Here is a 60,948-nt window from a genome sequence, read left to right on the forward strand (position 1 = left end):
GTTTCTGTCAGCTTAAATACCTCATCCTAGACAGAACCTTCCTTATACAAAGGTCCCTTATAGATAATTATATTATAAATTTAATCTTTTATTCAACTCCAATTTAATCTTATTAAACGGAACTAAAAGATTAAACCTATTTCTAATCGTATTAATTTTTATTAACATAGGTCTAATGGTGAAATCAATTTTAAACCATTTAAAAAAAATTTAACCTATGTTTGCATACAACTCTTTGTTACAGATTTTAATTATAATATCATTAACTTATCATTATTATTATAAAATTTAATGAAATAATTAAAACCTACACATGCATCTAATGACATATTTTAAAAATTATAACAATTATAATTTTACTGTCATGCTACATGCATTCCATCTTCATTATAACATACATAACAATTATATAATTAAGTAATAAAAATTAAATAACATCCATCCATTCATCTAAACAATATATTATAACATTTATAATATAAATGATGCATGAATATGTTATTAATGCATGTTATCACATTATATAACTATTATATATATATGATCATGGACATGCTTTTCATTAATAATAAAACTTTTATATCATATTAATGAAACTATACAAAACATGTGTTTATAATATAAGTCTTTATATTAAAAAATACATGAGCATGTTGAAAATTCATACAACTATATAATATAATACTTATATTAAATATGATACATGAATAATGTTTATCCTAAGCTGGGATTCTTAAATAAAATTATATGGCATACAATATGACATATATTTAATTTAATCATACATCAAAGTAAAAATTAAATTAAACAGCAAATTAGACCAAATTTTGGTACCCCTAGAAATTAATTAAATTAATATAACTAATTTATATTAATCTAATTAATTAAAGTAAATAAAAATATAAAATATAGGAAAAACTGTTGCAAAAATGGACAGAGGCTCAAACCCACGACCTCACGAATGAAATTGTAGCGTATCAACCGCCTCAGAGTGCCACGACGCTACGAAAAATTAATTCCATCCGCCTCGCATTTGAGCGCCGCGACGCCCTATACAAAATTCACTAGACAGCCTCGATCTTACATTGAAATCCTCCATTTTTCATCCCAATCCTCAGCAACTCTTGCCAAATTGAAACAATTGAGACCCAGACATTACAGACTTGATAGCAGTAAAATAAACGCCCAATTACAATAGCATTCAACACATTCATAATGCAAAACGTAAAATTCCACCTAAGCTCTGATTTTTTTAATCAAATTGGGAAATTAAAACCGTGCAGTTTGGCTCTGATACCAATTGAAGGGATTCAATCCCAAGCTGAAGCGCGTAAATGTCGTACAATTTCAATTCTAGTTCGATACAAAATACAAAATGCAGAGAAGAAAAAGTAAAACTATTTTGCAGGATAAATTCATAAAACTCGGCATTCTAAAAGAGAATTATTACTTACCCTTGTAGAATTCACTATCTTCAGGAATCCTATCCGATCTCTGCAAGATCGATCCTTCCCCAGTCTCACCAAAACAAAATTGCAGCAACACGATCCCAATGAAATTGAAATTCCTTTGGGCACCACCACGAGGGCTTCCTCATTATTCTCATGCCTGAGAATCAAAATTTTGGGGAAAGGGAAGAGAATTTTTGTGAGAGAAATTGGCCAGAGAGTTTTCTTAAAGAGAAAACCTAGGTGGAAGAAGATGAAGTTCTCTGTCAAACGTGAACCACTTTCATGTAAAAAAATTGGGTGGAGAGATTATGGGAAGAAATTTATAAAATAACTTCCTCCCTAATTATTTAAAAAATAAAAATTAAATAAATAATATTTTGAATTTTAAATAAAATAACATATATAATAACTAACCTCGTTATTCTCAAGAATGAGAATCAAAACAGAGTTGTGGGCTTGTTTTGATTAATTTTGGGGAAAGGGAAAAGAATTTTTGTGAGAGAAATTTGCCAGAGAATTTTCACAAAGAGTTTTTTCCCAAAGAGAAAACCTAGGAGGAAGAAGATGAAGTTCTCTGTCAAACGTGAACTGCCTTCATGTAAAATAATGAGGCAGAGAGATTAATGGGGAGGAACTTCCTCCCTAATTATTTAAAAAAATTAAAAATTAAATAAATAATATTTTGAATTTTAAATAAAATAACATATATAACAACTAACTTTATTATTTATTAGTAAAACTATATGTTAAATCACATATAACATATAACCTATAGTTTATATTATATCACATATAATATAATCTGTAGTTTATTAATCTCTCATATAACCTATAGAATTAATATGAATCATATTCTTATTAATTTTAACCTGTAGTTTTTGTATGAATCATATTTATATAATTAATATTTGAATCATATTCATATACTTATTTCTCCCATTAAAACTTTATATTATAATCTATCGCATACATTATATTAATTCTATCTTATATGAATCATTTTTATATAATTAATATTTAAATCATATTCAAATATTTATTTCTCTCATTAAAAATTTATGTTATAATGTATCATATACATTATATTAATTATATCTTATATAATTTATTCCTTTACCTAATTTGAACAATTCAAATTAAACCTATAATGTATCATATATACTATATTAATTATATTTCATATAATTAATTAATTTTCTTTAATTAATTTGAACAATTCAAACTAATCTAAAATTGATTTTATTCTCATTAATCCTAATTGAGCTAACGAAGGGACCTTATGGACCTATAGATTGAAGTTCTAATGGTACTTGATTAATTAATTAAACTTTTTAACTAAATTAATCAAGCTCCATTAACTTTCGATCACTCCATTAAAAACCGATAGTTGCATTCCTCACTATAGATATATTTCCGTGTCCGTTGGATATAACCAATCAACAGCGCATTGACCTTTCACAAATTGCTATTAAGTACAGTGGCCAAAATTATTGTTTTACCCCTGTAGTTACCTCTAATTTCTTAAGTATCACTGATCCCTCTAATGAACAATTAGTTATATTCTAACTATAACTTAACCCTCTCTGATCAAGATAGGTTGTGGCGTCATATTGTTCAAGCCCTGAAATTAGCCCTTAAGGGAGCAATTTCTCTACTTACCTTAACAATAGGAAATGAGTGAATTCCTGTTTGTGTAGCTACATTCTCAGCTCCCCAATCAGACGTATCCTCGAAATAGTAAGCATATTAAGTCAGGGAAACTCACCACTCTCACCCATGCAAATCAAAGAACCATCTTCACAAGCAAGATTTCACAACTCACTCAGGATTCAGGTCAAGTCGTCTATGGTCATCCTGGTGAAATGTATGTCTCTTCTAGCAATGGTGTTCTAAAGAGAGACTATTCATTTGATGGTTCGATCTTATACAAACTTTTTGTATAGAATACCCCACTCACATATCTCCACATGAATGATCAGGATCAGATTATTTGTAGCACTTTACAACACTTGTAACAACTACAAAGCGAGACGTAATCGCAGTGTCACAAGGATAAAATATCCAGCCTTATCCATCTACTACAAACCATTTAGGTTATTACTTAAACATGATCCACCTGTATGTCTCCACATACATATTTAAGTTACGTAAAATAACCTAGGATCTAAGTTTATTGGATTGAGTGTATGTACATAAAAACACTTATTTTATTGATAACAACTTGTTTACAAAGGTTTACAAACTACGAGAATAAAAGAGATCTAGGACACCAGTCCCAACAATCTCCCACTTGTCCTAAATCTAAGGGAGAGAAGTGTACAATACAAATAAAGTGTAAAAATACAATAAACTAAGGGAGATGGCCCTTGTTTCGGACGGGTTGTACTATTTGAAAAGTGTTTCATGAACTAATCACGGATAATGAGTGGATTGAGTATGATGTAAGTAATGTATATTTTGTATATCTATTACTAATTTTTCGGAATTATTGTACTAAAAAAATGTCGATCGAGATTGCAAGTAATCGAGACCATACTACAGTTTCTGCACAAGAAGTTCAGATCGTGACTAGAGATATGTATACATAGATTCATCATTTTTCCATATGCATACACCGTACGTATAAACTAATTATTGCACGATGTATTTGTATATGAATACTATTTTTATAATATTTTATCATGTACACAACGTCACCTAAACTTCTACACTAGCGATAGTTTGTACAAGTCTATATTTAAGAGAAGTTCAATGGAAGCGGCTGAGGTATGGGCACATGAGGAGTCGCTAACGAACATGGTGTTAGGTAACAATGAAGGATCAACTGCATGGGCAGATGTCGACTTTGTATACACAACGTACAATTTTCGTGAACACTAGCCTAGTGATTATAGACGTGAACATCGGACGGATAATACTTTATGACTCACTACCATCGTACATATCACAGGCCGATCTTCGGCTCGTCCTTACGTCAATGACCCACACATTGTCATCCCTATGTCAATATTACAGGCTTTTTGAAAAGAAACCTGGTCTACAACTTGGTCCATGGATGATGTATCGAGCAAACACTGGACACATCCAAGGCAAAAATACGTTAGACTGTGGCATCTTCTGTCTGATATTCTTCGAGTATTTAGTCATGAGGACCTCGACCAAAGACTCACTTGTATAAATGAAGATCTCAGATTTTCGATTCCAATATGGATGCCAGTTGTAGGCTGATAAATTCTTTTTTTAGTCAATTGTATAATTTAATATGATGTAATTATTGTAATATAATTATTATAATATTTTCTGTTTGAAATCAAATATTAATGATTTCGTCATTTTGAAGAAAAAGATAAAACAAAAAGGAAATAACTTTTAAGAATATGGTATCCAAATTTTGGCACACTCAAGGACCGGGAACAAGCACCATGGTTATAATCGAGCGCCATAATCGAGTAAAATGAGCGCAATGAATATAGTGTGAAGAATATAAATTTTCAGAATGTAGTGTGAAGAAGCGTCGATGCAACTTCTTAATATATAAAAGAGAAGTCCATGTTCAGGATCAAGCACCACAATCGAGAATCAGGAACGAACACAATCATCAAGGACCAGGAACGAGCACAATCATCTTGGATCGGGAAAAAGAAACATCATCGAGGATCAGGAATGAGTACCTCCATCGAGGATCGGAAACAAGTAACTCCATTGAGGAATGAGAATGAGAAACGTTGGAGAGTGATCGAGAATGTTACAAAAGCAAAATAATTCGCATAACTCGCATAACTCGTAGATTTTATTTTTTTTCCAAACTAAATAAACAATTCATTGAGTATTTTCCTATTCCATTACTATATTGTGATTCATGTTAATTAATGGTTCATTACAAGTTTACACGATTTTAAAACAAGCGGAAATACAAGATTATTCTAAGAAACCTGGCTCTAATAACAATTGAAGGAAATCGAATCCAATATTTCCATGAGCAGTAGAAATAAGATTATTCCAAATCACAATCATGAATGAACATTACATTTACAATCGACTTCAAAACACGCGGTTATACAACTAATACAGAAATTACAGCATGAAAAACTCAAATGAACAAAGAGAATACTCTATGAACATTTGCAAATGCATCTCCACGCTCCTTTGCGCACGACCGCTCGAACAACAGCAACCTCGAACACTTGATCTATACAACCACAACATAGCACGAACACTTCGCGCTCGTCCTCAACGATCGCCTCGGCCACGAACTCCTCAGCAATAGCACGAACGGCCTCTACAGCACCTCGACGGTGTTGAGTTGAGTATGACACCACCAAGAAAGCTATCTTAGTATTCTCGGTGTAAGAATCCAGAGGGTGAGCTCTGTTCGGAGGTAGAATGAGGTAGACGAAGGAGGAAACACCAATCGTGTACACGATTGGGCAAGTGGGAGATGGCAGAGACCTATATTATAGGTCAATGCCCAATCGTTTAGCTAAAGCTATGCGATTGCCTAGCAAAAGCTATGTGATCGTTTAGCTCATCGTTTAGCTCAGTCTGTCACCTACAGACACTACACGATCGTTTACTTTGGGCAAGCGATCGTCTAGCAAAAGCTATGCGATCGTTTAGTAAATATTGTACGATCATTTAGCTCGCCACTCCACGATCGTTTAACTAGCCTAAGCTGTCGTTTAGTAAATCTATATTTACTTAATGACTCCGTGAGATTCTTTTTGCCAAGAGAAATCTCAAAAACTTTTTATGAAAACTTTTCACCAGTTTGTAAATCTTACTAAAATTAGGAAAACCATTTTCCTTTTACCTCACGGTTACCATGAATCCAATAACCACTCACTCAGATGGTTATTAAAGAAAAAGAATTAATTATCCAATAATTAACATTATTATAAATATAAATGATAACCAACTTATATATTTATAACCTATAGTTTTAATATTTCATCTCATGAAACATATAAACCATAGTTCTTTTTCTATTCCATGATACTTAATGTAAATCTCATTTACATCAATTCTCCACTAGATGTATCTCATACATCATACCGATTATATCATATATAATCAAAATACCTCTTGTCAATTTGAACATTTCAAATCAACACTAAGAATTGATCCTCAACTGAATCCATTGAGCTACCAAGGGGATCTTATGGACCTGTAGCTCGAAGCTCCAACAGTACGGAATAACTAACTAAACTCTTTAGTCACGGGATCCACCATTCGTTAACTGCCAGACACTCCACTAAAGACCAACAGCTGAACTCTTCTTACCACAGATATATTATGTGTCCATCTTAACCAATCAGCAGTGCGACAACTTTTCACAGATCGTTCGTAAGTACAACTGGGCAGATAACCGTTATGCCCCTGTAGTTACATCTGTCTCCTTACGTACCACTGATCCCTCTAATGAACATAAGTCATAGTCCTACTATGACTGGGTCTTCTCTTCCAAAGAGAAGTTGTGGCCACTATGTTCAAGCCCCGGAATCAGCCCTTAAGAGAGCAATCTCTCTACTTATCCCTGTTTCGGGAAAGGAGTGAATTTCATCTTGTGGATTAAGTTTCCAGCTCTCAGATCAAACAAGTCCCCAAAAAGGTAGGCATGTTGAGTTGGCAATCTGGCCACTCTCACCTATACTAATCAAAGGATCGCCCTCAAAGGCAGGAGTTCCCAAAACACTCATGATTGAGGTCGTGTCACCTATGGCCGTTTAGGTGAGATGTAAATTTCTAGTATCAACGGCGTTATATACAAAATCTAGTCATCTCGTGGTCCAGGTCTTATACAAACTCTTTGTATAGGACACTCCCACACACGTCTCCACATGAATGGTCAGGATCTACCATTTGTAGTAGTTTACAACACTTGCAAACTTCTACAAAGCGAGTCGTATCCTTAGTGTCACAAGGATCAGGTATCCCACCTTAATCCTTATACTACAGACCTATTTAGGTTATCACTTAAGGCATGATCCACTTGTATATCACATATATATTCTTAAGTTTACATAAGATAACCATGGAGCTTTGTTTATTGGATATGAGTAAATGCTAGAATGAAATAATAGTTATTTTATTCATCAAACAATGTGTATCATTACAAAAAACGAGACTCCGGGAGAATTAGGACACCAATCCCAAAAATATGTACTTGAAGTTCTAGCCATCTTCAAGCTTGCACATAAGCATGCAACAAAGCGTATGATTTCTCAGGAGTTCCCCTTGCAAGACCGAAAGCAGTTTTCCTTGCACGTCATGCCGTATTGTAGCTTATATTCACCCTGTACTCTTGTTGTACGTCCTTAATTATATTGCATGGTTTCTTGGCATGACCAACCTTAAACTTTTCCTTAATTAATTAGCCTACAACAAATGCACTCGCCTATCGCTGGTCATGATTCAAAACTTCAAAGGAACACGTGTGCATAGCCGTAACTTTCATAATCTTGAATATGTCACATCCCTCCATATTCACTACACGAATTGCACATTCACATGTATCGTGGATACACAACACATAATATAGTTTTTTATTTAATTTTCGAACACGCATCTCAGAATTTTTCTTGATGGCTAACATTGACAATCGCATCTTCACATTATTCTTGGAGAAGAATATTTGCCCTACCTCTACACTCATACCATACAAAGAATGTGGTTGCATGACCAAGTTACTCCTAACATTGCTCTCAGATGGTCCACCTCTTGAAGAGCCATACTCAGTTGCTATATCAAGCCTTTGTGACATATTGCCAACACAGTGACCAAAATCATTACGAAGGATTGGAGGTTCTTACCATGTATCTAAATTAACAGGTTGGCTCGAAGTTCGATGTGGTTCACTTGCTGCATTGTCCCCATGCTGATTAATAATATTTTCGGTTCCAATGTCATTCCAAAAATCCCCACCAGGGTCATGACAATCATTTTCCACAACTACGTCAAATGCATCATTACGAACCCGCTTTTTGCCAGCATAGTGGTATGTCGTTTGTGAGTCCCATAGGTTAATGTTGTCATTTTCCATAGATACAACAGATCTAAATATTTTAGGCTCAAACAGAGGTTCATGTTCTGTCTCAATGTCAAATGTGTTTTTGTCTTTGCATATCTTCTTAACGCTGACAAATATTTGAGGTCTATCATGAACTAGCTCAAGAAGCAAACACTTAACATCATCGTCGTCTATTAGACATGTTGCAGGACCATATGAGTCCAACCTATAATGAACCCTCATTCCAATGTTGAAATCTGAAGAATTGACTCTTGCAATTTTGTAAACTCGATCCCCCAATTTAGTGTACCTCAATGCCCTCGACACCACGATGGTCTTCAAATGGCCTCCCTCATAGCATTGTTTACTGTCATTCCATTTTCTATCATGTCAAATGAATAACTGCTTCACATCCATCCTTCAAAATAATACAAAAAAAAAAACCATTAAAATCAATTCAATTCTGTCATTTTCTCAATCATTTATCTTGATCTCGTTCCTCGCTCCCATTACTCGATCCCATTCCTCACTCTCGTTCTCTGTTCCCGTTTCCCAATCCCATTCCCTGTTCCCAACACTCAATCCTAGTCCCTGTTCCCGTACCTTCTCCGTTCCTTACCCTTTCCCATACTTCATTTTCTTAGTGGTTGTCTATCTTGTTACATTTCCTCGACAATCGCTCGTTTTCATTAATAGCAGGCCATGTACACCGTTTATGTCTTAATAAAATGTGATATCTCTTATACTTGGAAAAAAAATTAACTATGACAAAGCGTATGAAGTTCAACGTTTACTTACTTGTGTGCAGTAGTTTATATTTGGTGATTTAATATAATGTTGATTCTCTGTTCATTGGAGATGCTAAGCGTCGTTCGGTCAGACGTATGGATTCTTCAGAAAATTCGAACGTAATCCTTATTAGACGTGGATATCAAACAAAATATTTTGTGTTCTCCGAATTTCGAACAACACTTCTTAAGCAAGTTTTATTAAATTGATTTGATACGATTGTGTGCTATGTCAATTTTGGACTTCATATTAATTTCCATTGGGAATGGGAATCGACATTGTGATCGAGAAAAAGGATTGGGAATAAGAAAGAGTATCAAGAATGAGGAACAAGAACTGGGATTGGATCAGGAAGCGTGCAGTCTAACGTAGATCGAGATCGAGAAACGTGAATCAGAATGGAAAGCGTGCAGTCTGACGTGGATCGAGATTGAGAAACGGGAAATTGGAATCGGGAATAGGGAACGGGATCGAGAATTGAGACTGGGACGTCGAGGGGCCAATTGAATGCATCTTCCAGGGTAGATAGGTAATTTCACAGGTGACTGGCGTAAGCAAAAAGCCAAATTTCAATGATTTCTCCAACTCAGGCCATTTTTCAATTGGACCCCCCAAAATGGGCCATCCATACAAATTTTCCTTGAAGTTCCTCATCGAAAATAAAAAGCTAAAAACAAAAAAAGCTTTTCTTGTAGGCCGCATTTCCAGACTTGCCAAATTAAATAATAATAATAATAAATCTGACCAAATAATAAATAATTTAAACTTCCAAATTTATAATTAAATAAAAAAAAAACAAGTACTAATTGTTCTTCGATTATTAATTGTGATAAGGCATTTTGCTAAGTTCAAATTATGGAAAAATGGATGAAAACTCACAAATAAAGATTTAAACTTATTTGAGACCCTTTTTAAAATATTATTTGTAACCTCTCACTACGACTACAGAAATCGACCAAAAAATAAATAAATAATAACAGATCAATTAAAAAAAACAATAAAGATAGGAAACACAAGCATTTGCATAAAAAAAAACTCCAAACCTAGAGAAAATCACAACCCACAAAAAATTAATCTATTATTGAAAAATTATTACAATCAAACAAAATAATTTTTTTTATCCAATTACAAAAAGCACTCTCTTGAAACACTATACCACCTATACAACTAAGTTAGTATACCAAGTTTTAAGATGTTTTAAATTGGAATGATTAGCAACCATAAACTTATTTATAGTACTTGGAGCCCATCATTCTAATATTTTACCAAAACGACAAATATACCTTAAAGTTAAGTTCATTTGGGACAATTTCTATTAAAAGAAGTTAAATATTTTACCATATATGATGATTGGCTACACAATCAAAACTTTCATGGATCCGATGAAAATAGAATAGTATTTCATATAATTAGTTTATTGTTCAACATAGGTAAAAAAAAAAACATTAAATCTTAGTATTGTTTTTCACAAGAATTAAATTGTTACAAAAACCATAATATGACCTATTAAATTTGTTTTTTTTGTTTAGAACTAAAAAAGTAACTTCCAACAAGTTTTTTTTTTTTTTAATTTAACTAAAAATTGAACCATTTTACTTAACAAATAAGTAAATCATAGTAAGAAATAATGATGAAATAGGCATAATTTTCAAAAATAAAAAATAAAAAAACAAATAATTATCAAACGAGACCTAAATTGTTGCAAATTTGATAGTACATGAACTAAATCATGCAAACTTTTATGTTTCTTAATCCTGTAAACTAAGGTTTATGAATAGTTTGGACCAACCCTTTTTTCTTTTAAACCTTCAAATAGTAGTTTGTGTACCTACCATCTTATGTTTGTGGCCATCATCTTCTTTTCATATTAGTTTATGATATTTCAACCAATTCTAAAACTAGGAGATCCTCTCATTACCTAAAGATCCATAGAAGCAAAATTCAAAAACAAGCAATTCACCTGCACTAAAGAAATACAAAGAGTACCGTAATCCGTGAAGTGCCCAAAAGCTTGAAGAATTTGTATGTTCTGTCGTCAGTTACTAATTTTTCAAACTTTCCTTTCCTTGATGAATTTTCTCACCACCAAACACTTATCGATTGACCCATAAACTTCTTCATCAACAGATTGAGCAATTGGAATTAGCAAGGCAAATGCAATGCAGCTAACAGAAACAAATTGTTTGGTTTAGAGAAATTAATATCGATTCTGCTAAATTACACAGATACATAAAGCAATAGAAAGAACCAAAAATCTCAATATGCATTTGGATTTTAAGTGATTACCAACCCAATCGAACTCTTCACCGTCTTCTACTACTTCTTCTTCCCTTTGCCGGATTTTTTCTTTGTGGGCAGAACGATTTCTCCCTTAAGGACAGGAATCTCCATCAACTGCGACAGCTCTCCGAATTTCTTGCGGAATTTCTCCACCTGGTCGGCGTCGACGAGTAAGGCGGATCGGCTGCCCAAATAGAACGGATGATTTCCCGACCACACATCCACGGAGTACTCTTTCTGGGTTCCACCGGTCGTCATCACCAGTTCTCCGTTGCAATAAACCTTAGAATCCTCGTAAAATTGAGGGTGCAGATCCTTTTTCCGGCACGTCACCACCGGCCGGTGAGTTCTTGCTCCAGATTCCTGGAAATTACGCAAAAATTGGGGGAAACAGAAATGAATAATCACCGTTTCGGAAAATTGAGGAGTGAAGAAAAGGGTGAAAGTACCTTGTTCTTTGGCGGTGCGACGGCCAGGGAACTTGGCCGTTGAAGTTGAAGGAAGGAATTTGTTAGGTTCAGCGCCATTGCTGCGTTTGCTAGCGGTGAGTGAGGATAAGAGGGAGATGAGTTCTTCAAGGCCTTGTCGCGTGTCCACCCGCTCATTCCTTTTTTTTTGGGCCTGTTAATGTTGAGCCTTGAGCTATGAACTTTGGGCCAAATGGGCCTTCCTGGTGGAGGCCTGCTTCTTCGGTCCACATGTAAATTGTATTTCCGTGAATGTACCTGACTTTTTTTTTAAGGGAAATTATAACAAATACCTACATTGAGCCTCCATGGTTGAGAAATGCTGAGTATATTACAAATAGGATATTTGTAATAAATAGTAAAATAAGAGAAAAAAAATAAAAATATATCAACTCTTTTAAATATTTGTAAATATCGAAATGTTGGTTAGTCAACTTTTTAATTTTTTCTAATTTTTAATTTCATCTTTCGTTGTTTTGTCTTGTTATATACATTTTTTTTAATCTTCTATGCTCTTTCTTTTCTTTGATTTTTGCTTCTTTCTTTTATATTCTATTTTATTTTTTTCCAGTTTTTGTTTTTTGTTTTTTTTTTTATTTTCTTTCCTTTCCTTTCCTTCTTCTTTCCTTTCTTTTTTTTCTTCGTTTTTTTTTTTTTTTTTTTTTTGAGTTTTGCTGCTTCTTTTTTTTCAAAAAAGTTTTCTTTCATTTCTCCAATTTTTGCTTCTTTTTTTAAAATTTTTTTCATTTCTTCAGTTTTTGCTTATTCTATTTTCTTTTTAGGAAAAAAAAATCTTTCCTTTATCCGATTTTTCTTTCTTCCTTTTTTTTTCCAAAAAAATTAGGAGGTTGAGTTTTGTACCCCTGACTTGAAAGTACCCATTTATAAGTGATTTTGCACCAACAAATCAATCATCAAGTTTAATTATTATAACAAAATATTAAATATAAATAGTAAATGAAAGTCTATAAGTGATAGCTAGTAATATTTTCTATCATTGATAGCTTAATCTTTGATTGTTTTTTCACAGTTAATAGCCACTTATAGAAGTCTATCATTGATAGCCAACTTAGTGAATTTAATTAATAAAGTTGAATCTCGAACTAAAATGTAAGTACAATGCCTAGAAGTTATCACTAATAGCATATTTATCAGTTATCGAAGCTATCAATGATGACATGTTATTCGATGGTAAAAAAGAATGACAAAAGTTATCTCTAATAGCCATGTTATCAATCATAGAAACTATCATCGATAACTACGATATAAGTGATATCAGTGATGTCGGTGATAGAACTAAGGTGATATTCATATATCGATGATATCAATGATATAAAAGTCAATTTCATTGGATGAAAATCTATCATGATAGCCACTGCTAAAAACTATCGGTGATAACTACTGATTAAAGCTATCAATGATATTTGTATATCAGTGATATGACTTAGGTATATATCAATAAAATGAACGATATTAATGATATTGGTGATATGACTTAGGTAAATATTAGAGATAGTCACTTATAGACCTCTTATTAATAGACTTCTATCACTTATAATTTTAAATGTTAATTTTTTAAAAATGATAGTTTCCTTCCAAAAGTTGATAACTACTTATAAAAGTCTATCATTGATATCCACTGATAGCCTTAGGTGTTAATATTTCAAGTTAAGTGTGTCAATGATAGCCATTGAAAATTGATGACAAATTAAAAGGTGATTTTTCAAATGTCACTAAGGTTATATTAATATTTCTCAAATTGAAAGCTATCAGTGATGGTTTTCAATTTGAGAAAACGGAAGAAGAAGCACAGAATGGTGGGCTTTTTGGTCATTTATTTATATAGCTATCATTGATAGTAGCTATCAGCAAAATCTGATGCTAATTTTGTACTATATCTCTAATATGTTTATCCTTGTTCTACATCTTTTATTATTTTGGGTGTGATTGTTATATGTGAAACCAACCCTTATAAATATGCCTTATCAATTTTTGGGTAGGAGAGAGAAGAATTTTGGGTTTTTTTGGTCAGTTATACCCTTGGTATATAATGGTAATTATAGTCAAGTCCCGTGTATATTGGAGGAAGTTGCAAATTTTTTTGTTACTCGTGAACATATATGTCTTATATTTTCTCACTTTTCATCGTTTTTATATACTTTAGTTTCATTTATTGATTTTTAATCCTAAAATAATCATAAGATTCTGATTTTTGCAAGTATCACCCAATTACTTGTAAATATAGATAATAATTTTTAAATTTAAAAGTTTTCTTCTATAATTTAGCTACTTTTAACTAATTTTAATCATAATATAGCATTTTGATTATTGTTTTTTTAATAGATTACTTATATTTACTAGTAAATACATTTAATCATTTTTAAATCTAAAAGTTATTTTCTATATTTTAGTTGCATTACACAATTTTTTCACATTTTTTAATTTTAGTTTACCAACCTTTAACAAAATCCCTAAAATATTGGTGGGAGTCACGAATTTAAATACAAAACAATTTTTTTGAAATTATAGTTTAAAGGAGAAAATAGCTTTTGTTTTCAAACTCCAATTTCCATAATTCAAAATTCATTCAAAATCATAACTTCTAATTCGTTGATAAACCACACCCCTCAATCAAACTATCATGAAGATGAACATATACTTTCATTTAATGATTCTAGTTGAGGATGTAGATGAAAATAAAGATAGACATTAGGTAGAATGTAGACTGCAAAGGAGATGTAGACAAAAGATCGTCAAAGGAAATAGTTGAGGGAGACATAGAGGCGCATAAAGATGAAAAAGAAGAAAACATCCAATGCTTTTTTTCAGTGCGAAAAAACATTGAGGTGAGTTGTCACACAAACACAGATGTTAAAAGGAAAGCACTGATAACAAATTTGCAATACACGACAACTACAACAATTCACGTAGAGCTCAACTCATTGATCACTGAGGCTTCTCCTAGATGTGAGACTCCCTCTCAAATGTACTTAGGCTCCCCCTAAGCTTGGTAATATTAGTGTTGAACACTTCGACTTCCGACAGTGCGTGGGACTCCTTTCAACTTTGTTATTTTCCCCTCAAGTTAGCGAACTCCCTTCACTGATAAATCTTAGGATCCCCCTAAGTTAGAGAAATCCTTCTCCGAAGTTGAGTCTTAGGACCGAGAGTCCCTTCTCTTTAACTGTGCCTTAGTCTCCCCCTAAGACAGGATAATCTTTGCGTTCTTGAACAATTCACACAACGATGTTGCACACAATGGATGAAGAACTTGCACAGTTAAATGTAGTGAGCAAAAGCAAGAACACTAAGATGAACAATTTGACCACATAATAGAAAATGGCTTGCTCGATTAACAAAAGAGACAACTTAAATGATCAACATAATTCTTTTTAATAATCGAATCCAAGAAAGGAAACAAATCCCCGTCTGGAAAAGATAAGTTACGCCTTAATAAAGAAAAATATCAGATGGAATGAATCAACCTGAATTTTCCCAATAAAGAAAAAAAAATCTACAGAAAAATAAATTGTTGTCTCAAACAGATGTTAAGACTTTATTTGAGACAACTGTAGAACCAATGCCTTAGGAAAAATATAAATTTAACCAATCAAATCTCTAACAAGCTCCCCTTTTTGCTGGTATTTTTTTAAAGCATAACAAAGCACGTCAGCAGAAGATAAGAAGTTGTAAGACTAGCATGCTGAACCAAATTCATTCTCTTCTTTTTATTTAACTTATAAAACACACAAACCCAACTTCAGAATCAGAAACCATGACTTTGGGAATGGTTGAAATCATACAAAACAATATTTTCAACATAAAACTCTCTAAACAAATAGCAGACATTTCAAACAAAACACTACCTTCAAAATTCTTCCATATAACATAAAATTGAATAGAGTTGACTTCAAAAACATCAACAACAGAGCTGAAGACAGATACGATAACATTTTCAAGAATCAAAACATAGAAATTAGCACAACCTGCACATGAAAAGTTGATTTTCTCGATTAAGGCATACATACCAACAATTTTGGTTATGGGTTTCGAGCAATACGACCCAAACAAGAATTTTCGTTAATTGCTACAATTCGATTTTGCACAAGCCCAAAGTAGTCCTCAGGGCTTCATTAACACTCTTTATTTCAATTGTCCTCAGGGCTTCATTAACACTCTTTATTTCAATTGGAGATGTAAGGCAAGTATTGTTAATCATCTGGAGATAGTCAACCCTATCCTCTTTCTGGTAGTAACTTCTGCATCCAGACCAATTATATCACCAAAGGGATGATTTTTATGAAATTTGCTTGATGAGTGCTTGTTACTAGTTTCAGCCTGCTCAAAAACTGACTAGATATTCTCTACTGGAGTTTCAGTATTCATGTCAGATGACATGTTAGAGGAGAGGTTAGGAACATCTGTATTGACAAGCAGAAGCACACTGGTATCTTCTTCTTCCTCAATTGTAGAAACTGATAAATCAGCAACATCATCAATCACAACATTGATGGATTCCATGACACAACGAGTTCATTTATTATAGACATGGTATGCTCGACTATTTGTGGAATATCCAAGAAATATGCCTTCATCAGACTTTGAACCTCATTTCCACCTGGCTTCTCTATCAGTCAGAATGTAACACATACTGTTAAAGATATGGAAGTATTTAACATCTGGCTTTCTCCCCCTCTAAATTTCATAATTTGTGCAGGTCGAACCTGGGCAAAGAGCAATGTAATTAAGAATATGACATGCAGTGTTGAGAGCTTCAGCCTAGAACTGAAGAGGCAAACCTTTAGCATATAACATAACACAAGTCATCTCTTGAGGGATCTTATTTTTATGCCCAATCGAACTATTTGATATGGAAGTAATATGATCTGAAAAACTCATGATGTATTCCTTCATATGAACAAAATTTAACAAACTGCATATTTTCAAATTCTTTGTCATGGACACTACAGATGCAAAGAATCTTCAAGTCTTTTTCTCTCTGAAATTGAATACACAAAGTTTGACACCTAGAAAAAGTGACGAACTTTTCTCTAACAAATCAAACCCAAATGTACCTCGAGAAGTCATCTACACACACAAGGACATAGTACTTCCCACCAAGATTTACAAATTGCATTGGACTCCTGAGATCCATGTGCAGAAGCTCCAATTCTCTGTCAGTAGTAATGTGAGAAACCTGTTATGAAAGGCTTTTTAATATGCTTTCTAGCTTGACAATTCTCGCAAATGACTCCGTCAACATCATGAAAAAAGGGTAAACCAACTATAGCATTCTTTACTAAAGCTTTTTGAACAGATATGATACTGACATGACCAAGACGTTTATGCCACAATACAGTTTCATTTTGTTTAAAGATGTTGCAAACAACATTAGTAATATTAGGAGACTAAAGATAGTAGTTATTAGAGGAACGCATACCTATCAAGAAAAGAGCTTTGACATCATCTATAACAAGACATTTATCTTTAGTGAAGTTAACATTTGTCTCTGATCACATAACTGACTTATATTGATAAGGTTAGTAGTGAACCCTTCAACAAGCATTACATCGTCTCCTGGTGGGAAACTGAAATATTGTAGTTTCCTTTTTCCAGATTTTTCTAGTAACATCATCACCAAATGTCACTTGGCCAGATCTCACAATTTTGAGATTTGTCACAAAAGACTTCTCACCAGTCATATGCCTAAAACATTCATTGTCAAAGTGAAGGGAAACCAGTGACGGTTTCGTGCGAAAGCAGGGATCGATCTCCTTTTTTAATTTTCACAGAATTCAGAAATACAAAATAAAAGGCAAAGAGATTATGCATTATATCTAAAATTTACAGCATGCATTTGAGAGAAGAAAGAAAGAAATATACATTACCCTTGAAGAACACTTCTTCACATTTCCCTCAATCTAGATCACGATCCCCTCTCCGGTCAGGACACCACCACAACTGGAACCTTCTGTATTCTCTAAAGTTGAGAATTGGTAGGAGTTGTGGGCTCTGCCTTAGATTTGGAAGAGGGAGGAGAGATTGAGAGGAAGAAGAAGAACCTTTCTTCTCAGTGTATTTTTTGTAAAAGAAACTGAGAGAGTTTTTTTAGTTCCTCAAATGGTTGAAGAAGACAACTAAACTCCCAACCCCACACTGCACGTTTTTCCTAAGAGAATTAGGGGCAAGGAGTTGTAACTCCCCCCTTTAATTAATTTAATTAAAATAATACACACACACATATATAATAACCACCTTATTATATATACATATACTATATGTTATATCTAATACAACATATAGCATATAGTTTTATATTATATCAAATACAATAGAACCTATAGTTTTATTATCTCTCAACAATGCATGGTATTTAATATAAATCATATTTATACTAAAATCAATTATATGAATTTCACCCATATAATAATATTCGAATCATATTCAAATATTTAATTCCTCTCAACTATGTATGGTATATTAAATTTAGTTATATGAATCTCATTCATATAATTAGTATTTGAATCATATTCAAATTTCTCTCAAAATACTTTATATTATAATGTATCAAATACATTATATTAATTATATCACATATAAATAATTTAATTAATTATATCATATATCATTAATTCTCTCAATTAATTTGAACATTTCAAATTAATCCAAAATTAATTCTCAATTAAATATCTATTGAGCTACAGATGGGACCTTATGGATCTATAGATTGAAGCTTCAATGGTACTTAGATAATTAATTAAACTCTTTAATTAAATTACCCAATATCCATTAACTATTGATCACTCCACTAAAGACCGACAGTTGCACTCTTCATACTACAAATATATTTCTATGTTCATTGGATATAACCAATCAACAGTGCATGACCTTAAACAAATTGCTCATAGGTATAACTGGGTCAAATTACCGTTTTGCCCCTATAGTTACATCTAACTTCTTAAGTACTACTGATTTCTCTAATGAACAATAACTCATAGTTCAACTATGACCAAGTCCCTCTCGAGCCAAGAGAGAGTGTGGCAACATTGTTCAAGCCCCAGAATCAGCCCTTAAGGGAGCAATTTATCTACTTACCTCGACATTAAAGAATGAGTGAATTTCATCTTGTGTAGTTGTATTCCCAGCTCCATAATCAGAAAAATCCCTAAAGTGGTAGGCTTGTTGAGTTAACAATTTTGCCACTCTCACCCATACAAATCAAAGGACCACCTTCATGAGTAGAAGTTCACAACTCACTCAGGATTCAGGTCATGTCACCTATGGTCATCCTGATAAAATGTAAGTCTCTGCTATTAACGGTGTTATATAATGAAACTAATCATTTCATGGTCCGATCTTATACAAACTCGTTGTATAGGATACCCGCGCTCATATGTCTCCACATGAATAATTAGGAACAAATCACTTGTAGCACTTTAAAGTACTTGTAACATCTACAAAGCAGGCCATATCCGTAGTGTCACCAAGATAAGGTACCCAGCCTTATCCTTCTACTACAACCCGTTTAGGTTATCATTTAAACAAGATCCACCTGTATGTCTCTACATACTTTTTAAATTACATAAAAAGCCCTAGGATCTTAATTTATTAGATTGAGAGTGTACGCTCATAAAATAACAATTTGTTTATACAATGTTTACAAACTACGAGAATACAAGAGATTTAGAACACCAATCCCAACACAAAGTACGAATCATTTTTTGTGGACGATCTACAAGATGTAAATACCATATTGCATCTAACTTCTGCTTTTACATGCCACTCCTATTTTAGCATAGGAGTAATGGACTTTTGAACATTACTTTTGCTAACTTGTGTATAAGGTAACCAAGATAAATTGTTATTTAAACCTAAAAATTTAAAACAATAAAGTCTAATATGACCTTTTTTACTACAGTGATGACATATCACACCCTCTTGGCATGTTTTACAAACTTCGGAGAGGATGTCCGAGTAGAAGTTAAGGACATGTATGTTGACATCTGTTTTTTATCACATCCACCAGTAATCTTTTGTTTCCCCTTAGAAGTAGACTGATCATCAACTATTTTATTTGTTTAGAGTTTCCAAGATCTTTTAAACCACCAAATTTCATCTCTTAAAGAAATATCTTTCCAAGATCATTCGTTCCTGAGTTCAACATCTTTATGCAGTTATAGATTCTAGCTCAGTCTTGGCTTGAAGCTCACATTTAAGTTCAGAAACAATGAACATTAGTCTATGATTTTAAAAAAGAAACGACACAATTATTTCTTTCTTAATATCCATGACTTTTACATCCTCTAAGCATTGTTTGGTGTAATGTATAATAAGAAGTTTCAATCGATTCATGGGAATCTTCATCTTCTCCATTACTACTGTCCTTGCACAACTTTTCTTAATTTCTGCCCTTGTGAAAGTCCTTGAAAATGTTACTAATAATGGCTCTGACATCTTCTTAAAATTTACTTGTATGTTCAGTGTCTTTATCATACAAAGTTAAAACATAATTTTTATTCTCTCGTCTGAGGTAATTTGGATATTCAGATTGATAATGACCAAAACTTTCACATTTCCTACACTGGAAGGATTTTCTTTTATTCTAATCAATATTGCTTGAATTATCAACATCCTTCTTCTGATTCTGAGATCTGTATGGATTTGAATATGTGCTTCCTCTTTCTTTAACATGTTGAGACATATAATTTTTAGATTTATTTACGAAGTGCTTTAGAACCTTGTTAAACTATTCATATAGCAAAGATATCGAGTTTGCAAGAGATTCTTTTGATTCTATAGTTTTACCTTCAAATTGATCATTTACAGAGGATTGGAGGGCAATACCTTGGTTTCTCTTGACATGTTTCCTATCAAAATTCATTTCAAAAGTAAGTAGTGATCCCATGAGTTCCTTAAGTTTTATATTGGCAATATCTTGAGTTTCTTCTATAGCAGTTACTTTCATATCAAATCTCTTAGGCAAAGATCTAAGAACTTTTCTAACCAGTTTCTCTTCTGAGATCTTCTCACCTAAGGCAAAAGATTCATTGGCAATGTCAAATAAGCGAACATATCAATAGTTTCATCTTCAAGCATTTTCAAACTTTCAAAATTAGTGGTCAACAATTGAAGTTTAGATATCTTACTCTTGATGTTCCCTCATGAGCAACAGCCAAAATGTCTCAAGCTTCCTTGATGAAGACACATGTGTTAATCAAACGAAAGATATTTCTATCCATATCATTAAAGATAGCATTAAGGGCACGAGAATTCCCTTTTGATGCTTTGTTCTTAGCATCAGACCATTCGACTTCAGCCTTAGAAGTGTCCCCAACATTAGGAACAATAATTTGAGGAGTCCATCCAGTTATCACTGCTTTCTAAGTTGTATGTGAAGGAACTGTGAGATCCACTGTGAAAGTAAGGATCGTTCCCAATTTCCAATTTTCACAGAACTAAAAATACAGAGGAAAAATTATGCAATTCACAGACTAATTTTACAACATGCAAAAAGAAGGAATTAAGGTTAGGAATTACATACACTTGAAGAACACAACTATCTTCACGAATCTCTTCCTCGATCAGTCATAAACAATTCGAAAAACTCCCAAGAACGTAGCAATCCAAGATGGTCACCACCACAATATCGTCCTCTGTATTCTCATTAGAGTAGGGTGAGAATATCAGGAGTTGCGGGTTTTAAATCTTTTTGGGAGAGGGAGATGAAATTTAGAGAATAGGAAATATCTTGCAAGGAAAAGGTTTATCCTGGGAAAATTCACAGAGACCTTCTCTATAATCTTCTCTTATGAAGAAGATGAAAAACCGTGGAAATTGAACAAAACCACACCCTATACATCTTCCGCCAAAAGAGAAAAGAGGGTGAGGGAGTTACAAGTCCCTTTAATGATTTAAGTAACAAGCATGCAAACTCACAGTTTTCAAACAATGGGGTTTCAATTTGTATACCTTTGATGATTTCCACTTGTTCTTTGCAATCTCCATGAAATTGACCTTCAATCTCTTTAGTAGAATACCAAGAGTATCTTTTTTACTAATCTCAGCCTTGGATTGAGTAGTGGAACTCCAATTGAGATGGAATTGGAATTGGAAATGGTTTGGAAAGGGTTTGAGAAGAAAAATTTTTAGCATAATTTTTTCTAAAATTCAATTGCATGTCCTTTAAAACTGCTTAATTCTCAGCCTTTTAATCAGATAAAGCATGCAAGCACTTGAATAATCAGCTAATTGACACTTCAAAGAGCATTATACAAGTGGGTTAGGCGTTAGTTTGTGGATAAATCCACTATGAAAGTGAATTTAGACTAAATCCACTTAATTTACTAATTTTCCAATTTTAATTATATTTAATTTAAAACTAAATTAAATATAATTTAAATTGAATTTCTTTTAGAATTGAATGAATTTAATTTAATTAATTAAATAATAATTTAATATCAAGTATTAAATTAATAAAACACATAATTCAAACATGAATCATATCCATGTAATCAATGTTTAAATCATTATTTAAATATATTAAACTCTCCAAATACGTTTAATTTCAATAAATTTAAACGTTAATTATATCGAATATAATTATCCAAACCCTAAATTGAATTTGAACATTTCAAATTCACTAAATATTCTAATCCAAGGTTTAATCTTTTACGAGCTAGTAGAGGGACCTTATGAACCTACAGATTATGAGCTCCAACGATTTGAGATTAATTGGCTAAACTCTATAGACCGAATTAATCAATACTTGTTAACTACCGAGACATACCACTATAGCTCAATAGTTGCACTCTCCTCACTGTAGATATATTTTTGTCCACTTGATTTAACCATAATCAGTAAGTCGATCCTTCACAAGTCGTTCATATTTACAACTAGGTTAAAATTATCATTTTACCCTTATAAATATATCTTGTCCTTAAGTCTCCATTAATCCTCTATTGAACAATTGGTTTATAGTAAAACTAATAAACCATATCCCTCTCTATCATGAGAGGGCGGGAGCCCTTAGTTAAAATTCAGGAATCAAATGTTAAGGGAACAACCTATCTTCTAACCCTAAAACGAGTAGAAGTGAATTCCTTCCTGTAAGTCTATGTCCCCAACTATCTATCCAGTTTTATCCCCAAAATGGGAGGCTTATTGAGCAATGATGTTGAACCACTCTCACCTATGCAAATCAAAAGATAATTCCGAATAAACAGGAGTTCATAGCTAGCTCAAGATTAAGATCGAATTACCTTAAGTCATCGATTTGAAACAGACAGTTTTAACAGTAAATTGTTGTTATAAAGAAAAGTGACTATTTCGTGGTCCGGTCTTATGCAAATATCTTTTGCATAGGATGCCAATGCCTCCCACACATGTACTCTCCATATGAACGATTTTGGGATCACATCGTTTGTATCAATATACAAAGTAGGCCGCATCTATAGTGTCCCCAGGATGAGGTGCCCAACCTCATCCATATACTTATAGACTTTTTTGGGCTATATACTAAAACTTGATCCTCTTTTATGTCTCTATATAAAGTTTAAGTATTCATATCATAGCTGTGAGTTTAATTTGTTTATTGGATGTTTATAATAGAATGCAATTTCAATAACACCTTTATTGAATGAAATCTCAATAATAATTTTATTGCAAAATATAATATTTTTAAAAAATACGAACTGCGAGTTTTAGGACATTCCCAACGCAAAAGACTTTAAGAAAGCTATCATTCTAGCCTTCCAAATGAGTAGTTTGTTCCATCTAGAATAGAAGGCCGAGTGGTGGAGCCACCTTCTTTGGTTTCATTCATGATCGAAGCACCTGAGATAAATGTGACCCACTCTAATACTAATTGAAAAAGCGTTGTGATGACTTGTCACACAAATGCAAATGTTAAAAGAAAAGCACTGACAATAAATCTGTAATACACGACTACTACAGCGATTCACGTAGAGCTCAACTTACTATCACCTAAGCTCCCCCTAGATGTGAGATTCCTTCTCAAATGCACTTTTGCTCCCCCTAAGCTTGGTAATATTAATGTTAAGCACTTTGGCTTCCAATAGTGTGTGAGATTCTTCTCAACGTTGTTATTTTCCCTTCAAGTCAGTGAACTCCCTTCATTGATGAATCTTAAGATCCCCCTAAGATAGAGAACTCCTTTTCTGAAGTTGAGTCTTAGGCTCCCCCTAAGACCGAGAACCCTTCGCTTCAACTGTATCTTAGGCTCCCCCTGAGACAGAATAATCTTTACGTTCTTGAACGATTCACACAACGACGTTGCACATGGATGAATAATTTGCACAGTGGAATGTAGTGAGTAAAGAGCAAGAATTCCAAAATGAACAATTCGGCCACAGAATAGAAAACGACGTGCTCAATTAACAAAAGTGGCAATACTAAATGATTAACATAATTCTTCTTTAATAATCGAATCTAAGAAAAGAAACAAATCCCCATTTGGAAAAGATAAGTCATGCCTCGATAAAGGAAAACATCCAATTGAATGAATTGGCTTGAATTTTCACGATAAGGAAAAGATATTCTGCAGAAAAATAAATTGTTGTCTGAAACAAATGTTAAGACTTTATTTGAGACAACTACATAAACCAATGCCTTAGAAAAATATAAAGTCAACCAATCAAATCCCCAACACAGTGTATTTATCTTAGACAATGAAAGATTTTAAAAAATCTTCATTTAAAGGTTATGGGTAATATTTTATATTTAATGATTGCAAGAAATTATGCAAAGGTTAGTTTTGGTTATTTTGAAGTTTAGGGTTCCAACTCTCTACCATTTTTTTTCTTAATGTAAATATATAACATTCTGAGGGTGGAGATTAGGGTATATACTCTCATATACATTACATTTCATGGGGGAGGAGGTTACGATATATACTTATAGTTACATTTTATAGTATCTTTAGTGATATACCTAGTTATAGGAGCTCACCTGAACAACCTTGTGAATTTGTTTCCACTTTTACCACCTGTTTCATTGAAAATTTTGGGTCTACTTATTTACTTTGTATTTTTTGATTGCCTATATACCACGTAGATAATCATATTTACAACATTTTTTTCTCCTGAGATTTATGCTGCACAAAAGAGATTTCTATATAAAATAGGTTTCTTTTCAATAACTAAGAGTTAAGGGTTTTGTGTTTTATGAAGTTATACAAGGTAGTTTCATCAAGATTTCATTTAACTTATCATTATTTTGAGTTATTCAGTACCTCTCCACACATATGATACATTCTATGTTAGTTAGGGTTCTTATATATATATATTGAAATACCAACATTTATGACATCAATAAGTTTGTTTACATATAGCTGAATGTATATATACATGACCATGGCATTGTGGATACATTGTGGAAGTTAGAAATTTTGTATTTTGTATTTGCTTTTATTTTTTTGCATGGTGATTATTTTATATTTGGTTATAGTTTATTTAGTAAGCATCCTTAATTGTAGGGATTGAGTTAGTTAGTTAAATATTATTTATAAACCAAAATCTTCAGGGAGGGGTAAATTTGTCTTATGAAAACTAACAAATTATCCTAGGTTTAGGCATTTTTATAATAAATCTTTGTTTTTATTTTTTAAATGCAACCATCTAAAACTAGTTTTTAAAGATAGAAGACGAGAACAAAATAATAATAATAATAATAATATAAAAATAAGAGAGTGTAAATCATAAGGAGAGTATAATCTACTCATGGGGTGGTTTTCAAGCCATACTGCCAAATCAAGAGTGAAATTGTGAGGCTGTAAATTCTAAATAGAGTAAAAAGAAAAAGGTCAAAACCTCCTCCTCATATATAATTTTCCCATTGAGAGGTTCCAAATGATTTAAAAAAATAAATAAATAAAATAAAATAAAATAAAATAAATAAATAAAATAAAAAATCCTTTTAACCAAGCTAGAGAGGAGAGATGCCAATTTGAAGATGGCTTCATTTTGAGCTAATAATAAATGTGGCCTTGTTGATAACTCATTTGTTGAAGCTCAAGGAAGAAGAAGATAATGTCAATTGGAAACACTGTAACAACCAACAGTCTCTCAATTCTCTGATAAATATTGTGCTCTTGTTGTACTCACATTCAAATAACAATGGCTTCATTCTCTCCTATATGAACTCAGCTTTCTATCGCTCGAAATGATTAAATGCTCATTTAATAACAAACTCATTATCTATATGGCTGAAAAGCCAGTGTTCCATATGAGCACATTAAATGCTCGAATTTGACTGTCGTTTTGTTCGCAAGATCATATCCAAATTTAATTTTCCAAGATCACCTGAAACGTTCGAATTAGCATAACTTTTCACAAAACCACTAGTTGCTAATGCTTTTTCTTGCTTGCTAAGTAAGTTGGACATGCTCAACATCCCTCCTATGCTCCAACATGAATGGTATTGAACTATTCTTTAGGAAACATATATAAGATTTTACATTTTTCTTTCCCTTCTTTTTAAACTATTATGTTATCTATTTGTTATATTCAAATCATTTTGTTATATTTATTATACTGTAATATTCGTATATTTTATTTTTCTTATATATCGAACAATAATCCAACTTAAATAGATCATAGATAAGATATATTCAAATTATCTCTAAACTTATCACTTTGATTCAAAATACCAATAGATTTTATATAGATCAATAATGTTCTTTAAACTTTATTTTAAAAAATGATCCAAATGAATTGTGTTAAACTATTGAGTTATACCCATAAACATTTATTTTTAGTTTTTTCTTATCAAAATTAATACTACATTTTAGCCGATGAATGTTATAGTTTTTTTAGTTGAGTAAACACATGGATAAAATTTTAAATTTTCAACCTTGAAAGGAAATACGATTGAATGAATAATGAGTTGAAATATTGTATTAGATATATATAAACAATCCATTTATATGCCACGTTTAAAAAAAATATTCTTCTTTTGACTTATCAAAGTTTTTGTTTTTATTTATTCTTTATTTTTTATTATTATTTTTTTTTATGAGACTTAAGGACTAATCAAAGTTAGTACAATAGGCATTTTAAAATTAGATGCCTATTTTGGAATATAAGACTATGACTAACAATAAACCCACTTTATTTTATGTGTGCTCTCCAAAACTATAAAATCACATTTATACCGTGTCTTTATCCATGCTGACTTGATTGATATTTCAAGCCAATCTAAGCACGACTTACACAAACAATAATGACATATACCCAATTTCTTAATCTCCTCATTAACCTATTAAAAAAGAATGCCACGTGTAAGGTCAGAAATGCACTAACCTTCACATCATCGTCACGAAAGATTTGTGTTACACGGGAAAAAATCCAGTACTATGAGTCCACACCTTCCTTTTTTTTTTTATGTGTGACCTATCATATTTTTTATATTAAATTTTTACCTACCCACTAATAATTTTAAACAACTATTCTTCCTCATTTTTTTCCAACTAACTTTCTCTCTACATCTTTCATTTATATTATTGTTTTATATTCATAATTTTAATTTTTCTATTTTATCTTTTCTCGTATATGATTTCTAACCATCCATGTTCTCTTTTATTTTTATTTTTATTTTTTCACAATTCACTCTGACTATAGTCCAATAGTATTTTTATTTTCAAATAGAGTTATATATATTGTCAGTTTAATATTTTATATTGTCATATTAATTTATATATTTTTTATTGATGTTTGAATATTGGATATATATATAGGTATTTTGAATTGGATTCTCAACCAATACATTCCAAATTATAATGACACGCATTCACTCAAGCAAACACAACTTCCATTTCTAATGAGAAGTGCCAACATGGTTAACATCAAATGAATTTTATGTGTAAAAATATGATGTAAGAATAGAATTTCAACTATGATTTCGATTTTGCTTATTGTCTTCTCTTGATATGAATTTATCATTCGCACACTAAAATTCTTTTTTAATGAATTGTTGAATTAGTTTGTGAAAAAAATTATTTAATTATTTAAATATAAAGTTACAAATAAAATATATCATAATGGATAACTATAGATATAAATCATTATTCTTGTTTATTTTATTTTAAAATTACACAAAATAAATTAAAAGAATAGTAAAAAAACCAAATAAAACTAGAAATAGCGATGAGAATTGAAAGTACTTTGAAAATAAAAGTTAAAAATAAGGGAGTGAGTAGTGAAAAAGAAAAATAAAATATAAGATTTAGAAATCAAATATGAGAAAGATAAAATGAAATAAATTAAAAATGGAGAAAGAAAGTTGTGAGTTGACGAAAAAAGCAATGATTAAAAGTATTAATAGGCCATGTAAAAATTTAATATAAAAAAAATATGATGATGACACGTATCACATATCAAGAGGAATGGTATGGAAGATATGGACTCCTTCCATACCATTAGAAGACTAGATTTTTACTAGAGATAGGGGCATAGGTGTGTGTATACTTACTTTTTATTTATTTTTTTCATTCTTTGATAATAATATTTTTAGCCTTCGTTTGGGTTATTGTAATTTTTAAAGTAATTGTTGGCAATTATACTTGTAGAAAAATGAGTTGTCACATGAAATATATTAGTGTTTGGTAAATTTCAAATCTAAAAATAAAAAGCAGATAACAATGTTTGGTAAATTTAAGATTTGATGTGATAGATTAAATTAAACATATTATATAATATGTATTAGTTGATAATTAATATATGAATTTCATAAGTTAATTAGTTATAGCTTATATTTCTTTAAACTATATGAAAAAGTAAAGAAAAAACATTGTTATATAAAATTGAAATGAAGATATATTATTTCCATTCAAGTATTTTATCCTAAGTTTTTTTTTAAAAAAAAATACATGATTTAAATTATACAATATTTTATTTAATATAAATTATATGTACAAGTTTAGAAAAGAGTTGTGAAAATGCTGAATCATTCAAAATTTTATTGATATAAGATGAAAGAGATATGAAAGAAAAAAATATATAAAATGATAAGATTTTAATTTTAAATAGTTAATGGGAGACAATGACAAATTTCTATAAAAGCTAAAAGCTTGTATATAATACTTTCATGTGTATAAAAAGATTGAAAAGTGATTTTTAAGAAATTAAAGAACAACTTATTTAAGCAAACATACAAAAGTAGTTAAAGATTATTTTAGAATTTATTTCGACCCTCTAAAAGCACTCCCAAATGCAGTTTTAGTATAGATACAATTTAAATTATTGAAATATAATATCTAGTGGTTGTGATCATACTTGTCGTGTTCTTGCATACCATTTATTTTATTATTTCTAAAATTCTTGTTGAATATGTTTTTTTGTAGTGATTAATTAACTAAAAAGTTGCAAACTTTACGCGCAAGTAGCAACTTTTTTTTAGTAACACAGTATTTCATTGTTTATAATTTAATAATATCGAATAAGTATCACAATCTTAAATGAACATTTTTTTTTATAAGATTACTGATTAACTTTGTCATTTAATTAAGTTTTATTATAAAAAGATCTATTTTTTCTAATCTTCATATTATTTTATATAGTTCGAAATCTTAAAAAATATTATTCTCTCAGGGATTAAACGCCATTTAAAATTGAAACCAAATACTAAACTCTTTTTTAAATAACAATTTTGTTTATTCATAAATACTTTAAAATGGTATGCGCTTCATGGTTTATATCCTAACTAGCTCCATGAATTTATATAATTATTTTATCCTTAAAAAAATGTATATAATTATTTGATTTTGGTCCATATATATATATAATAATAGACATTTCTTGATTGGGAATTAAAAAATATTACAGTTTTACTAATGGATTTAAATTTTGTTTCAATTTGATTCTAGGTTTTATATTTTATATTTTTAACTTCAATTTCTTATTATTTACTTTCAGACATTGACATTAATGTTTCCTAAATAATTTTAAATAATTATAAAGTAAAATTTCACATTTAATTTTAATAGAGATAAAAAAAATAGTAAAATTTAATTAATTATAATCTGTTAAATTATTAATAGACATTAAGACGATACATAGAAAATTGTGATTAATAGTGTAAATCTTGAAATATAAGTATTAAATTGAAACAAAATTCAAATTTCAAAACTAAAATTGTAATATTTTGAAACATTGAAATAAAATTCAAAACTTGAGAACTAAATGTAAGCATTTTGAAACTTAAGTAGCAACTGAAAACTAAAGCCAAAATAAAATATATTTCATGTAGAAAAATAAGTAACATCTAAATGAGTTGAAATTGTGTGAATTATTTTAGAATATAATATAAACCAATGTTATAAATTAATAATGATGTTGGTAAAATGTAATTAAAAAACACACTTGTGTAGGATTGTATCAATAGTAGCGGAAGCACAAGGATCATCTGGACACTCAAATTCACTAATTTTAGCATAATATAAAGCATGCTTCTGCAGAAAAATGGGTTTTAAGACGTAGAACTTCTTCAAAACTTCTTCTCCTTCTTCAAAGCTTCTTCTCCAACTGCAATCTTCTCCATATTTTGTTGTAGACCACCTCAAGATCTTCTCTACTATTCTCTTCGTGCTCTAAATTGAGTTGTGGGACTCAAAACAAGCTTGAATCAAGGGATGAAGGAGAAAAGCTCACTGCAGCAACCTTGTTGAAGAATCATTTTTCAAACCCGTTTTCTCTCAAAATTTTGTAGATGGCATGCCCGATTTTCACTCCAATCTCTTCATTATATTGCAAATCAACATACAAAGAGAAGAGTTACATGAGTTGCAGCTCATGCTAGGAGAAGACAAGGCCAAGATGTTGTTTCATGTGTGAGCTAGAATAATGGAAAAAACCAATTTTCCATTTAAGTGTCTTAGTTTTCCAATTTTTCAATTTTATCCGAAAAATCAAATTTTGATTTAAAAAATCTATTTGATTTTAAAAAATGAAAAATTAATTAATTTCATAAATAAATTAATTAAAAGATAAACTTAATTAATTTAATATCAAATATAATATTTAAATATATAAATTCTCATATCCCGTTTAATTCTAAAATTAAACATAATTATATCTCATATAATCACTAATTCCCTTAATTCTAATTTGAACATTTCAAATTAACTTATCGCGTTATTCTAGAGCTAGTCCGTTACGAGAGCTAGTAGGGGGACCTTGCGGACCTACAGATCATGGACTCCAATGATCCGAGATTAATTGGCAACTCATTAGACCAAATTAATCTTCATTCGTTAACTAATGGGTCATTCCACTAAAGCCCATAGTTGCACTCCCCTATGTTCACATGATTTAACCATAATCAACAAGTCGACCCTTCATAAGTTGTTCGTAATAACGGTTGGGTCAATATCTGTTTTACCCCCGAGATTACATCTTATTCCTCAAGTCCCTACTGATCCTCTAATGAACAAGTGGTTTGTGATCCAATCACCAAACCAAACTCTCTCAGCCCAGAGGGTGAGACCCCTTGTTCAAGACCTGGATTCGATACTTGAGAGAACAACCTTTTTACTATCCTTAAATCGGGTAGGTGTGAACTCCTTATAGCACTCTATGTCCCCAGCTATCTATCCGGTCTTACCCCTTAAATGGGAGTCTTATTGAGCCGGCGCTATTGAGCCAACCCTCAACTATGCAAATCTAAGGGTAATCCCGAATAAACAGGAGTTCATAGTTAGCTCAGGATTAAGAGAGTTACCTAGGTTATCTAGGTGAAATAGTCAGTCTTAAATAGTAATCAGCATTATAAAGTAAGAGTGACTTATTTCTTGGTCCTGATCTTATGCAAACTCATTGCATAGGACGCCCCCACTCATCATGTCATAACATGTACGAATTAGGATCACATTGTATGTAGCACTTTACAACTCTTTATAACAACTACAGAGTAGGATGCATCCAATGGTGTTACCAGAATAAGGTACCCAGCCTCATTCATGTACCATAGATCATTTTGACTATTTACTCGAATCCGATCCACTCTTATGTCTCCACATAATGTTCAAGTACTCATACAATAGTCATGAGCCTTAGTTTATTGGATTTAGACTTTCATACAATTTATGAGATCAATAACAAATATATTGATTATAGAAAATGTTTATCATTTTACAAACTGCGAGTTTTTAGGACATAAAATCCAACAACTTGGTTGCTAAAATTTGGTTTGTAATGATTTAGTTATTGTACTCTTTATTTTACAATAATTTAGTTACTGAATTTTAGTTGGCAAACAATTTATTCCTTCAATTTAAAAAATTGTAGCAATTCAATCTCTAATGTAAAAGAATACATCCAAACTAGATGTTGATCTTTATTATTTTATAATGTAAACTTTATATTTTATAAAAATATTAAATCTTTTATTAGTTGACCAGTTTATTTATGCAAGAAATTTCATTAAATCTTAGTACTAATTTATATTATAGGGACTTATTAATTGTTACAAAATTTTAAAATATAAAGAATAACTTGTTACGTAGTAAAGTTAAAGGACTAAATTGTTATAAAATCGAAAATAAATAGAATAAATCGTTACAAATCAAAATTCAATGACTAAATTGTTATTTCTATGAAAATATATGAATTTAAAGAGATTTTTTACCATATAAACTCAATAATACCTTTAGATGTTAATCATTATCTCAAAAATTCATAAAAGATGGCAAATAGTAAAAACTGCCCCTTTACAAAATGATGAGCACTTAAACTTATACAAGTATTAAAACTGGATCTTTAAATTTACGTAATTGTAAAAATCATAATAAATATATAAGTTTGAAAGTTCAATTTTTATCATTTTGAATCTATCACTTTGTATAAACTAATGTTCAGGTTTTTATCGTAAAAAGTTCAAGAATATAATTGCAATAATCATCTTTGGGTTGATTTTTTACCATTTGTCAAAAAAAAATCATAATTTAAAAGAGAGAGAAAAAAAAAAACAGTTAATCATGGACTGTCATGCCTATCCCGGGTGGCTTTTGAGGAGATGCAGATTCTGATTTGGTGATCACGTGATCTCTCCAGTGACTTATTTTTCCGATGAATATTAACCTTACATTTCGTTGGAAATATGTGGCCAACAATTTATATTTTTCCGTTTCGGATTTTTTTTTCTTTTATAAAATCAATAAATGACGTGACTGTGGGCCGTACACGGCACAGCTCAAAGGCCACCGGGTCAGAAGTTCAATGAACAAAATCAATTTTCTATTAATTAGTTGGATGAGTGTTTTTATTTTAAATTCTTATTTTCTTTCCATAAAATTACGAATTTAAATAAATAATCAAATTTAGTATAAATTTTAATTAAATTAGATCAAATATATTGTCTGAAAATCTACTTACTTTTCACTAAAAATCGATCTAACGTCATTTAAAAATAGAAAAAGAAAATTATAACACTACCTTAAAAAACCAAACACAAACATTTTTCCTTTTCTCTGTTTCTTTACCAATATCACATTGCAAACAAATGGTAGATTCCAACCTACAATATAAAAATTATATATTGATACCTTATTACTTAGATCTACTCATACAACATAATTGTTAAGTCAATTATTGAAAGAGAAAAAGACCCAACATAACTTTTTTTTTTTTTTTTGAAGGTGACCCAACATAACTACTACACCAAAATTCACCTAAATGGTATTTATGAACTGTAAATTGAATTTTGTTTACTCATATTTGTAATGTAATATCATTTGATAAAAAGAACAAGTTACAAAAAGAAATCCTATAATATTACTTTGATATTTTATAAATGGTTCAAAATAAGTTTTGAGTAGAAATTTGTGAGATTTTTTTTATGAAATTTGAGACCTAAAATAGTTATGGAGGCTTCATGTTTAATTTGACATTCTAAACGACATACACAATGCATTGAAATAATAATAAAATAAATTCATTTAAATTTCATGAAATTAAAATTTTAAAATTATATTCATTAGACTGAATACAAAACTACAAAGAACAAATCTCAAGAGGTCAATCACACTCTTGTATTTTAATGCATAATATATAGTCACATTGGAATCAAGCACAACGGACCTTTAATATTAATATTGTTGTTTTCAAAACTTATTAGAGAAATATTGTTGTTTTGGGAGTTCGAACTAGAAGTCGAGGGTTGAGGATTCGACTAATGTAGAGGTCGAACGTTGAGAACTCGACAAACAAAGAAAAAACTTGGAAACAATACGTAAATTAGGGTTGTCAAGGGTTGAAGTTTCGACATACATAAGTCGAAACTTCAACCCTCGACAAGGAAGATATGTGGGTGAAGCAGATTGTAAAAGAGAGCGAGATTGTAGGATGGAACAATCTCCAACGTCTATGGAATGTATGCTTCGAGCTCTCTCCTACAATCTCGCTCTCTCTGAACATCTCACTCTCTCAATCTCGCTCTCTCTTACAATCTCGCTCTTAATCTCGCTCTCTCTTACAATTCAAAATTCTGTTATTGTTGTTATTTTTTCATTAATGATTACTAGTTTTTTTTCTCATTGGTCATGTATATATATATTTCTATGGAAAGTAAATAAATTTATTGTATATTCATTTTTTTTATTATAAAGTTGTACATTATTCTTTTAATTAAGTTGTACATTATTCTTCTAATTAACTTGTACATTATTCTTCTAATTAAGTTGTACATTATTCTTTTAATTAAGTTGTACATTATTCTTCTAATTGAGAAACAAATATTTTTTTTCTCAGATCATGGCTTTAAACTCAGGACCTGTTGATCCCGATGTTTTGTACGACTAGTCCATTCATCGATCATCTGTTGTATGGCGAGATTGTACTACTGGAGAAATATCTTGTAGGCGTCGAGAGGCAGTTCTCCAGCGCACTATCCCGCTCCATCCTCGAATACTACCGCTACTACACACATCTAGATTCTACGGGGTTTCCAGATTATGATTTATTCAGTTGGACTGGCATCTGATCACAGCCTTGGTCGAGAGATGGAGGCCCCTAGACGCATACATTCTATATGTTTGTTGGAGAGTGCACTATCACTATACAAGACATATAAGTGTTGTTGGGGTTACCTGTTGACGGTGAGGCGGTCACCGGAGTGATGTACGATGATTGATTAGAAGTTTGTCAACTGTACCTCGGTGCGACCCCACCTACCGACAAGATTAAAGGATCGAGGTTAAGTTTAATATGGTTAGGAACATAATTTCGTGAGCTCACAGATGATGATGACGAAGAAACCGTCATAAGATATGCGCGACCATATATACTACAAATGATGGGTGAAAGTCTATTTTCAGATAAATCAAGTCGTTTTGTTCACTTGATGTTCCTGCCACTGTTAGCTAACCTCTATGATGTGGGGTGGAGCATGCTTGGCATGGTTGTATAGACAACTATGCAATAAGACCTGAGGTTCGAGAGATAGTTGGGTCTCTCATACTTTTGCAACTATGGGCTTGGGAGCGATTTCCAACAATGACTCCACAGCTACAACATGTTAATGACGCTCAGTTAGTTGGACGAGCCTATAGTTCTCGGTATGTTGTTTTAATTCAATTTAATTTTTATATCACTAATCTAGTTAATTTAAATTCTAAATTATCAATTTAAAAATTTAGGTGGAGAGACAAATTTTGTGTGACTATGACAGCCACACATGTAGTCAGCCAGTATAGATACATGTTTGATCTGCTTCAACCTGAACAGGTACATTACACTAAACCTAATTGATTATTTTATACACATTTTTATTGTATTTATCTTTAATATTCTCTAATATAATATTTTGTGTTTCAGGTTATTTGGGAGCCGTACAAAATTATTATGCATATTTTGCCTAATTTTTGTACGAATGGTCAAAACATATGGCGGACGATGAGTCCTCTCATATGTTTTCACATTGATGAGTGGCATCTTCCTCACAGGGTGATGAGACAATTCGGTTTTTAGCAGAATGTCCCATCGTCTTGTAATACTGAACCCGTACTGCATGGTATTGACTAAGGACTGGAGATTGGTCTGAAAAAATTGCACATTTGGTAGTGCGATGACACTATCATGCAAGGTTTATTGCAGTGGGGGTTTCTCTTGAACAGTTTGACACAGATGTCACTCCATAATATATTCATTTGTATAATAATATCACAAGACGCTACGTCACTCGTCCGGGAGCAGCTGTGGGTCGTCTAATTGTTTTATAATTCACAGAGATTGAACAACTGTAGACTCCGTTAGGTTGCGAATGATCTGAACCAGGTTCTTGCTATATGTAGTGACAACCAAAGATATATGGAGGAAATTCATTATATGTACAATATACCTATTGTTCCTCCACCAGCTCTAAACGTAGAAGACTTGTTCGGGAAGAGGATAAGTTTGATGAGGTTGCACATAATGTGGAAGAGTTGCCCCTATGATGCAGACACATAGTCAAACTGATTATGTTAGTCCGATGATAATGATGCCAGCATTTGGTTCAGAATATTATGACTTAGAGGCTGGTCCTTCGTCTTCATACGTGCATGGACATGGTCGAGGTCATGGAGAGCATAATGAATATTTATATTATGAAGTGCCTGCAGAGGTACCAGAGTAACATCAAGAAGAACCTAACAACCTCAAGTTCGAAGTCGATGACGACAATCAGCTCGAAATCGACGACATCCGCCTTGTGGGACACATTGATTTTTGTAATTATTTTTATATAAATGAGATATTTAATTTACATTTTTTTATTTTTATGAGATATTATTTTTTAATTTATTATTTTTATATATTATGAATAGTAATTATTTTGATATAGAAGCTTTTAAATGTCATTGACATAAATAATAACATCAGTTAGTCTAAATCTAAAAAGTTAGGTAAAAAAAACTTCAATATTCAAATTTACATATTTTAGATAATAATTTGGGGACATAATAAATCAAATCAACCCTCAAAACCTTCACATGCAAGTCTATAAATAAAACTGTATTATTGATATAAAGAACAGAAATTTTAATCACAGTAGTGAGGTCAATAGTTTAAAAGATTTTACAATAATAATCTTGCATTTCTTTTGTACATTTGGTACCAAGATTTTGATGGATTTTTTTTTAAATTATAAATAATAAAAAAAATATTTTTAGAAATTGTTTTTATAAAATGGAAAATTAAAAAAAGAAAGAAAGAAAGAAAGAAAGAAAGAAAGGAATGTGTAATAATTAAAAAAAGAAAAAGAAGGAAATTTGTACGGATATCTTGCTCTCGCTCAAGATCTCACTCTCGCTCTCACTCAAAATCTCGATCTCGCTCTCGCTCTCAAAATCTTGCTCTCTCAAACTTTCGCTCTCTCTCAAAATCTCGCTCTCTCTCATAATCTCACTTTCTCTCTTACTCTTCCCTCTTTTGTTCTCTTCCAATACAAAATTATTTTTAACACATCAAATAATTATGAGTGTTATGGGGAAGGTCTCCAGAATGAGGAAGGTCTTTTGTTCTCTCCACATCAAATAATTATGAGGAAGGTCTCCGGAATGATAATTAAACCGACTCAATAATAATGTTAGGGCAAGGTCGAGGGTTCAAAGTTCGACGTGCAAATGTAAAGGGGAAGGTCGAAGGTTCAAAATTCGACCATCTAGGTCGAATTTTCAACCCTCAACTTATTTTTAAAAAAAAAAAAACAACAATATTTTTACAAATAGTTTGAAAATAACAATATTTTCCTAAATAGTTTCTAAAAGGATAATATCCTTTTAATTTTTCCAAGCATAACTCCAATTTATACATGCTTAATTTTAAAAAGGTATTACTTTTTAAAAAGAAATAAAAAATGAAAAGGCATTATTATTAGGTGCATATAAAATATCTTACTATTTAATTATTTTATTTATTTGTTAGAAACAAACGAGTACAGGAGGCCAAGAGAGAAGCTGAAGAAGAAGTAGTTCCTAATTGCAAACACCTCATTGCCGCCGTGTTGAAGTCCCGAAGCGGCGGTTCTCTCTGCACTCTACCATTTAATGAAACAAGATCGCCCGAAAAACCAAATTTAACGACGCGAATTTCAGAGCTTTCACATTCATCACCACCATCTTCATCTTTCCATCTTTGATCTTTGATCTTTGATCCATTCCATTTCCCGCCTTTCTTCTTCACTCGAAGACTTTTCATTCTACATTTCTTTCACAGCGTTTGATCCTGTTTCCCCGTGCTCTGTTTCAATCTCCTTCTCAAGCCTTAGGTTTCCCACTGATCTAGCACTGCGATTGCCTTACCGTATTTTGGCTGGAGAGCAGATTTTTCCTTGATCTCCAGTGGATTTGTCAATGGATTCGTTTGATGTGGCCTTGAAGGCCAATACGATGCCATTTAGAATCAGTAGTCAGTGTATTAAGAATCAATGCTCCGGGTTCTGGGGAGAAAATATTGGGAGAAGCGAAAGGTGGAAACAGATACAGAGGAATGCCTATTCGCGGAAGAATTCTAAGTCTTCTTCTTGTAGCAGGGCTAGAAAGGTTGCACCGGGAGTTGCCTATTCTGTTCTCATGTCAGAAATTAGTGAGGAAACAACAGTAAGTTGATTAGTACTTTGATATTAAAAAATATATGAACTTTTACATGAATTTTGACTCGAAATTTTGTCTCAAGACTTTACAGGCTCCTATATTTGAGACTCCAAAAGCTGATCCGAAAAAGGTTGCTTCAATTATACTGGGTGGAGGTGCTGGAACTCGCTTGTTTCCTCTTACCAGCCAGCGAGCCAAACCAGCGGTAACCACCTTTACCGAATTGCTAAGAGAAGGATAATTTTATAGTAGATAGTTGATAACATAAGCTATTAATCCAACCTGTGAGAACCAATTAGTGCAGGAATTTAAGTAAATAATATTTACTTGCAGGTTCCAATTGGAGGTTGTTATAGGTTGATCGACATACCTATGAGTAATTGCATCAATAGTGGCATCGAAAAGATATTCGTCCTAACGCAGTTCAACTCATTTTCTCTCAATCGTCACCTTGCTCGTATTTATAACTTTGGTAATGGAGTGAATTTTGGCGATGGATTCGTGGAGGTATGATGACTGTGCTTCCCATTGTTACAATCTGGCCCTGCTTAGCTATTGTGTTAATGAGACAGACTGCAAGTTGTAGGAACCAAGAAGTTTTCTTATACTCCATCTCTGGATCCATGTTTGAGAAACAGGTTCTAGCTGCTACTCAGACTTCAGGTGAAACTGGAAAAAAATGGTTCCAAGGAACTGCCGATGCTGTCAGGCAATTTATATGGTTATTTGAGGTGGGTGCTGCAGAGCATGATTGGAATTTTCAGTGAACATTTTTAACGTGTAATGAACGTTTTGTCCATTGGGTTTGTGCAGGATGTTAAGACCAAAAATGTTGAGCACACTCTAATTTTGTCTGGCGATCACCTTTACCGGATGGACTACATGGATTTTGTGCAGGTATATTGTTAAATTAACTGGTTTGTAGTTGTATTTGAATTGTTTTGCACATTTATTTGTGATTTCAATGAGGCTCTCTGATGGCTTTGTACTTGCAGAGACATATTGACACAAATGCAGATATTACAGTTTCATGCATACCTATGGATGATAGGTAGGCATCATTTTTAACCGTTATTTTCATAAATAAAGTGCATGGAAACCATAATATTATTCTTTAATTCCTTAAAAACTTAGATTTTCATTGACGCTGTTATTTTGCAGCCGAGCATCAGATTACGGTCTGATGAAAATAGATGATACAGGACGTATTTTACATTTTGCAGAGAAACCAAAGGGGTCTGACCTGGAAGCAATGGTTGGTAACATTGATGCAATTAGTTATTTTCTTAAACTTCTTTTGTTTTTTTTTCTCTTTTTTATTTGTTTGGTTATGTTTTTAGCTTAAATATAGTTATTGACTCCCGTTCCTAACAGTGTCCTATATCTTTGTCTGATCTTGTTTTCTATCCATCATATATTGTACTGCAGCAAGTTGACACTACAGTTCTAGGACTTTCAGATGAAGATGCTAGAAAACATCCTTATATTGCATCCATGGGAGTCTACGTATTCAGAACGGATCTTCTATTAAAGCTTTTGACATGGAATTATCCTACATGCAATGACTTTGGCTCAGAAATTATTCCATCGGCTGTTAAAGACTACAAAGTTCAAGTGAGATCCATTTTGAGAAGTTTTAATCTTTCATTTTTCTTTATATGCTTGAATTCAGAAAAGGAAGAATTTCGACAATATTAGAACTAAGTTCCCTAATGCATCCATATTGTTGCAGGCATATCTATTCAATGACTACTGGGAGGACATTGGAACCGTAAAGTCTTTTTTTGATGCCAACTTAGCACTAACGGAGCAGGTATGTATCCCATCATACAACCAAGTGTATCACTAGAGCTGCTTCAGGCTGTCGGTTTCCTTTCTTTTCCATTATATGGGATCAAGAAACATCTTACAGTTACACCATTTTTCCAGCTTTCATGCTTATTTATTCATTAAGTTAGATATTTGTATAGATGATAAGTTCTCGTATTAGTTACTTGTGCTCATATCCACCTGAAGTACTGATAATCAATCCCATATCAAGTGCCTTAACAGGCCTGTGAAAATTTCAACCAAGCCCCTCCCCTTAATCAGAAACAACAGCTGATCAAGTGTAATCAATGCAAGGTTTTTCTCCCAACACTAGTATTTATACAAGCTGATGGTTTGTAGTGTCTTTCATGCAGTCCCCAAAGTTTGAGTTCTATGATCCGATGACTCCATTTTATACATCACCTAGATTCTTGCCCCCTTCTAAAGTTGAAAAATGCAGGGTAAGATATTAAACTCGAGTTTTTTCTGCATCATCCGCTTGATTATTGTGTCTGAAATGAAGCTGTATTTGCAGATTGTTGATGCAATAATATCTCATGGTTGCTTCCTCCGAGAGTGTAGTGTTGAACACTCTATTGTTGGCGTGCGCTCTCGATTAGAGTATGGTGTGGAGCTTAAGGTTAGCCATAGTTTTCTTTTGGATTTTTCCCTCCCTTCCTTTACCATAAGAATTACAAGAAAAGACTAAATGCAATTGCAGAAGCTTGGGTTGTAGATGCTGCAATTTTTTTCCACAGATTAAACTGTTTTTATTAGTGCAAGAGAGTCTGCCGTGCTGAATCGTGATAGTAGATGGATCATTCCAAATTAAATGCGTACTAGTTGTTTCCCACATAGCATCATCTCTTGAAGAGACTTGATCATATTTGGATTTGTTGGTTTTGCATTATAGGATACTATGATGATGGGTGCGGACTACTATCAGACTGAATCTGAAATTGCATCTCTGCTTGCCGAAGGAAAGATCCCAATTGGCATTGGAGAGAGCACCAAAATCAGGTAATATTCAGATACCAAGACAGAGCGAATGCTATCTGCAATCTTTTATTAGTTAAATATAGCCGTCACTTTATCATGACTGATCACCATAAAGATTATTTGTCCATGGTTTGGTCTTGTTTCTGATTTTTAGGAATTGCATAATTGACAAGAATGCCAAGATCGGAAGAAATGTGGTTATTGCAAATACTGATGTAAGTATAACTTTTGTACTTGTAAGGGATGTTTATCAATGCTTGAATCTGTCCAAAGAAATAAGCAATAAATACTTAGGTTTGGTTCCTGGGTTTAAAACTGGGTGGATTATGACGGTTTATATGATTTGAGTTCATGTAATTCGTAGGATTAACAGTTTAGGATGAGCAAAGCCTTTATCGAGCATCAATTTGACTTTTTAAGCACAAGTTACACGAGTTTAGCCTTAAAACTAAATTAAACTAAATAAATGCATGATGTTTATTTAATTATAGTACCTATGCTTAACAAAGTGTACTTGTAACTTTTCAGGACGTTCAAGAAGCAGATAGACCAGAAGAAGGATTTTATATAAGGTCCGGTATCACAGTCACATTGAAGAATGCAACCATAAAAGATGGAACCATTATTTAAAACCGAACGGCAGCCTCTTATTCTGGTCAAGAGATAGCTGAGAGTTGAAAGGAATCAATTGCTTCGAGGCTTTCAACCTACAGTGCTCGGCAATGCGTAATTCACTTACGACTTCCCTTGATGTAAAATGCTAGTTTCTTTTAGTATATAACCAACACATTTCCATCATGAAAATAACAACTTTTGATTTCAATCCATATATCATAAGAGATGACAATATTCAAAGCCGTTTAACATCAGCTTTTGGACGAGCAAATCTCATCTCTGTGAGGGCGTCACTTTCTCTTAAACTCACAAGTTATATTAAGTTGTCAATATTTGCTTAGCATTTCTATTTTCAGCTCTGTTTTTACTTAGTTTCCAGGACTGTTCTTGCCTCCCTTTAAGGCCTCCCACTGTGCCTTTCTTATCTCCCTTGCTCTCTTCCACTTCTCAATGTTTCTGAGTTTGGCATACATCTTTCTGATGTGAATGAGCCTTCTAGACTCCTGAGAAATCAAATTAGCAGTTGAAGGGTTCTCACTAAGTACCACTTCATATCCATCTCGAAAAGAATCCATCCCTTCAACTAGAAGTTGCCAGAATAGTCCACCAACGGCTGCACCACCACCCCGAGCAGATGAATACACCGCCGAGTAAACAGCATTGAAAAGCTGGTCCCTTTGATCAGCGCCAGAGTACTTTGTAGATTTTCCAAACTCAGCCAAGAGAACTGGCTTGTGCAGAATGTTCTGTGCATCTTGTATGTGATCATTAAGCCAAGTGTTCAGGAATGAGAGCTGATTCTCGTAACTAGAACCAGATAACCTACAACATCAGTAGAAACCACCCATTTCATTTTAGCCATTGATTAAAGATCCCACAAAGGCTCAAGTAGGGGAAATTTTCTTCTTACCATTGGTCAGGATATGAGTGGACTGTAGCAAAATCAAGTTCAGGTATCTGATTGTTTGCAATGAAGTCTGTTCCCACTTGAAAGTTTGTATTCCATTGATACCTTGATTGTCCATAGAAACCTTCTAAACCAGCTTCTAATAGGTGTTTCCCATCTATTGATTTCAAGTATGATGCCATTTCTCTAATCCATGCCTGCCCATCATTTCATACACACAACTTGTTATGAAATCAACCAATAAAGAACACAGAAAAATATGAAAGTAGAGAATCGAGACACATTTATGTGGTTCACTAACAGTGTGTTAGCAATGTCAAAGGGGTAGAAAAACTATTTTAATTGAGAGAATGACAGAATTACAGAGTGAATGCACCTCTAAAATTTAAAGAGTTTATATAATGCATTTCTCTAAATCCTAGGATCATAAACATTTATAATATAATGATGACAAATACATAAATAACTCAGTGAGATCTACGTATTTGGTCGTTTGAAGCATTAGATAATAGATTTAAGGTATTTCAATATAACTATTTAAACTTGGCTATGTGAACTTATTAGTAGGGATAAATGTACAATCAGGTTTGGTCCAAATAAAAAATAAAATTGGTTAAGGTTGGAACTAAGATCGAAAAGTATTGTATAAAAAAAAAAGCAGGAGAGAAGGGAATATGCAGTGAGAACCTGAATGGTGTTTCCTGAAGGATCTGAAGGGCATCTGGCCTCATTCATGAGTTCCCAAGCCATTATAGTTGGATCATCCTTATAAGCTACTCCAGTGATGCTGTTGATTCTTGTCAAAACGCTCTATATACAATATTTGTATTTTTCAAACAAAACTATCAATCTTTATAAATTTTAATCCATAAATTAATGTGTGCTTCTTGTAACATAAATTATTATTTTCTCGTGGAGTAAAGAGATTTCAACTCATAATTTTTCTTTTAAAAGAACAAGAGATCTTTAACTAATTAGCTTTGTTCATATTTGCCAAACTAAGTGCATTGCTTTTGGGGTGTGCATGGATTGGAAGGGGTTGGAGGACTTTTTAAACCCAACCAAATTGTTCAGTTTGTTAACACAAATAACTCTTATTAAAAAATGAACCCAACCCAACCATGAAATATTCGAGTTGGATCGGTTTAGGTTAATCAAGTTATTTATTTAAATTTTCAGAAGTAAGATGTTAGTACAAAAAATTTTGATTGAATTATTTTCATATATTAAATTAAAATTTAAGCATGATTTCGATATATATAATGAATTCTTTCTTTCCAAAATGCTAAAAAAATTATTTTTAGAAGTTATTGGAGAATAAATTATCCAAAATAAATAAATTTTTGGTTCAGGGTATTTTAAGTGAATCCATGAACCAACCCAACCCAAATCATACGAGCTGGATTGGGTTGATCGATTTTTTCGGTTCATCGGATTATTTAAACACCGTTATTGCTTACAATTTGATACATATTGTAATTAGAGCAAAGAAGGAGTATAAAGCAAATGGATTTGAATTTCATATCAAGTTCTATGAATTCAATTTACTACCTGCCAGGTTTAGAAAATCTTAAAACAAGCTTCCATTGAAGGTGGAAATCACAATAAAGTCGCAATATTGACTTCAATTAGCACCCCATAATCAGCAATTTGGGCAACAACGTAAATAAAGCAACTTTTGATCCTAAAATATTATATGTATAAATCAAATGATAAATCCCAGCAAATTCAACTAACAAAATATTAAAAATATTGAGATTCTAAGTAAAAGAAGGTCAAATGGATCATAAAAACTCAAATCCCACCTAAAAGCATAAATTTACTACCATTGATTTTTCCATAAAAATTATAATTAACATAATTTCACCTTTATTAAGTTCCGGTTTCAATTAGTTGAAAATAAAATTTGGGTTAGCTCAATCTCCAATGTGAAGGGGAAAAAAATCTCTTCATAAATCATAATTGTTTGTTGAATTCAAATTGCCAGGCCACAACCCACATGGAACAACATCCATACCTTCCACAACCGAAATGATTTGAGAGTGAAAAATTTAGGCCACATTTACAACTATTTCGATTTTGGTTTTTTGTTTTTAAAAATTAAAGTTAATTCTTCTCCATAAACTACAATAATTTACGTATTTTAAAAATGATAAAAAAAATAGATAACAAATGAATAAATTTAGAGATAAGAATAATGAGATCTAATTTTAAAAACAAAAAATTAAATGAGAGTTATTTATTAATTAATTAAAAAAAAAGGTAACAATAGGAATGTGAAATGGAAATTATTCAGAAACGAATCATAAAAAAAAGGTAAAAAGTAAATAAATTTCCATAATTACTCCCCTCTGTAAAGGACCTATTCCAATTCCCAACCACTCATCTCCAAGACTCCAACCACCCATTTCACTTTCAGTAACCCTTCACAAGCTCAGTGCATAAACGTTAAATCATTCACAAACCCTTTTCAAAACTTCAACCAATTCCACCAACAAAAGAGGAAAAAAATGGAAAACGACAGTTTAGAAATTATAAGTTAAATTTTGATTATAGGTTCTGATGTTACCTTAATATGGTTCTTGTAGAACCCTTTCACAACAGGATTACTGAAGAAATCATCCTCAGAAGAAATAGACTGGCCCTGGCTTCTTGCCCACTCCACATACTGTTTTTTCCCTCCCATACTTTCATAATTGTTCACCAAACTCAATATCAATTTAATCCCATATTTCCTTGCTTCCGATACCACAAAATCCAATCCCTAACAAAACCCATTTCTCATTTAGCGAAACAGGAGAAAAACCCCACAAAAACAGAGCAAAAAGAAAAATCAATCTAATCGAAGAACCTGGAACATTTTCTCATTGTATTGGCCTGGAGAGTACTGTAAAGGGCTGTATCCACCATCGCTGAAGGCCCAAGTTCTTCCAATGGAGAGGCCGTGATTGACGGCTTGTTGAAAAGCAGAGGAGACTTTGGTTCTCTGTGATGGGTCTGAAGCGAAGTACATTAGCCAATAGGCATTGAACCCATTGGCGTAAAATGGAGTTCCATTCAGAATCAATTGCTGTCCTCTGGTTCTTACAAACCCATCATCTGCTTCTGCTAGAAGCACAAGAGGTAGAAGAAGAACCAAAATGGAAATCGAAAGCTTCATCTCTCTGTTTTCTCTCTGTAAAATCGAAGGCTAGATTAAGCGCTAGGGATTAGGGAATGGAATTATATAATGAAAGCTTGTAGGTCGGCCTGGAAAGTGGAGAGCGGAGCGGACCCCTCTGCTTCAACTTTAACTGTCGTTGTTTATTTATTTATTATTCTTATTTTTGTCTCTTATAATTATTATTATTTATTGTTATTATTTTCACGGTTATGTTGTTGCCATAGATGGGAGATCATGTTGGATTACTTTATGGAGTTGTAATCTATTAATATTAAGAAATAATTGAATTTTATAATAAAAAATATTATATATTTAGTATATCTTTTTCTTTCCATGTCCGGTAATATAGTTTTAAATATGAAATAAGAGTATGATTTTTTATATTTGAAAAAGGTGTTTTTTGAAATGTCAATCTAAACATGATTTCAAGTGGGTAGATTCTAGTACCTGTTATTATTATCTATTTTTGTAACTTTGTTTATATCACTAAAATAAAGATCATATTAAATTTATTTATTCATTTCAAGTTTAACGTGTAAGGATGAAAGATTTGAATTCGTAATATTGTAGCATAGTAATAGAGTTTTGTTTATTTGTAAAGCTATTTAATCAAGCTTGTATCTTAAGTTTTATTTTGATATTTGTAAGATTTTCTCATTATTTTTTTATTGCACAAAAAAAAAAGTAATAATTATTTATTAGAAAAACTTTCTTCATGTTGATACATTTTCCTCTCCTGAATTATTTTTTATTAAAAAATATTGATTATTCACAAAACAGAGCCTCACACGTGGCAAAAGGGACATTTGTGGCCGAGAGGGATTGTGTGATTGATTGTATGGGTACGAAAAGAGTGGAACCAATCAATCACAAACCTTACAACTAAAGTCGATTTCTACTATACAATTTTATATCACTACCATTTTTTCATACTACTTCCATTAATTTATTTTTATTTAAAACGGATGTTACTAAGTAGATAATTAATGTATTTAATTTAATTTTTTAAGTATTTAATTAAAAAAAAAATCATTTTGAGACAAAATTACAATATTTGATTGCAATTCAAAATAGTTTTTAAAATATATACTTTAAATAATTTTTATTAAAAAAATTTAAATAAATATGATTTTTTTTCTCCACTATAGATTTTAGAGTCTTATACACCTTTTACGTTTTCTAAAATTGAGACTCACATCTATTTGATAATGTTTTATTAGGACATATACTAGTTTTTAGATTGAAAAATGGTTTAAATGGTAATAGATCCATTTGATTTTACTATATGTTTACCATAACTAGAGATATTCACGAGATGGGGTAGGATCGGGGATAGCTTTGTTCTCCGCTCTCATTCCCCGTCAAATTTTCCATGGGGATCGAGTTCCACACAAAGAATTTTTTCTATTCAAATAACATAAATCACTGTTATGGAAAAGTTCTAATTGAATGGTCAACTTTTATATGATTAGTTCCAACTAGATAATTAGAATTTAAAAAGAAATTACTGGAAATTTTCAAGTTGATGGAAATAATTATCCATCAAATTATTCATAGACATGATCTAAATTTATTAGAATTCAAACCTCTTTTTTTTTTTTTTACAATAATTCAAATATATCCATTATTTTGACCATCAAACAATAAATCTTGAAATTGAAATATAATATTTATATAATAAAAATAAATAACATAAGTTATTATAATATATATAAGAAAAAAAAGCCTAAACTATAATATCAAAGTGTATGCGGGGAAAAAAAAATTTATGATTCAAGAAGGAAAAATCGAAAAAGGACAGTGAAAAATTAAAAAAATAGTTGAATCTGTGTCAAAGAAAGTCTTCATAGTCTTGATATAACAGCGCCGAAAGCGATATCAATTACATTTAGGCGAAGATCGCGGCGACGCGTCGCCCATGATTTAATGCTTATACAGTTCGGTTCGGGTCCTTAACGGCAAATAAATCAAGCAATATCTGTCATCGTAGATTCTTGAGATGGCAAATTTTAAAACTATACTGTCTTTAAAACTTAGTCCTTGCATCTGCGGTGCAGTTAGTTTCTCGATAATATTTTTCTAAACTATTTATTTTCTGTGGCATGTTCTTTATAAATTGTAAAATATATTTACTTAATGTTTTTTTTAATTATTTAATCAAATTTAATAAATTTAAGATTTATGAAATATAAATCAACCAAATTTGATAGAGAAAGATTAAATTTAAGATTTATTAAATATGCATACACTAAATTGAACAATTAAAAGTATATAAACCAAAATAAAAGAAAGCACAAAATATGAAATTAAAAATAATAATAAAAATAGTTAGATACATCTTAGGTAGTACATATCTTCATGCATCTTATTATATTGGGTCTAATCATGATTTTTCACACGATAAATGCTTCTTTTTTTAAAAAAAAATATTTTAGTTTATTTTTCAGGCGTGTGATTATAGATGGATACATAAAATTGTGATCTAATACATCTATAATTGATGATGATAAAAAAGAGAATCTAATATAACGAAAGTAAAAATAGCTCAACTTATATCTAAATGTGTTAGTAATCACGAAGTTCGGGAATTCGAAACTTCCACGAAAAGAAAGGGACATGGTTTCAGAGGTGGCACGTGAGGAGGGGTACGTGTGTCTAAAGGATGCATGGATGGGACGAAATGGGAAACAGTGCACGTGACTCTGAAGAGGGGAAGGTGTGGGAAGGGAAGGGCATGTAGACCGACATAGCGTTTTGAAATTGTTTGGTCCACGTCTTTCTCGGCCGACATGTCGGTGGCCAAGGCCCTCAGATGAAAACACAGTGTTTTTCATTGTGAGACGTTGAATCTGAGATTGTTAGATGAAAGGGATTGTCTTTGCATGGGGCTTTTGTGCCCTAACGACCATAAATTTGTAGAACAGTCACTAAATGCAAACCACTTCCTTCCACATATATCAATTTATAGAATTTTGGAATTTTATCCATTAAAATCATAACTAATATTTTTATCGATTAAAATTTTAAATTTTAATAAATATATCTATTTAGTGCATGTTTGAGAATGATTTTAAAATAGTCAAAATTGTTTTTGTCAAATTGAAAATCATTCTAAAATATGCTTTTAATCACTTAATTTTAATTTAATATTAAAGTTTACATTTTTAAATGTAACTTTCGTATCATCAAAATTATTTTTGAATGATTAAAAACAAAGTGATTTTGAAAATGACAAATTTTATAATTTTAGAATCTAACGTTTATTTGAACCTTGAAAAACATCTCGTGAAATTTATAATGTATCATTTAAACTTTTATATTATTATAATTAAATCAATTTAGATCATTGATTAAGATTATTCTAAAAAATCATCCATGCATCAATTCTTCCTCACGCTTGTATAGACTTGATCTTCAAATGTCGAATTAAAAAAACTATTAGGGCTCATTTGGATTGAATTGAGAAATTTTTTCCTAAAAAAACTCATTTTTATTTAAACATTTTTTTATAAAAATGGATTAAAATACACTTGAAAAGCTATTTTGAATGATTGTCATACACTTCAATTTCTTCCAAAATGACTTATTTTTTAAATTAAACACTTAAAAATGTATTCCAAACTCACCATAAAACGAACTATTAGAACTAGTACATGAGTGATTTTCAAAAGAAATCCTAATCTAAATTGATTCTCTTATGAAAGTTTGAGTTTAATTGATAAAAGTATAAGTCTCATACATGACATCTATCTTAATAAAACATAATGAAAGATATAAATTAACACGCTTACAAAAGTTAATTGATGTAATTATTAGTTTTGGGTATTTTAATTGATACAATCCAAAATTTATGAATATAAACGGATACTTTTCTATAACTATTTCAGCGATAGATATATATTTAGATGGTACAAATATATACATAAGTTATATAAATCTAACCATTGTTCTAACTAAAACATTTAGTGCATGTGTTTGATAGTGATTTTAAAATAGGTAAAATCATTTTTGTCAGGATTAAACTTATTCTTAAACACATTTTTAATAATAATCACTTGAAATCAATTTAATATTTAATTTTATTATTTTAAACGTATTTTTCATATTATTAAAATTAAAATGATTTAAAAGCATTTTCGAGTGATATCGAAAATGATAAAAGTAATTTTGATCATTTCAGAATCACCATCATTGTAGTATAAAAAAATCTCAAGGACGGTGTATTTAAGATCACCTTAAAATGAAGAATCATGGGTCCATTTAAAATTTCGAACTTGATAGGATTACAAGATATGCCATTTAACTATAGGTGCTAGAATCTGCGACTTTAATTTCAACTTATGCTACATGATTTTAATTGAAGATTACAACTTTTCTGCTACTTCATTTTAAACGGTTCTATATCCATGTTTGACACTTGTATTCAATTGTAAAGATCTCAGAAGGATAGAAAGGATTGCTTTAGATGTGAAAATCAGCTAAATTTTCAGTAGTATTTCATTTTCTTTTTATCTTTAAGGTTGAAAATTTTCATACCCTAGATTTATTGTACTAAAAAAATGAAGAGAAAAAATTACTTTACGTAAATAAATCTATAATAAAACGGGGTGGATTACACGTTGGACTATTGAAGATCCCACATTGAAAAATTAAAAGGACCTCGAACCCTTAATAATATAGATGAGTTACTCTTCTTATAGCCAATTAATTTTGAGATTGAACTTCATTTTAGCTAATATGAACTTTTAATATTTTCAATAATTATGTGTGGATAGGTCATCAACATTACAAATTTCAAATATTTCTAAATTTTTAATTTTATATTTAATAGATCTTACACCGAAAGAATACTTAAATTTTAAGTCTCATAAGTCAATGATAAATGGACTAAAACTGATAATTTAATTAAGTAATAAAATATAAAATTATAGTAAAAAAAATAATTTTTTAGACATATTAGAAATAAAGATAAGTTATCTTTATAATTTGCTCGATGTTAAAGTTTAAGCAAGATTAACGTTTTCAAAATTTTAATTCTAGTATAATATGAGGTGACGATTTTAAAATTTCGACAACTAAATTCTGCCTACGATAAAGATGATTGTAACGAGATATCAAGAAAGTGTCTAATAAACTTAGGTTACCTTGTAATTTACTGTTTTGAGACACTGTTTTTTTTTAATATTTTTTTAATTATTATTTTTATACAAAAGATCCATTTTCAGTTCTCTAGTTGATTAATGATCCGTCTCAAAAAACAAATACACTCTAACCTTTTGCTTATGTCAAAGTGCAATACCGCCTTTTATATAATCGCATTAGAGATGACTATATCTATTGTAGTCCTAATACAATGGCCTTGTGTCTATGGTGATATTCATTTTTCTCCACTCTACAATAAAATTCATGACGAAAGCATAACAAAATGTAAGAAACATAAAGATCGTAAATGATATTGGTCATCACGTTAAGGCTATAATAGATATGACTATCTCTAACATGATACTGTATAAAATGCGATAATTCGATTTGACGTAAGTTGAATTTAGATTTTATTTGTTTTTAGAAGGCAGATCATTAATCATTTGGAGACTGAAAATGAGTCATCTGTACAATAATATTTATCAACTTAAAGACTTTACTCTATAATAAAGAACAAGGACAATATTTTGGGTGCCATCGCTTTTGTTTGGACCTTCACCCCCTTGACAGCAAATTAAGGCAAGCAATGGTTCTTAAGATGTACATGTCGTATTTATCGTTTATTAGGAAATGGGTTAACAATATATATGACCTTAATGAATACCCTCTATTTCATTTATGCCCAACTTTTCCATTATTTATAAGAATGTTTAAGTAAGTTTTTTAATTACACAAATTTTCAGTACTACAAAACTGGGTTTTAATGTTGGTCTGAAGTTGATATTATAGGGGTACAATGTTGGTTTGTTGGTTTAAAACTGACATTATAGGGGTACAATGTCGGTTGAAAACCGACATCGAAGATCATGTTATAAAAGGTCTTTAATGTCGGTTTTAAACTGATATTATAGATGACCAGATTTCAGTGTCAGTTATCTTCAATGTTAGTTTTCAACCGACATTGAATACAATTTTCAATGTCAGTTGAATATTATCTTCAATATCGGTTTTTCACCTACTTTTTGTTATTAATTATCCAATATCAAATGTCTGTCATCTTTTTGTTATTGATATATATATATATATATATATATATATATATATATATATATATATATATATATATATATATATATTTTGCTTACGCACATGCAAATCAATAATATCTTTTTTTTTTAATTAGAAACAATAATATTTCTCTTTTACCTATATATGCACGAAATAAAATCTAATTATCTACTTTGAAGGGTCAAATAGATACATCTACAAAAACAGAACAAAACAAAAATAATCACGCAATTGAATTTAGTCATACTAAAGTTATAGGTTGAATTCTTTAAAAAAAAACCATGTACAAAATAACAAAAGTAATATATTCTATGTACAATTATTACTAAAGAACAAAAAAAGTAGAGAGGAAAAGTTCACATATTGAATTATGGTTAACTTGGCAAAGCTTGAAAACTTGAATAATGAACTTAGAGATTGATTCTTCCCTTGCCAAAATTTTAGAATGATCACTCAACGGTTTGACACTTCCATCTGATGCTATAACATCAAATCCAGATTAAGCTTTTGCAACAGTAGGTACATCAACAGGATCCTTCAATTAAGATGCTATAACATTAGATTCATATAAAACTTTTGCAGCAGTAGGTACTATTAGAGTTAGAAACATGCAAGCGGAAGCAAATAAGATCTTAAGCATTCTTATTTCATTAATTTAAGAATTAAGCATGCATGTTCAAAGATAAAAAAACAGAGACTGAAAAGCAAACCTTGATGTAGCTCAAAATTGAAGTTGTCCTTTCCTTGTTTTTGATCACGAACACTTTGTGGACCACCGTTAAAGTCTTTCCCGTTATTCGCCGACCTTAAAATGGATTGTGGGATCTAAATTCATGATGGATTTTGAGAGAAAAAAAGATTGGGAGGGTTTTTGGTGTAAAAGAATTTGGGAGAAAATTCAGCTTCATAAGCCTTTCATTAAACTTCAATTCTCAGCAAATCATCTTCTATTTAAAGAAGAGATCATACAAAATCAAACTCATCGGCAATTGATACCAAATTGGCACCAAATTGAGCACTATTGTAATGTGATTTGAGGTGTTAAGGAAAAAATTTGGGTAAATCCACTGACACCTAATTTTTGAATTACCAAAAATTCAAAAATCAAATAATTCATTTTAAATAAAATAAATTTTAAATCAAATTAATTCTAATAATTAATTTTAATTAATTTGACAATTTAATTAATAATAATTTAATACCACTATTAAATTACAAAATTAATTTTAAATAATCTAAATAATTATATTAATTTAATATGAAATATTAAAATTAATAAATAATACTTATCTCGATCATGAATCCCTATTCATGTGTGCAATATTTAAATCATATTTAAATATTTCCAACTCTCCAATATTTGTTTAATTCATAATTAGACAATAAAATGTTAAGTATAGCCAATATATTTAACGATTATTCATTAAGCCGAATTTGAACCATTCAAATTCTCTCATCACACTGTTCTAAGATTTAGTCCGATATGAGCTAGCAGAGGGACCTAATGGACTTACAGATCATGAGCTCTAACAATCTGAGATTAATCGGCCAAACTTTTTAACCTAGCTAACCAACATTTGTGAACTACCCAGACACTCAACTAAAACCCTGCACTCTCCTCACTATAGATATATTTTTGTTCACTCGATATAAACCATGATTAGTAAGTCAATCCTTCACAGGTTGTTTGTAATTACAGTTGGGTCAAAATTACTATTTTACCCCTGTAATTACATCTTGTTCCTTAAGTCCTACTGACCCTCTAATGAATAATTGGTTTGTGGTCCAACCACCAAATTAAGTCCCTCTCACGCCAATGAGAGGGTGGGAGCCCCTTGTTCAAGATCCGAATTCAACACTTAAGAGAACAACCTATCTACTATCCCTAGAATTGGGCAGGAGACAATTCCATCTAGCGGGACTATGTCCCCAACTATCTATTGGATCTTATCCCTAAAATGAGGGGCTTATTGAGTCAACGATCTTGGGCCGGTAGCTCAGGATTGAGATTGAGTTACTTAAATCATCGTATTGAAATAGTCAGTCTTAACAGTAAACGACGTTACATTATAAAGTAAAAGTGACTATTTCGTGGTCCGATCTTATGAAAATTCATTGCATAGGATGCCTTCACTTGCATGTCTCCAAATGAACAATATAGGATCACATCATTTGTATTAAGAGTTACATCCATAGTATCCCCAAGATAAGGTACCCAGCCTAATCCCTATATTATAGACCATTTTGACTATTTACTTGAATTTGATCCACTTTTATGTCTCCATATATAGTTCAAGTATCCATGCTATAGCCGGGGTTCTTAGTTTATTGGATTTATGGTTTTTTAAATGCAATTCACATATTCAATAACATTTTTATTGAATAAATCTCAATAATAACTTTATTGTAAAATAGAATATGTTCATTGTTTACAAACCACGAGTTTTAGGATATAAAATCCAACAGATACATCGATCCTTCAATTGTGCTCGAAGGAGAGTTAAATCCTTACTAACAGAGTGCGCCTCCTACAGCATAATGCTTTTATATATCACATACTCTAATCATGAAAGGGTAATAGCATGACATGGAAAATAGATTTTTTGCAGAAGCGATATAGTTCAGTACAATCATTAGCATTGACAGAACTCCAAATAAGTAATAACGAATCTCAAGTAACTTAAGATCATCAAAAGATCCAGTTATTATTAAGTTTATGTCCATTGGTTGTTCTACCTAAAAGGTTCCAACAAAGATGGATTTTGAATCTGATAGACAATTGACAAAGATGAAATACACTTCACTAAACCATGGCCATTTGTGAAAAAGGAATTACAAAATACTCCAAAAACTACTTACGAATATATCTGATACATGCTTACAATATTAATCATGTTGCTTCTATCAACATACCCAAATGGTGAAAAATAGTACATTGCTTACAATATTAAATTTTAAATTTTAGGCTTATCAACAATAGTATTGAACTATCATGAAAATAGGATATATGGAGTTACCAAGATAAATTAATGTTAACTTCAGAAACAAACAAAAGAGAACAATTTCTAATGTTTCCAAACAACATTCTGTTTTCAAACTAAATATTATTATTAATGTAACTGGTTCTTGCACCAAACATTTGCTACATAAACACCCCTCCCCTACAAATAAATAATCACAATGGTTATGAACTACAATGAGATGAAGTGCTTATTAGCTTCAAATAGAAATTCTGGATTTGACATGGTGAAGCCTCGACACTTTTATACAAACTTCTCATTAGAAGAATATAGAAGTTTGATTTTACCATGTAGGCACCTTGCAAGAACATCATTGTTCACAAACAATGAAGTGAGCCAATTATAATCACAAACTTTGAGTTCAATATCTAGGAAACCATCCACCTTGTAATGGTTAACACCATAATAACGACATACATAAATCTCATTTGCTTGGTTCTCATTAAACATCATACATAAATCTCTGGCAAAAAAAAGGCATGTCATATGCATTACCAAAATATACTCTCGTTCTCATTAAACTGTTTCTTGGCTAAAGAACCATTTTGTTAAATTATAAGTTAGGAATGGTACCTAAGCTGCCACTGTAAGCACAATAAAAAGAAACAAGGAAATAGCAAATGTCAAGAAAAAACAATTCTCTGAATGTTTTCGAAATAGTATTTATTTTTCTTAGAATGGTAGTGATAATGGAGATAATAATGGTGGAGAGTTCACTGAAGTCAATAATAAAGAAATTCCACTGGACCTGCGTGTAGTAGAAATATAATAATCACTCCATCTGTCCTCCATACAGGTACATTTCAAACTTTCGTAATTAAATTCGCTACTAAGTAAAACAAGACTCCATTCAACAAAATTTGATAGTCCCCATCAAAAAATTAAAGGGGGAAATTCCAAAAAAAATCAAAACAAGTAAACTACTAGCTAATTCTTATTTTTCAAAAGATTGTTGAACAATTCGTGAATTGCAACATATGAATGTTGGGAAAGGAATGGAAATACTGACCAATTTCTTTCTCTATCAACTTGATCAAATTCAAGACCCTTGTCCATCATCACCATACACTTCATTAAGACACTCCTAAAATAATAAATTCATGTTCCAAGGTTAGAACTTAGTTTAAAACCTTAATCGAAAACTCGAATACTATGCAAAATGAATAATCTTACCTACAACGACCTTGAACCCCAATCAGAAAACTTCGAATCAAGCCTAAACTACAAACAAAACATATACAAGAGTTAAAAGCTAATTTACAGCATCTAAATTTAATTGAGATAACTTTAAATGGAGTTATTCAACCTAAAACTCATCAAAAGAGGCTTGGGCTTTTGTTGTTCGAACGATTCCGAATCTATTTTGGAACTACGAATACAAGCTTCCAAGCATTAGAGACAAATCTAAAGGACTTTAAGCTAGTTCGAAAAGAAATTTAGAGTCATTAACCCGCTGAAACTTACCCAAAAAAACCTGAAGCCTTGCCGACTGGTGTCCAATTAGACATAATCCTACATATTTGGAATCGTTAAGCACAGTCAACATACAATTTTTAGAAGCAGGCATTTGGAGGAAATGTGAAATAAAAGGAAAATAAAAATACATAAGGGAAGTAAAACAAGTATTTATAAACCTTTAGAAAGTCAATCCAAACGGGTCAACAATTTGGTAGCTCTAACTTAATCCATGCATTATTGTCCACTTTGTCATAGAGAAACAGACATTAAAATAATTTAAGGAAATATTATATCGATGACCAAATTTTATCCTGGTAAAAAAAAAGGTGCTTTGAGAAATAAACAAAACTCAAAACCAAACATCAGAAAAAAGAAGAATTAAAACACAATGCTAGTTGCACTTGCACCCAACACACATACACAAAAGAAGGCAACCAAGAATTAGAAAAGAACTTCATAAAGATGGCATAAATAAAAAGAATAGCCCAATCCATATAAATTTAAAACATAAGGATGTGCACTCTCTAAAACTTCCAAGTCAGAAACAAAATGATAAACAAAGCTATATTAAGATCAAAAGTTGTAATATGGAAAAATAGAGGGAAAAGAAAAGTTCCAAAAGCTAAATGGACCATTTAAAAGGAAAACCATCGAAAGTTTTCATAGCGGAAAGCGGGGATCGTCCCAATTTCGTTATTTTACAGAATTTACAGAATTGCAGAATAAAGAAGAGAAGGATTATGCATTAAGAATAAAAATTGCAGCATGCTTTTAAGAGAAAGGAGAAGAAAAAACTTTACCTTTGAAGAACCATTTTCTTCACGTAATCCTACGAACAAAGTCGTGAACGGATCTCCCAAATGCAAATCCCAATTGGGATACCACCAAAGTAAAGCCTCCCGTATTCTCCTTAGGGTTTGAGAATTTGCAAAAAGTGTGGATTTTGCCTTAGATTTGGTAGAGGGAAAGAGAGGATTGAGAGAGGGAAGAGAAGAACCTTTCTTCCCTATATTCTTTTGGCAGAGAGTTTTTTAGAGAACCAATGTGTGATCCACTTTCTGTGGGAGAAGACAACCCCAACTCTCTGCACGTAAAAAGATGAGGAAAAAAAATAGGGGGAGAGAGTTATTTAATTAAATTAATAATAATATATAATAACTATTTTATTATATATATGTATACTATATGTTATATCAAATATAACATACAATCTATAGTATTATATTATATCGAACACAATATAACCTATAACTTTATTTTCTCTCATTAATGCATGACATATAATATAAATTATATTTATATTGAATTCAATTATGAATCTCATCCATATAATTAGTATTTGAATTATATTCAAATATTTAATTCCTTTCAACTTAATTATGATATTTGATATAAATTAATTTAATTATATGAATCTCATTCACATAATTAGTATTTGAATCTTATTCAAATTTGTCTCAAATACTTTATACTACAATATATCAAATATATTATATTAATTATATCACATATAAATAATTTAATTAATGATATCGTATATAATTAATTTTCTCAATTAATTTGAACACTTCAAATTAATCCAAAAATAATTCTCAATTAACTCCATGTTGAGCTATTGAGGGGACTTTATGGACTTATAGATGGAAGCTCCAATGGTATTTGGATAATTAATTAAACTCTTTAATTAAATTACTAAAATTTCCACTAACTATGAGTCATTCTACTAAAGACCGAGAGCTGCACTCTTCGCACTACATATATATTTCTTTGCCCATTAGATATAACCAATCAACAACGCGATTGTTGGGTTTTATGTCTTAAAACTCGTGGTTTGTAAACAATAAACTCATTCTATAAATCAATAAAGTTGTTATTAAAGTTTGATTCAATAAAGTTGTATTGAATATATGAATTACTTATTTCATTTTAGAAATAAATCCAATAAATTAGAAGATCCATAATTATTACATGAGTACTTGAACTTATGTGGAGATATAAGAGTAGATCAAGTTCGAGTAAATAGTCTAAATGATCTATACTATATGAATAAGGCTAGGTGCTTTACTCTAGTAACACTATCGGATGCGACCCACACTATAGTTGTTACAAAGAGTTGTAAAGTGCTACAGACGAAGTGATCCTGATTCGTACATGTAGTGACATGGGGAGTGAGGGCGTCCTGTGCAATGAGTTTGCACAAGATCGAACCAAGAAATAAGTCACTCTTACTTTATAACGTTGTTTACTGTTAAAGACTGACTATTTCAATTCGATGACCTAGGTAACTTGACCTTAATCCTGAGTTAACTATGAACTCCTATTTATTCAAAATTATCCTTATATTTGCATAGGTGAGGGTTGGCTCAACAACGCCAGCTCAATAAGCCTCCCATTTCAGGGGTAAGATCGGGTAGATAGCTGGGGATATAGGGTGCAAGATGGAATTCATTCCTACCCACTCTCAAGGATAGTAGAGAGGTTGTTTCCTTTAGTGCTGACTCCAAGTCTTGAACAAGGATCCCACCCTCTCATTAGCCCAAGAGGGACTTGGTTTGGTGATCAGATCACAAACTAATTGTTCATTAGAGGCTCAGTGAGACTTAAAGAACAAGAAGTAATCTCGAGGGTAAAACAACCATTTGACCCAGCCGTTATTATGAATAACCTGTGAATGGTTAACTTACAAATCATGGTTATATCGAGTGGACACAATATATCTACAGTGAGGGGAGTGTAACTACGGGCTTTAGTGGAGTAATCTGGTAGTTAACGAATGGGGTTAATTCAATATAAAGAGTTTAGCCAATTAATCTCGGATTGTTGGAGCCCATGAACTATAGGTCCATTAGGTCCCTCTACTAGCTCACAAACGGATTAGACTTAGCGTAGCATGATAAGTTGATTTGAAACATTCAAATTAGAATTAAGGGAATCGTAATTATATGTGATATAATTACACGTTTAATTTTGGAATTAAACAAAATTGGAGAATCGATTAATATTTAAATATGATTTAAATATTAAATTCATGAATAGGGATTCATGATAGTAGAATTGGTGATAATTAATGTAATATTTGATACTAAATTAATAGAATGAATTAAATTGTTTAATTAATTATTAATTTTATTAGAAAAATTAATTTTGAATTAATTTTTTTATAAAATTAATACAATTCCAATTTTATTTATTGAATTAAAAACTGAAAAATCTTTTTTAATTTTTGAAAATAGTTTTCAAAATGGAAATAAGAAGAAAAGAAAAAAAATATTTGAAAAGTGGAGAAAATCCCGAAGTGGGATTTTCCCATTTTTAAGCAAGTTAGTTACTCACATTCCACTTTGAAATTACAGCTCAAAATCAAAGCTTGAGTTGTCATTCATGTATGAAATCTTTTGCATGAAAGTCGTGCAATAAATAAACTCATTTTTGTTGGAAATGATGATGCAACAGTTGCAAAATTTGCTGAAAAGTGCGTTGAAGAATAGTTCTTCAAAAGGTTGACAAACCACTCATTCTCCTCCAATTTCCCTAATTCAAGCTTGTTTTGAGTTCCATAACTCAATCTAATACTTCAAGAGAATAGTAAAGAAGACTTTGTGATGGTTTGCATTCAAAGAAAGAAAGGATTACAGCTGGAAATCGCGATTCAAGAGGTACTTCAAAGGTCAGTGTTGAAACTCTCTTTTAGTTCATGAGCATGCTGAATTTGAAGTCAAATTAATGAATTAGAATGCTTAATGATCTTGTTTTTCTTCCGTTGCATGCTTCCTTATTCCAACAATTGGTATCAGAGCATAATTTAAGCATTCAATTCAATTTAGTTTTGGCTTGGTTGGTGTTTTTCATAAGTTGTATGAAAATAATGAACTGATATGGTTTTTCTGAGTTTTGGTATTGTTTTCTCTTCAATTATGTTGTAATTTTTTAATTGGTTTTTCTTAGTGTGTGTTTAAGTGTCTGTAATTCGTTTGGAGTCATTAGAGTTACAATTAGGATGTAATTGAAGAAAAAAGTAAAGAAGGTCGAGCAGTAGGAACTGGGCAGCCACTGCCCAATACTCGATGCTCGATGCCCCATACTCGATGGTTTTTTGTGAAAAACTCGATGCATGATGCCATACTCGATGAACAACTCGATGGTATTTTGTGAAATACTCAATGCACGATGCCATACTAGATGGTACTCGATACTCA

General features: G+C 31.5%; 4 protein-coding genes across 16 annotated transcripts; 1 reads left to right on the forward strand and 3 right to left on the reverse strand.

Annotated features, from left to right (window-relative positions):
- Positions 1 to 11,359: 11,359 nt before the first annotated feature.
- EMB2184 (Ribosomal protein L31) lies at positions 11,360 to 12,136 on the reverse strand. Of its 2 annotated transcripts, XM_039040339.2 has the most exons (3): positions 11,976 to 12,136; positions 11,537 to 11,889; positions 11,360 to 11,411 (listed from the first exon to the last, which is right to left on the reverse strand). In XM_039040339.2, exons 1-2 carry the CDS (start codon positions 12,129 to 12,131, stop codon positions 11,563 to 11,565), a joined length of 483 nt encoding a protein of 160 aa, XP_038896267.1. In that variant the 5' UTR covers positions 12,132 to 12,136; the 3' UTR covers positions 11,360 to 11,411; positions 11,537 to 11,562. The 2 variants fall into 2 exon arrangements, with proteins under 2 accessions (XP_038896267.1, XP_038896266.1); XM_039040338.2 differs by having other exon boundaries at positions 11,360 to 11,889.
- Positions 12,137 to 37,848: 25,712 nt separating this feature from the next.
- On the forward strand, positions 37,849 to 42,265 carry LOC120085660 (glucose-1-phosphate adenylyltransferase large subunit 1-like). Of its 2 annotated transcripts, none has more exons than XM_039041785.2 (14): positions 37,849 to 38,577; positions 38,654 to 38,776; positions 38,905 to 39,078; positions 39,210 to 39,302; positions 39,385 to 39,468; positions 39,567 to 39,622; positions 39,733 to 39,826; positions 40,000 to 40,185; positions 40,304 to 40,384; positions 40,755 to 40,841; positions 40,916 to 41,020; positions 41,294 to 41,400; positions 41,495 to 41,594; positions 41,908 to 42,265. In XM_039041785.2, exons 1-14 carry the CDS (start codon positions 38,332 to 38,334, stop codon positions 42,007 to 42,009), a joined length of 1,638 nt encoding a protein of 545 aa, XP_038897713.1. In that variant the 5' UTR covers positions 37,849 to 38,331; the 3' UTR covers positions 42,010 to 42,265. The 2 variants fall into 2 exon arrangements, with proteins under 2 accessions (XP_038897713.1, XP_038897715.1); XM_039041787.2 differs by having other exon boundaries at positions 37,878 to 38,577; positions 41,534 to 41,594.
- Positions 42,127 to 46,202, reverse strand: LOC120085662 (mannan endo-1,4-beta-mannosidase 7-like). The gene is made up of 5 exons (XM_039041788.2): positions 45,753 to 46,202; positions 45,471 to 45,665; positions 43,589 to 43,711; positions 42,905 to 43,098; positions 42,127 to 42,816 (listed from the first exon to the last, which is right to left on the reverse strand). The coding sequence occupies exons 1-5, from the start codon at positions 46,059 to 46,061 to the stop codon at positions 42,363 to 42,365; spliced, it is 1,275 nt and encodes a 424-aa protein (XP_038897716.1). The 5' UTR covers positions 46,062 to 46,202; the 3' UTR covers positions 42,127 to 42,362.
- Positions 46,203 to 52,537: 6,335 nt separating this feature from the next.
- LOC120085406 (uncharacterized) lies at positions 52,538 to 57,859 on the reverse strand. Of its 11 annotated transcripts, none has more exons than XR_016531924.1 (7): positions 57,553 to 57,859; positions 56,759 to 56,806; positions 56,601 to 56,663; positions 56,468 to 56,510; positions 56,304 to 56,378; positions 52,985 to 53,079; positions 52,538 to 52,809 (listed from the first exon to the last, which is right to left on the reverse strand). XR_016531924.1 is itself a non-coding variant. In XM_039041361.2 (7 exons), exons 1-7 carry the CDS (start codon positions 57,564 to 57,566, stop codon positions 52,799 to 52,801), a joined length of 354 nt encoding a protein of 117 aa, XP_038897289.1. In that variant the 5' UTR covers positions 57,567 to 57,859; the 3' UTR covers positions 52,538 to 52,798. The 11 variants fall into 11 exon arrangements, 6 of the variants coding, with proteins under 6 accessions (XP_038897289.1, XP_038897292.1, XP_038897291.1 ...); XM_039041361.2 differs by having other exon boundaries at positions 56,468 to 56,515; XM_039041364.2 differs by lacking the exon at positions 56,601 to 56,663 and having other exon boundaries at positions 56,468 to 56,515.
- Between the last annotated feature and the right edge of the window lie 3,089 nt (positions 57,860 to 60,948).

The sequence above is a fragment of the Benincasa hispida genome, chromosome 9, assembly GCF_027475165.1.
Source record: "Benincasa hispida cultivar pf3 chromosome 9, pf3_genome.v1.1, whole genome shotgun sequence".
Classification (NCBI taxonomy): domain Eukaryota; kingdom Viridiplantae; phylum Streptophyta; class Magnoliopsida; order Cucurbitales; family Cucurbitaceae; genus Benincasa; species Benincasa hispida.

Bases quoted from the DNA above. Each gene is read 5' to 3' on its own strand.
- EMB2184 (XM_039040339.2), bottom strand. From the start codon at position 12,131: ATGAGCGGGTGGACACGCGACAAGGCCTTGAAGAACTCATCTCCCTCT. The intron at 11,890-11,975 runs GTACTTTCACCC...CGTAATTTCCAG, and splicing joins TCGCACCGCCAAAGAACAAG to GAATCTGGAGCAAGAACTCA.
- LOC120085660 (XM_039041785.2), top strand. From the start codon at position 38,332: ATGGATTCGTTTGATGTGGCCTTGAAGGCCAATACGATGCCATTTAGA. The intron at 38,777-38,904 runs GTAACCACCTTT...ATTTACTTGCAG, and splicing joins GCCAGCGAGCCAAACCAGCG to GTTCCAATTGGAGGTTGTTA. The intron at 39,303-39,384 runs GTGGGTGCTGCA...GGGTTTGTGCAG, and splicing joins AATTTATATGGTTATTTGAG to GATGTTAAGACCAAAAATGT.
- LOC120085662 (XM_039041788.2), bottom strand. From the start codon at position 46,061: ATGAAGCTTTCGATTTCCATTTTGGTTCTTCTTCTACCTCTTGTGCTT. The intron at 45,666-45,752 runs GTTCTTCGATTA...GGGTTTTGTTAG, and splicing joins ACAATGAGAAAATGTTCCAG to GGATTGGATTTTGTGGTATC. The intron at 42,817-42,904 runs GTAAGAAGAAAA...CTGATGTTGTAG, and splicing joins CACTCATATCCTGACCAATG to GTTATCTGGTTCTAGTTACG.
- LOC120085406 (XM_039041361.2), bottom strand. The intron at 56,379-56,467 runs GTAAGATTATTC...TTATTATTTTAG, and splicing joins GGGGTTCAAGGTCGTTGTAG to GAGTGTCTTAATGAAGTGTA. The intron at 53,080-56,303 runs GTCAGTATTTCC...ATCCATTTTAAG, and splicing joins GTTGATAGAGAAAGAAATTG to GTCGGCGAATAACGGGAAAG.